The sequence below is a fragment of the Haemaphysalis longicornis genome, unplaced genomic scaffold (genome assembly GCF_048455015.1).
Source record: "Haemaphysalis longicornis isolate Haplotype H1 unplaced genomic scaffold, Haemaphysalis longicornis Haplotype H1 scaffold_9, whole genome shotgun sequence".
Classification (NCBI taxonomy): domain Eukaryota; kingdom Metazoa; phylum Arthropoda; class Arachnida; order Ixodida; family Ixodidae; genus Haemaphysalis; species Haemaphysalis longicornis.
Genome location: NW_027526460.1, coordinates 80,845,586 through 80,917,674, shown reverse-complemented (window position 1 = coordinate 80,917,674; position 72,089 = coordinate 80,845,586). Strand labels below are relative to the sequence as shown.

Genomic DNA, 72,089 nt, shown 5'->3' with positions numbered 1-72,089 from the left:
TTCGGTTCTTTGCATGAAGCCAGAGACCAAAGTGGGCCTGGAAGTAAATCAGAGGGCGGCAGGCAGATTGGCCCTAGGGGCCCACAGCAAAACTTCAAATGAAGCGGTACAAGGAGATATGGGTTGGTCGTCTTTCGAGGCGAACGAGGCGCAGAGCAATATAAAGTTTGAGGAGCGACTTCGTGACATGGAGGACGAAAATGGGCCGCGAGGGTGTTTAAGTACCTGTATATGAGGAGCTGGACACGCGGTGGAGACGGAGGATCAGACAGCTGACCAAGCGGTACGGAAAGACGGTAGGGGAAAGCGGGGTTTACACAACAGTTAAATAGCAGGTAAAGGCAGCAGAGACGACGAAGTGGGCACAGAGAATGGAAGCGAAAAAAACCCTGGAGACTTATAGGGCAGAGAAACGGAAAATTAAGAAGGAGGGATTCTATGGAAATACGAGAGGCAGTGCGTTGCTCTTCGAGGCACAGGCAGGGTGCCTGAGAACCCGGGCATACACGGGTAGCTACAGGCAGCAGGATAAAACGTGTGCGCGCTGCGGCAGTAATCGGGAAACTATAGACCATATGTTCAGGAGCTCCACAGAGATACGGCCACCACGGGGTGAGGGGGAACCTCAACTTCAAGGCCATAGAGGTGACGAAGAGGCGAATGGAGTGGTAGTGGAGGAAACGTAGGGAAGGGATGGGTACGCAGGCGGAGTAATCATACGGATGAGAATTTAGAACAGCGAGGGGAGAAAAAAGGGGGGTGGTGGCGATGAGTTTAAAACACAAAAGAGGGAGACATGGCGGGAGGAAGCAAATCTATAGCTTGGCTGAGAGTAGGGCAAGTAAACGGAATAAAACCGGCAGGTCGATTGCTGGCAACTGACGCCCCGATTGATAGGGAAAGCCACTAATTATTATTATTATCATCATCACCATCATCATCATCACCTCGAGTGACAGCGCGTCAGCGCTGCACGAATTGGACTGCAGTCCCAAAACAAGGCAGACCATATCAGAAACAATTTATTCATCCGATGGCTAATTGCATTAAAAATCGTAATCTTCACGGCTTATGCGAGCAGCCACCAAATATGTGCCGCAGTGTCAAGCCTAACACATCTTTAATCATAGCTGTTATCAGACCTGTAGGCAGACCGGCCGGCTGCTAACAGCGCGCGTCTCCACAACAAATGTCTCGAGCATCCCGAGTGCAGAAATTTGCACTCGGGTCTTCTCTATCACGGTTGCTTTTTTTTAATTAAGCGGCTTAAGATATGAGTACGTAGGGGTATTAGCAGAAACTGCCGCCGAGGTAGAATCGACAGTGCTACGGCAGCGCTGCCCTATGTTGTCTGTCAGACAGTCACGTGGTCAGCTTTGTTTCTAGCCAATGCAGCCTGTCGCAGCACCCGCTAAAACCTAAATTGCGACTGGCCGTGTTAAAAGCGCCTTTAATTAAACAGCCGTCGTGGGCTGAAGCAAATCAGGTTTATACGCGTGATAAATGGGTCATTGGCTTCTTATCGCAGGAAAAATACAAGATTTCTGCGTTACTACTCCTTGAAAGGTGTCAAAGAACTAAACACTAGCGCCTGCATCGCCAGTAGGGCTGAGAGAATTTTCAGATATGAGAATGCGGGCAAAAAACTTTGCTGGCTTGCTACCACAATGTTATTCGGTCACAACTTAATGCGTATCTTTCGCTTTGAAATCTTTGTGAATTAGAAAATTTTGCTTTCGCTTTGACAAAGACTGTACCCTCTCCATCAATTCTAAATGCTAGATTTCCATCAAGCGGAAAATCAGTACCCGACGATTGCTCCTCGCGTGAACGATCACTTTTACGTTGACGACGTCGTAATCACAGCTAAAATTTTTGAGGAGGCGCCGAAGATTGTGAATAATTGCTTGCACATTTTACAAGACGTGGGAATGCGCTTGACGAAATCTTCTTGCAACAGCAGACGTTTCCGAGGAAGTTGTAGCGAATGTTATCCAGTCGAGTTCGACCCAGGTGTAGAAAAGGTTGTTGGTCTAGTTTGGAACACCAGGGAGGACAGTCTAAACCCACCCCTGCAGCACCTGCTCAACCAATAGGAAGAACCTAAAAAAACCACAAGAGCAATGCTGAAACGTAGGCCACAATCGTGCTTCTACCTTGTTCGAAGTTTTTCTTCTCTTGTATATATATATATATATATATATATATATATATATATATATATATATATATATTTATATATATCTTGTAAGGCCGATGGTAGGCGAAGGCAGACCAGCACACGACGCAAAGCGCTTTAGTCGCAGGCCGGGCTACAAGGCGGCAAGATGGCGACCGACCCAGGTTACCGATGATGGTAGTTCGCGAAGGTAGAAGAATCGGTGATGATGAGTATATACAGAGATGAAGAAGCCGTGGCCGCAACCGGGCGCCAGTGATGATTGCCTTCCACTGGGACATTGCATTCAGCTCTCCGAACTTTCACAAACGAGACTACCACTGGTCTTACACTATATATATATATATATATATATATATATATATATATATATAAATATATATATACATATATATATATATATATATATATATATATATATATATATATATATATATATATATATATATATATATATATATATATATATAGTCGAGGGGCGGCGCTAGTTGACCGGCCTCAGAGCTCTTGTAAATATAAACCCCCGCTTTAAAAGTCGAGAGAGAAGCCGTTGTGGGATAGCGTAATGGCAAACGCACCGCACCGGTTATGCGGAGATGTGGGTTCGAGTCCCGCTCCCGGAAAAACGGCGGATTTTTTCTCGACTTATATTCTCGCTTATTTTTCAATGAATCAAAGAAACGTGACAAGCACACGTCATTCGGCCCTATTAAATATTTCGAAAAAAGCCGAATAGCACTGGCAATGACGACTGCAACCTTGATATGTATCTTTACCGAGTCCCTCGTCCCGTATCTCTCTGTTCTGCTACATGCATTACGAGGCACTGGCTCCAGCAGTTCGGATATGCCAATTGCTAACCCCGACCTCCGACCACGTTCTACGTGGCGGTCGCTGGGAAAGAAGACGTTCTACGTCTCCCGCGGTAGTCAAAGGGCGGCGCTAGTTGACCGGCCTCAGAGCTCTTGTAAATATAAACCCCCGCTTTAAAAGTCGAGAGAGAAGCCGCTGTGGGATAGCGTAATGGCAAACGCACCGCACCGGTTATGCAGAGATGTGGGTTCGAGTCCCGCTCCCGGAAAAACGGCGGATTTTTTCTGGACATATATTCTCGCTTATTTTTCAATGAATCAAAGAAACGTGACAAGCACACGTCATTCGGCCTTATTAAATATTTCGAAAAAAGCCGAATAGCACTGGCAATGACGACTGCAACCTTGATATGTATCTTTACCGAGTCCCTCGTCCCGTATCTCTCTGTTCTGCTACATGCATTACGAGGCACTGGCTCCAGCAGTTCGGATATGCCAATTGCTAACCCCGACCTCCGACCATGTTCTACGTGGCGGTCGCTGGGAAAGAAGATGTTCTACGTCTCCCGCGGTAGTCGAGGGGCGGCGCTAGTTGACCGGCCTCAGAGCTCTTGTAAATATAAACCCCCGCTTTAAAAGTCGAGAGAGAAGCCGCTGTGCGATAGCGTAATGGCAAACGCACCGCACCGGTTATGCGGAGATGTGGGTTCGAGTCCCGCTCCCGGAAAAACGGCGGATTTTTTCTCGACTTATATTCTCGCTTATTTTTCAATCAATCAAAGAAACGTGACAAGCACACGTCATTCGGCCCTATTAAATATTTCGAAAAAAGCCGAATAGCACTGGCAATGACGACTGCAACCTTGATATGTATCTTTACCGAGTCCCTCGTCCCGTATCTCTCTGTTCTGCTACATGCATTACGAGGCACTGGCTCCAGCAGTTCGGATATGCCAATTGCTAACCCCGACCTCCGACCACGTTCTACCTGGCGGTCGCTGGGAAAAAAGACGTTCTACGTCTCCCGTGGTAGTCGAGGGGCGGCGCTAGTTGACCGGCCTAAGAGCTCTTGTAAATATAAACCCCCGCTTTAAAAATCGAGAGAGAAGCCGCTGTGGGATAGCGTAATGGCAAACGCACCGCACCGGTTATGCGGAGATGTGGGTTCGAGTCCCGCTCCCGGAAAAACGGCGGATTTTTTCTCGACTTATATTCTCGCTTATTTTTCAATGAATCAAAGAAACGTGAGAAGCACACGTCTTATTGCCCTATTAAATATTTCGAAAAAAGCCGAATAGCACTGGCAATGACGACTGCAACATTGATATATATATATATATATATATATATATATAGTATAAGTAAAGAGTCGGATACACAGCAAGAACAATAACAAACAATGTTTACTTACGTAGCGGCGATGGGACTTGCCTTCATCAGAGTAAAGTTACATGATTACATGACCATAATCATGTAACTTTACTCTGATGAAGGCAAGTCCCATTGCCGCTACGTAAGTAAACATTGTGTGTTATTGTTCTTGCTGTGTATCCGACTCTTTACTTATACTATTTCTGCGCGCTTTGTGAGTTTATCTTTCTCTAGATTTATATATATATATATATATATATATATATATATATATATATATATATATATATATATATATATATATATATATTTATATATATATATATATATATATATAATGTTATTGCATAAGAAATCCACATTTATGAACTCTCTCAGTCAACCATACTGTCGTTCATAAAGGCCGCTACGGATATGGCGAACAGGTTTTCAAAGTTGGCTGAATAAAGGGGCAGAAAAATATAGTACCATAGGTGTTTTACTCGTTTCGAAAACTTGCCAAATTGTGATTACGTATTTCTTGGAAGACCAGCAACGAAAATGTCCGGAAAGAAACGTGACGCGCTGTTTGTGCGTATTGTCTTTGGAGTAGTCTACAAGATACCCACATAATGGGGAGAGGCCCAAATCTACAAGACGGGCAGATGCGTGAACGACAGGCCGTATCTGCGACATCACGACTCGTTTCATAAACGCATTCATTCACTCTACCAGGGGCTGTAAGCCCTGCATACTCACATGAGGTCGGTGAAGAACCCTGCTCAAGCAACCAAGTGTTGCTTCGTCGCTGTTGTATCTGACTGGAGCCGCTGCTGTACACACCGCAAGCTTTGCCACTTGCGCGTACTTATAAAGCACCGAAAATCCGCGCGAGGGCGCGTCATACGCGAGCGAGTGAAGAGGAAAAGAACGTTGAGAGGAGGCGTGCAAAAGGAGAGCGAGGGAGAACGAGAGAGCGTACACACCCCCTTCGTCGTTCTCCCCTACGAATCAAACGACGGCCAATCGCTATTCAAGGGTCACAGGGTCGAGTGCAATTCGTGGCCAATAGGAGTTGTGCTGTGGCAGATCCGGGTAAAACAATCTGCAAAAATTCAGAGAATTGTATGGTATTGTGTAGCCTTGATATACCACTAGTCTGTAGTGTGAGTTATTTTAGTCCAATATGTCTTTAGGTAGCGAAAGACGTATTATTTTTCTCTTTTTGGGTTTTATTTTCTTTCTTTTGGTCAATGTTGCAAATTTATACCACTATTGCGCTGAAGTGGCTTTACTTCGCTTGTCACATTGTTTCTTCCCGATTATGCAACGCATACTGAAGAGTTGATCCGATGACGCGATTTTTTATTCATATTTTCAACGTTTTTCTGCTGACTTTTTTGTTTGTTCCTCGTTTTTTGAACATGAATAATACCCATGTTTTGATTTTGGCAGGACATTTTTGTTCTAGTGTTACTTTTTTTGGTTTTCCATTATTTTCTTGTTTAAAAAATTTGTTCGACCAAGTTACTCCTCTCACCCTTCAAAACGGTTAAAGACGAAAATTCCGCAAACAAATTTTCAACCACGGCGTGGGGCTGAGTGACTAAAGTGTGAGGCTGAGCACGAGGACGTGGGTTCTGTTCCCGGCCGGGGCAGCCACTTTTCTGATGGAGGCCAAAAGGAAAAACAAGCGTGTGTACAAGATTTTGGCGCACGTTAAAGATCCCCGACTGGTCAAAATTAATCGGGAGCCCTCAACTACGGCGCACCTCATCGCGTGCGTTGCGTCGCCTAGGTTAAACCCTACAATCAATAAAAATCAATTTTGTAAACTTATTTCGTTTATCATTCGGTTTTGGGGGGAAATGTATAACGTGCACATTTTTAAATTTATCACATCATTTTTGTTAATTTTGTGTTTTCTCTTTATTGGTCTTTTTTAACTTTGTCCTAGCAATCATGTACACTGACGGTATTAAAACGATTAAATGCGTAACATTATCTTCCGCCAAATGGGCATTTGTGTGGAAATGAAGCCGTTACACGGTCCCGGCTGTGCGGCCACTCGGCAAATGCTTGGAGCAAATAAGACGGGAGGTCTGCCGAGCCACAAAATCCAGTGTAGCCTTAATGTAAATCGAAAGGAAAGGTTCGCCGACACGTAAGGTCGAATAATAGGACAGTTCTAGGGTGCTCATTCGTATACAGCGTCACATTAACCTCACGAAGCTTAACTGAGCATTTTCAGAATCTTGCTAGTCTTATGCGTCCACGACTCAGTTTTGCATCAATCTCACCTGCTCCATGTGAACGTATTGTACCGCAACATTCTGACCAAGTTAAGCGCCAGCACAAAGGCTTCCGCTGTTCCTTGCCTCTTTATTGAAGGTTGATTGATTGATTGATAATCAGCAGTAGTAGCAGGAGCAGCAGGAACCTGATGATGATGGCAAGTAATAATAGCTTAGTTTGCTTTTATCAGAACGTCTCTGGACTTGCACTATGTCAGCCGAATTTCTCTCAAATGTCGTTTCTTCTTCCTGGCCTATTATTATTCTGACCCAAGCTTGCTTGTGCGCAGACATTAGTTGCAATGAATTGTTCACTCCACATTACCAAGCTTTCCGACATGCCCGTGGCCCTTTTCGCGGTAAACACCGCGCGGCGCTGTGCTTGTTCCCTACATGGCTTGATTAAGTGTTAACGCCTTCTCGGCCTTGAATTAGATTGTGAGTATATTTGGTTGAGGTGGATTGTGCTCGGGCTAAACGCCTCTTGGCGCATACTTACTAGATTTCACCTGAGACTCATGACGCAAAGTTTCAATATATCCTCTCCACAATCAAACCTACTGTAATATTTCTCTGTGATCACCGTTTCCTTGTCACTCAAGGACATTAACACACCAGTTTTTCATGAGAGAATCCACTGGTCAGTTAGGCATCTCATCCAATATCGCAGAAATGTTACTTTCTAGTGAATTTCGTTTTCTCTACTTCTTGGCAGCTGTGCTACTTTATTAGGAATATATGTGGAAATGTCTTAGACTTGCGTCTGACTACTCTGGAGGCTGGAAGCGTCTCGCGCAGAAATATAACCTTGTAAAATCTGACAAGTTTCATCCTGCATTACATATTTTATACAATAACATATTTCTCCTTTATCACAGTCCACCCGTTTGCACACCAGGAAGCAGTAGTTACGACTTTTCTCATGGAGACTGCGTAGGGTTATTTTACTTTTTTTATTAACACTGACTAGTCACCAATAGATAACCTAATCGACCTTTGGGAACAGACCAAATTTTTTACTATGTTCTACAAAATGGCTTGAGTAGCTTTGTTAAAAAATCGAAACGAGAGGCTATTTTTGGGTTAGTTTGCAGCTGAACTGAAACGAGATTTGGAGAGGAAAAATGGAGCGTACGAGCAAGCTAAGATAACAGGGCAAGAAAGGTTGCAGAATAAGTTTTGTCAACTCAGACCTATTTGTAAATGGGGGTTAAGAGCGACAGATAGAGTTTCATTGCCGCGCTTGAGGCTGATGCAACACGCAGTGCGAACGCTTTCTGGGGCGACGTCCATTGACAAAGCTCTAAAAGTTCACCTGGAAACATTACGCTTTTTGTGTGAACAGAGAGAGGGCATACCGGATTCTTTCAATGCCTTTGAGCAACGGTTTCTTTCAGCCTACCGCAAGAACAGTGCAGCTTCACCCTCTCAATTGTCTCTCGGTTACCATAAATGCTCAAAAGTGTTGGTTTCTGAAAGCTTCGCTTCGAATGCTCTCAAACAATCAGCATCGTCATTTTCGTGCGGCCCTCAAGGCATTTTTTCTGCAGTATTGAAAGCGTTTGGTGATATCCTTGTTGCAGTCGTGACGTGTAAATATCAAACTTCGCTCAAGACAGGCTCGTTTGAAGAATGCGAGGATGCATGTAATTAGGTCAGGCTCAAAATTGAACCCCAGGAACTAACGACCGATATCTATTCTATGTGCTGCTTGTGAACTGTTTGAGTCCATACTGCATAAACTACTCACGTATAGTAAAACACCATATTATTACCTAGCATCACGGCTTTTTCGCGGAGCCTTCGACAACCAACAATCCCATCAATTCCATCTTGCCTCCTTCGGAAGCTGTGCAAGAGGCTTTTGATGTCCGCCTTGAGCTCCGATTCAAGAAACGTTCTCAGCTTGATATACAACCATCCCAGATATCACTTCTATGCAATTATTTATGTGATATGTCATGATTCGTGCGTGTAAATGGGCAGTCTTCTAATTACTATGAGGCCAGCAGTGTTGTCTCTGAAGGCTCAGTTCTCGGGACACTTCTCTTCTCAATCTTTATAAATGATGTCTGACCACTATTTTAAGGATTTTAATTTTCTTTTATATGAAGGTGATGTAAAAATATTTCAATCTGTTTCGAACACTGCCAGCTGTTAAGCTCTTCAGAGAACAATCTAGTCCTTTACGCATTGGTGCTCATGCAACAAACTCCTCACCAACACATCTAAAACGAAGGTAATGGCATACAAGAGGCAAACTGACATCTTCTCGAGCGACATAAACGGTGAATTACATTGAAGTGTGGTCTTGGTTAATGATATATGCATCAATCTCGATGGTATAGTGATCTTCTCATACGTACCCAGGTAATTACTCGTAGAGCTATTCGATCGCTTTGCATTGTGTGTCGCGTTTCGAAGGAGTTCAAGGAGCCGAATTCCCTTCTCAAGCTCTACACAACTATATGTCATTTTTTGCTTGCGTATGCATATGTACTCTGGAATAGCACGTTGAAGACAAACCGTATGCCTATTGAAAGGGTCGAAAAAAGTTTATATCTGTCTTGAAATACCGCTTTTGGGATTGTTGCATTTACCACCCTGGATCACTTTCTTCATTGACGGTATAATGCTTAACATTCAGGCAGAATAACGTTGATAGTGTCTATCGCTTCAAAATTGCTCACATCATAGTGTCTAGTGGGGAGCTGCTACAACATGTTCCTCCTTACATGACGCAGAAGATCACCAGGACACATGATACCTTTTACAATTTCAAATGGCTGTGTATTTTGTGCCCTATGTTGCGGCAGGAATCCACATACAATGGTTTCTCTGATTACCTGAATATACTTATTTATTGCCCCGCTCTGTTTAGCAAACTCTCTATGAATCTGTATTGGCCTAACTCCCAACTTTACTTATTCTGTATTTCTATTTTACTACCCCTGTGTTCACAAAATTGATTGACTTTCATTCTGGGTCTTTACCATAAGTTATCCTTTCGTTCCTTTCTATAAATTACTTTTTTTAATTTTCTCTTTTAATGCAGTCGGATATTCCTCACAGTTAAGCATAATTGTGTGTAATAATGGGTGCTTCTAAGTGTTTGTGTTTGTGTGTTTTTGTTGAACGGTATATTTTTCTTCATGTGTAAGCAGTCCTTACCCTCGTATTTTTCTTGGCAACATATGTACTTCATGTTTTGTGTATTCTTGTTTCCACACACCGCCTGTTCATGGGAAGTAAATAAATAAATGAGATATTGATTGATTGATTGATTGATTGATTGATTGATTGATTGATTGATTGATTGATTGATTCATTGATTGATTGATTGATTGATTGATTGATTGAATGATTGACTGATTGATTGCTTGATTGATTCAATGATTCATTGATTGATGGAAAATGAGCGTACCTGTGCGACCAGTTTTTTCGCATTATCGGTATCATAATAATTGCATCCGTGAACTCGTACTTTTGGACGAAATTAATTGAGCAGATTTTGAGCAGCAACACGATTAATTGTTCTAGCTAGCAGTAAATTTCTAAATTTGTCCTCTCATATTGCAATTTTCAAGTTCATCTTTCGCTTTTTGCATACGTGTTTCGCAAAATATCCAATGCGGCAGCTTTAAAATGATCAAGTGGAATATTATTGCAGCGGCTCATAGATTTATTTCCATAAGGTCTTGTAGCCGCCCAGTGTCCCACTGTTACCTCTGCATACAATAGAGAGCAAAAACGAAACAAAGCCGAAATATTGGTTTCCAACCCGACATTTTATGATTAGCAACAAAACAAAGAATTAGATGCTAACGATTCATCTTTATGAAAACAGCGCTTATAAACAACGACGACAAAGGAAGCAGTCAAATTCATTACGAGTTTTGTCGACACCTCAAAGTTTCCACTATTATTTGTAGTACATTTTCTCGGAGCGCCTAACACCAGGGACGAAGAAAGAGGCAGACAGGTTTATGGCCAGTTCTCTCGACACCACAAACTTCGCGTCTTTAGATATATCCAATTTCCTCAGGCAGACCTAGCGGACGCCTTGAAAGTTCAACCGTGTTCTTCGATGAATTTTTTCTCACATTTCTGCAGAGCGGAGCCAAAGTTGAAGCATAATTTTCAGGGCACGACAAAAATCAACAGGAAGTCAGCACGTGAAACCTACCAGGCCCCAACTTTGCAAATACGTTGCATCTTTCTAGAGAATAAGGGGTGTTAGCGTTGTAGCGACACATCAACAAAACATACATTTTGGATCTTTTCTAAAGCCCATTCAGGGCTTTATTGAAGACACAAAAAGAAGGTACAGGAAAATTTCAACTGTCCCGAGACCTTTCTTTATTATTCAAGTGCAGCTTTAGTGTCCTCACTGATGGAGTCTGCAACGTGAAAATGAGTTCAGCGAAAGAAAAAAATGCTTGCCGTGGTTCGAAATGAATTAAGGTCCATCACGAGATGACGCCGGCGTCCGTCTGATAGCTTCATTTCCAGATGGTCGAAGCGGTTTCTTCATTCTTTATTCTTTATTCGGTGAGTGCACCGCTTTGCCACAAAAGGCGTTACAGCAGGGAGTTTAGAGACTAGAATAAAACAATTCTCCCTTCATACAGCACACTTGCTTGTCTTGCAGCCGGTTCTAATCTCTAATGGTCATCGCAAAAAAGCAATTGTAAAACATGGTTGTTTTTGCACGATACTCTTTCACTTTGTGTCGGTGGTCATGTCGACCAGATATGTAACTGGGTACACTGAAACAGTTATGACGGTCAATTCCAGTATGCCCATGAAAGACAAAAAAGAAAAACTTCAAACGCAGTTTTTTCCTGCGCAAATAAAGCAATTCCCAACCCAATTCATCTTTCATAGCAGTGCAGCTGTCTCTCCCCTTGTACCGCCACAAAACAAACCGCGCAGCTATGTTCTGTATTTTTTCGAGCTTATCAATCAAGTTCGTCTGCATCGGGTCCCACACAGGGCATGCCTATTCCAAAATCGGTTAAAGGGACACTGAAGTGAATTTGTCAAGCTCCCGTTTTTGCTTGCACTGCGTAGACTGGCTCAAATTAGCACACTTTTCATCGTTTATTCGGTTGACAAATCGGTAATTATTTTACAAAGCGCGAAAGAAGAAAAACTACCATGCGCGGTTTGCGGCGGCCGCACCAACTAAAGCTGTGACGTTAGGAGGAGCCGCACCGTGATTGGACGATGCCCAAGGTGAGCAACCAAACAAGTTTCGGTTTTGGTTTCGGTTCTGTAAAACACAACCGTTGGCGTTGTTGGATGGGCATTCTCAATAACTCAGTAATCATCGTACCGCGCTTCTGCCATGTTGTCAGCTGTAAAAATGCATAAAGATAAGCCTCCTAGGGCGGATTGGAATCGTAGCACTCACTAGCCGAAACCTACGCAGTGCATGAACGCCCTCCGCGTACCCGCAGACGCCCAAATGTCATGCGCTTTTCCCCCATATTTGCAGCTTGCCTCCCTCATGCCTGTATCGTAAAAAGCGTGTTCGCACCAGGCCAAGGGTCTGTTCATTCTGGCCTGTGCCCACTGCCTGCAAGCAGTCGGTGCTTATGGCAACAGCACGCCAACGAGAAGTCGGTAGCGCGCCAGTGCCAGCCTGCGCGTGTTTTGTGAACTAGTTCGTGGTGCCATGAACGTTGCGGCCCAAAAAAAGGTGAACTCAATATAGAAAACATCGACGGAAAACGAAAAAGTTAACTTACAAAAAAAAACAGCACGTACCCGCGGGGATTCGAACTCGTGACTTGCAAAATACGTGCGGTGGCACACCTATAGCAACCCAGACCGCTCGGCCACGAAGCGGGCTCGGCTGGCACTGGTAATATAGGGTATATATTGTACAACCAGTTTACACTTTTCTTTAGTTTTGACATTTCAAGCAGCTTAGGTGACTATTTGTTGTATTGCGCTCGTGCAGTAAGCGTCGCCCGAGTTTCCACAATAGCTCACGTCTAGCAATTGCATTTCGTAGACGGAAAAGCGTTCGCAGATGTGTAGTCGTGCTGCTGACCGCTGTGCTTGTTCGCCCAGCGCAAAAAAGTGCTTCCCGCACCCTAGTTTTACGCTGTACGGTAAAAATATCAGTTGATTTTATTTCCTTAGTACCTATATTGACTTCGCTGACTCTTCTCCCGCCTTCAAGAGGCCTTATATTTTCCTACTGGCATACCAGTCAGCGAAGCGTCGCATGTGCGCTTGTGCAGCGCTTGTGTGAAGCGACCTTGACTTGGAGCTAGATACAGTGTACAAACTAACCAAGTAAAGAAAGGCACATTCTTCCATGCACAAACGTATCCTGGCTTCGTTTCAACTGAGCGAACGAACTGCGACGACCCGTCGGCGGCCGGCGGACGAAACGCTGGGCCGACTGACTCTGTCTGAAGGCCGGGGAGCCGTGCAGTAGCGCGGCCAATTGTCAGCTTATCCCCTCCTGACGTCACACGAAAACGTCGCAGAAAATGGGCGAGCGTAAAGAGAGGAGGACAGCATTTTCGAATAATTTTTCTACTAAATAAAATCCCGTAAACGCGCCCAGGGTGGTTGAAATATGGCCTGGGGACTCCGGACTACAATTTGCGCAAGTAATCCCGCAATGTTTACATATCACTTCAGTGTCCCTTTAATACATGTGAGGTAGGCTGTATTTTTAATGATTGGGGTGCCCATCTTAGGTTCCTCTGAATAAAGTTTAGAGCACTTGCCGCTTTACCAAAAACGTGATCAACATTGGCATTTCATGAGCAGTCATGCGACAAAACAACGCCAAGATATTTGCATGTTGGTTCGGTAGTAACAGGATGTTTATCTATAGGGCACGCCATTACTACTGGTTTCTTTTTTTTTTTGGAAACACGCATGTGAACGCACTTTTGGGGTTCAACGTCATTTGCCACCTCTGGCACCACCGTGTAATACAATGCAAATCGTTCTGCAAAGCAGCACCATCACCTTCGTTCCGAACCTGTCGATATAAAACGCAATCGTCGGCAAATAAACGTATGCGCGACGAAATGCCCACAGAAATATCATTTACAAAAGTAAGAAATAAGAGCGGCCCAAGGACAGAGCCTTGGGGAACACCTGATGTAACGTTAATATAGAATCAACACTTCTCATTTAAAAGCGCTCATTGACGCCTGTTCAACAAGGAATTGGTTATCCAGGTGAGCAGATTTTGGTCGAAATTTAGGGTCTGTACTTAGCGAGGAGAAGAGAGTGCGTCACGGTGTCGAAGGCCTTTCGAAAATCTAAAAACACACAATCTGTTTGCCCACCTTCATCAACGCTGGAAGCAAGCTCGTGAAAGAACTCTACAAGTTGCGTCGTACAAGAAAAACCTTTGCGAAAACCGTGCTGCTTATTTATCAATACATTATTAGCAGTAAGATGGGTCAATATGTACTTGAATAAAATGTGTTCGAAAAGTTTGCATGGCACTGACGTCAATGAAATGGGTGGTTAATTTGTTACATCGTTTTTTGAGCCACCCTTATGAACCAGAACATGAGAACTTTTCCAATCTTCGGGTAAAGTTCAGTTAAAAGGGATTTTTAATAAATTATATAAAGGTAAAGGGAAATTGGCGGTGCACATCGCTTTAGAATACGAGGAGAGATGCCATAAGGACCGACTGCTTTGGATTCACCTTTGTTTTCTAGAAGAGAACATTGGCCACGGACACTGAGTTCTACCGGTGGCATCGGCGGAATCGTGCTTGGGTGCGGTTTTGAAGGAACGTTAAGCTTGGTCAAGAACACGGATTGGAAATATTTGTTTAAACAAGAGGCTTTAGCTACCGCATCAACTACAAACATATTATTAAAGTTTAGTTCAGCCACTCCAAAATGATCAGATCCACACTCTTTGAATAATGCCAGAAACATTGAATTAGATTTCATTTTATTGCTGAGCCCTTCGAAATATTTCGCTTTTGCGCTTTCCACACACAATTTATACTGCTCCGTTAAAGCTTGTAATTCTTGCATGTGGTCACTGCTTCCAGATTTCTTTAATTTACCGAAAACCCGTTGCATTTTCCGGATAAATCTCAAAATACTGGACGTCATTTATGTCTTCTTGCATTTACGAAGCATGCCGGCTTGTTTCGTAGGTATATACTTATCTATTAGGGCTAACAACTTGTCCTCAAATTTAAGCCATAAATCATTCACACTATAGTTTTCCGCTAGGCATTCAAACACAGGCAAATGGTCTTCTAGCTTTTCGACTATTCTTGTGTAGTCACTCCTACTGAACAGAAAAACCTTTCTTGCCGCACTACTTGAGGTGTTTTTACTTCCTTTTTTTATTTCTGCAACAACAGCCATATGGTCGCTGATTCCTGGAATAGCATTGACATTATTCACCAAACCGGGTGAATTCAAGAACACAAGGTCAAGAACGTTATTATTTCTAGTCGGGGAAGTAACATTGGATTTAAACAGGGCCTCACGGACGTGAAAAATTAGTCCGAAAATACCTTCACCCCACAGTGTATAGACGATGCTGATCCAACACGACTAAGCTTCGCATTCATTCATCGTTGTAAATAGACGAAGGGTCGCTGATTATTTTTTGTGTGTGAGCACGAGGTCGCGGGTTCGATTCCCGGCCGCGGCGGCCGCTTTTCTGTTGGATGCGAAAAGTAAAAACGCCCGTATGTACGAGATTTCGGCGCACGTTAAAGATCCCCAGGTGGTCAAAATTAATCCGTAGCCCTCCACTACGGCGCGCCTTATCACCTGCGTTGGGTCGGCGCGTTAAATCCTACAATAAATCAAGCAATCTATTTTTTGTGTGTGTATTTTGTGTATTTTTTGCTCACAGCTATATAGATATAAGAGATGAATAGTTGTTGCCACCTTGAGTTTGATGCGGTAACCCGCTAATGCTGTTGTCTCAGCTGATGAAGTGTCGGCATACCTGAGAAATGTACTGAAATCAACCATAAAATTTTCTTCATGAACAGACTAATCACGAAACAATTTTGTCGTTGATTTTAAAAGGTCCCTCCCATTATGTTTTTATACTCGCGCGTAAATTATACTCGTGCGGCCAACAAAACGTGCAGCCTGGCACGCTTCCCTTACCTGAACTCGCCAAAACACGCACTGCACATTTTGGTTTTTGCTCGGTATTTTCTTTCGTGTTGTCGTTGTGCTGATAGGTTCTACATCGCGCACGCATGAATTTGAAACATGTGTATTATATACCTGCCTGTTTCATTTCCGCCTAAAATACAGGTTTACTTCAGATACGGTTCGACACCCTGGCTTTTTGGACGACATGTATGAAATGCATATTTGCGTTTTCGTCATATCGTTTTTGGGAGGTTGTGTAGTTTTAAAATTCTTTCTTTACTTTAGTTTCGCTTATTATATTGATAATTTACGGAATAAAAGTGACACTTTCCTCAGTTATGAATTTTAATAATTTGCGGGGCATTGCATGGTTGGCTCAATTTTTCCATTTTTTCATTTCTACTTTCAACCTTCTCGCCCGGATTTCAGTGTTTCTTCTTCATTTTGGGAGGGAATGTATAGAGTGGTATTGTAACGCATGATTTTCTGTTTGCGGTTTTTACTTCTCGTTCTTTTAGTCAGTTGATTTTTTAATATTTTATGTGTAAAATTAGCTTTATTTCCACTGCTACAATGAATGAATGTGTTAGTTAGGCCAGTTATTTATATTTGTGGAAATGAAGGCCGTTATATGAACCTGGCTGCTGGGGTGCTCAGCAAAGAATGCTACTTAATAAAAATGGGCCGCATGCAGCCCCTGCCACGTAGCTGCCCATGTTCTCTCTTTCGTCACCTTTCCCTCGGTTCCCCTACAGTCATGTCCTCCCGTGTAAAGGCGATGAATGTTTGTGAACTCAGTCCAGTTTGGCGGCGTTCTCACTTCCGCGCCCTTTTTTTGGATATTTGGTTACGGTGTTCGAGTGCGAACCCTCTTTGTATTTTGTTCACATATTTTGTTTTGAGCGTAGGAATTCTGTTTTTAATTTCATAAATTGCGCCTGAGACTATAATTATTTACAAGAACCCTGCTAGCGTAATTTGTGTATTTATATTTTGCCTCAAATATTTCTAGACTCCTCTTTTTCCTGTTCTATGTTGACAAGAATAAAAATTGCCACAAGATTTAGTATTTTGGAAATGTGTTTCTTATATAATCGTTTTGTTTAGGAATTGCCCTGTTTTGTCCTGGTAGTTGAGTCAAAGAATGGACAGACAGACAGACACACAGACAAACAGACAGACAGACTGACAGACAGACACAGACAGACAGAATGACAGACAGACAGACAGACAGACAGACAGACAGACAGACAGACAGACAGACAGACAGACAGACAGACAGACAGACAGACAGACAGACAGACAGACAGAGAGATGGATTGACAGGCCCCAAAATTGTTGTGTAGCCCAAGGGAGACCTCTCTGATTTAAAACTTACATACAAAACATGCTCGCCTCGTTCACTTTATTTTCCAAAGTCCTTTTTACTTTCATTAGAGCGCTGATCCTGCCTCTACTAGGTTTTGTGTAACAGAGCCAGAACACCCTAAGAGATTTGTCTTGCTCGAGAAATTGAAATGCCCGACGCAAATAACAAGCGTCAAAGCTACAGAAAGGCCTCACATAAAGGGCGTTTAAAAGTGCACACATGAGTAAGGTAAATGTAGATATCTCTTAAACGGTACTTGCTACAGGGAGAGCGCACGATCTAAACAATGTTTCAGTCAAGATAACAAATCCGAGTTGCATGCACACTTTGCGTGCTCATTAGACCAAAGGTCATAGCCACTAGAACAGGCAAGGGCATGCATCGGAAACGCACTTCGTCTGCATTTTGAATTGTCTGTTCCTGTGGAAACGATGCTTGACCTTGCTTTAAGAAAACGAAAGGACTACAACTTGCACATTGTAATTTTACAAGCAACAAATATTAGCTGGTATTCGACCCATGTTATTAACTTTGTTACCCTCGTCGTAAGTTCCTGTGTGAACACGCAAGCCCCAGATAAGACATCCTTTGTATATTTCCGATATTTTTATAAGGGGCCTCGTCTATTCTGTATTGTCTGTGTTAAGGCTCCTTTTCTTGTCTGTCCTAGTAACTGAGAATTTTGGGAGTTCGATTTCGCTAAAGATTTCAGGAATGAAAGAAATAAACCCCTGTGCCTGAAAAATCGGCATTAAATATATTGGCTACACTCATTCCGAAGTTGGTTTCTAAAGTACACAGAATAGTCCAAATTGGGAAAGATAAAAAACAAAAGCCCTTCCGTACAACGGGGGGGGGGCAGGTAAAACTGCTGTTAAGATGAGTTGAGGAAGTGCCTGGCAGGGAAAGTGGGAAACAAACTTATTTGAAAATGCAAAATATACCTTGCTGTCACTGTATTCATTACTTTATATCACTCATGACTTCTGTACAATTTATTATTTGGCGTAATCACTTATTCTTCTCTTCTCAGGCTCGATGAGTCGCAAGCTGCAGAAAGCGACTGTAAGTAACAGTAACCAGAACTTGCAAAACGTTGTTGGAAACAATCACATGCCAGAAGGATGATTTTATTGTGGGGGTGGCTTTAAGCATAGAATTCGACACCAAAATATTGGGATGATTTGACAGGTGTGTTCAGTCGACATTTTAATTTTTACTATATTCTCATACATAGCCCGTGTTCCACAGACAAAAAGTTATCTGAAGTTTGTTTTATGCAAAAAATATTGTCTAGCTACAGAAAATTCCCGACGTCATCTTTGGAGGCAAGTGCTTTGGAAGTTTCGCGTGAAATTCGAAACGCCTATGGTTATGAACTGTAATTGCCGGATTTTTCTGTGGAGGCTTGCATTGCTGTAAAATCAGCTGAATAGTTATTTCTTCCTTCCAGGTTAAAATTTTTATAAAAGTCACAAACTTTACACCTTTTTTTAAAAATTTCAACAATATCAGGCCTTGTTCGTCTCCATCTACACAAGCTGGAGGGTTTAATGTTTAGATTATTGCTACTCCCTAAATTATTTCATTCTTCGTGACAACTATAGTTTATGTTGAAAAAGTGGTTCATTAGAAAACTGCGCTGCATTGAAGGTCAGTTGCGGATTTTGGTCTACTTCTATAATCAACATAAAAACAAGGCCCTGTCCGGTTTTTATCAAGCTTTCGTAAATTCAAGCGAACGTTTCATCTACCACAGCCTAAAAAATATCTCGAGCTGTTTTTGTACAATTTAAATTATAGCGCAGTAAATATTACCTTAAACTGCTTACGGGAGATATTATACAGTGGACACTAGCATGTTTCTGGCTGCAGCTTAAGGCGAGAAATGTCTGGTACAGCTGAGGTAATATGAAACAGAAGTGGAGGTGATCACTAGTTTTTGAATATATACGTTAATAAAGTACGCAGAATTTTAACGCGTAGTAGAAATGCTCTCCAAGTTTATTGCTCAAGCTAGCACAATCAGCAAAAGGGTGAACTGAAGGGCTTGTTGGTACATCATATCGTTTGTTGGTACATCATATCGTTCAGAACTTGTGTCGTCTATTACTTGCTCAGTCCCGTCTTCCGCGCTGTTTTCAAACGATAGCACAATCAGATTTTCAGGATGCACCACTTGTTGCACATCTCGCTGTTTTTGTGTGTCCCTTGTGGGGATAATCGGAGTAACAGATCTGTTAGGATTACCTTCATACCTCCGGGAAGAGACTACTGAATTTTGGACATGCGCCAATGCAGTCCAGCTTTAGAAGATCAACAACTGGACTAGTTGGGAGTGGTTCTTGAACATCTGCTGACTTGACATGGACACAAGATAAAAAGGCAGACGAAAGCACTGTCATCTCTCCGGTTTCTTCTTCTATCCGTGTCGAGTGTGCAATACTTCAAGATGCGCAAGTCCAGCTTGGAGCGTCGGGTAGAGTTGTTCCGGGGGAAAGTGACAAGTACTGAAGGGTGGCGGCTGTTTACCCTCTTCATTTCACACAGATATCACCTTTCTATTTCTTGAAAGGCAGCCATTAAAATGAGATATAGCCACAGTTAAGTGCAGTGATAGATAACAGGAGAGATATTCGAAAAGTTTTTGCTTCTGATAACCATTTCTGCGTGATCATTGCCTGCGGCTCTTCAGCAAGTTCACAGGTCCTCTTCGGGTTCTAGGGCCTGAGAAGTGTATAGTGAAAAGTGCTCGTTTCTTACCGATGATTTATATCGCAAAATCAAAAAAGAATTTCCAAGAAACCTCTAGAGCGTGAGAGATCTGCACACTGTCGTGGGGAAGAGGGGCCCATCTAAATCAACCCGCCACTACCAAGGTACGGATTTCGTGGGCCGCTTCACGGAACCGACTGTAGGTTTTCATACGTGTTTTACGCTGATGATTTGTATGCGCCTGCGCACTAAGCTGTGGGAAATCTGAATAGGTATATTCATAATTCAAAATTGTCAAGTCTAAGCTACCAGTAGACACAACGTTCATGGATGTCGTACGCCAGGGGAGAAAAAGAGAACATTATAAGTGTAATCTTAAAAAATATCTGTTCGAGTTTGATTGCAGCGTATCTCGCCGCAACCAAAACTGCAGTATGAGCAAAACCACGGCCGACGAACTTGAAGTGTGAATCTGATGCTTGATACTCGCATAAAAAGCGCTGTCACATTCTAAGAGTGCACAGCCTTGTCGGTGCAAAGTACCTTTGCAATAGCGCATCGGGTGTGGGGAGCTCATTCAAAGTTCTCACGGACTCGAGGTTGCAGAGAGGATAGAGTTGTATACCGGTGGCGAGAACTACAGTTGAAAGCAAAATTGACATTCTGATGTGGCGAAGAAACTGTCTATAGTGCGAAAAGTAGGAGCCATTGCCATGTCTGTTAATTCAGCTAATTTATTACCGATTGATGCCAGATACAAATGTTAGTTTATACACTTTTTTCAGCGGTGTTAAAAAGGCTAGGTATAGAATTGTGTTGTTAGGGACGCCCGGACCAAGCCAATATTCTCCCAATTGAGAGCATCAGCTTTTCCATAATATTGGAAAACTGTGCAGTTTATTCTCTATTAATTTTAAAAACGCATGGTCACCTCCTTTTTGTGATTTTTTAGCTGTAACGGCCATTTCACTCCTTCCGTTGGAGTCAGAAGTTTGAAACAGGCCCCGCAAGTATGTCTCTGCAACACAAGGTGATATTTAGTGCTCTATGGCTACAAAACCACAAACCTTTTACAGCAAGTTTTAAGCCTGTGATAGACTGTCGCTACAATTTTAGAAAGTAGGAAAAAAATCGAAAATGTCTTTTTTGTATATTGATGTTCAACAAATGCCAAAATTTGCAACTGACCTGCAGGCTGAAATGCAGCAAATGTTCAGAATGAATCATGCTTTTTACATCAGATAAAACTGGCCCACACCTTGCGTAACCATGGACGATTAACACCTTAAAAATTGAACTTATTTGCTTCTCTGGATGCAGAGAAACGGTGCCATACATTTCGGCCATGAGGTTATACAAAAATGTTGAGTCAAAACAAAGACATAGACCGAATACACCTGTCCCCTCTCTCGTGAAAACACCCCGCACATATTTCCCTTCCTAAAAGCTGGCACCACTATAGTTTGGAAACTGCCTTGCACACAAGATTTTGGTAAACAACAGTAAAAGCTCTTAAAGCACGTCACCGTGTAGGAGCATTTCCGTACCATTTGTATTTCGGTGTTCTGAGGGTGCTGATGTCAGGAGAGTCCTTTGGGCAACTTTCAGTTCCTGCATTGTGAAGGACAAACTACACCACACGTCAAACTACCTTTTGTCACGTTTTCCTTTTCCTCTTATAATTTCTGCTGAGAAAAATAGTTGAGTAAAGAGCCGAACGTCACTCATATTCAAACTTGTCGAATACCGCATTTCCTAACTCAGCTCACGAGGGGCTGTGTAACAATGTTGGTTTCTTGGACGGGTTTATTTCTCATTCGTTCCATGTATCCTTTTATGTTGTGATAGATCACACAAAACCATCCCAGCGTCCTTTTACTAAAAAATATAGTTCTGTCAGCGATTCCCGTTTTACCAAAATAAAAGTAATCGGAGTTCAGACGTTGGGCAGGTATGCAAAACACCACCCCCCTTTTTTTGTTCCACACGCACTGGACATTGGAATTATAAGCTTACGAAGCTTTCGGCTTGATAACACGACTGGAAAAAGTTTGGCAAATGGAGTTTAGTGCCGCCTCATTTTTATGGATGGTCTGAGTCTGTGGCTTCTTCAATACCAAGCTGGCATATTCGATCCTGGAAAGTTCTTTGAATTTTTTCCCATTTGCAGCAGCGTCCTCGAATTTATGTAGGTGTCGGGTCTAGGATTGTGTATTTTGAACAAGCGTAATACGTACTGGAACCCAGTCGAAAACACAACAGGAATTTCTGTCGTACAATAGAAATTTCTGTCGCAAGACAGGGATTTCTGTTGGGACTATAGGATGGTCTATCGTGTGACAGGAATTTCTGTAGTACAACTACAGAAAATTTGTCGTACGACGGGCATTTCTGTCGCACAACAGGAATTTCTGTTGGGAATGCAGGCTGGTCTGTTGTGAGACAGGAATTTCTGTAGTAGGACGACAGAATGTCTGTCGTACGACAGGAATTTACGTAGTACAACACACATATCTATCATGCGACAGACATTGTGTAGCCCCACTACAAAAACCTTTGCAGTAGAACTACAAAATGTCTCTCGCATGAGACATATATGTTGTACTACAGAAACTTCGGTTGTGCAGCACCCTCTAGACACTACACAAATTTCTGTTGCACCACAGACTGTCCTTCAGCCACTACGACTGGGTTCCGTAATTACTATTATTATCTGCCATGCGACCGAACATTTTCTAGTCCCTGCAGATTTTTATAGTCTGAAAGAGAATTTTAGATTCATTGCAAAAGTGTCACATGACAGACCGTTCAGTATTGCTACAAAATCTCTTGCTTACCCTGTCGGAAAACCCCGCGTTTTCCAGCATTAGGAGAGCGATGGAATAGGCCGGAAAGAACAGAATACAGTGGCAAATGCAGAGCTGGACAACATCAACGCGGGGACCCCATTTTCCATCGAGAGAGCGATGGAATACGCTGGCGACAACAGAAAACAATGGAAAACGCCGCGCTGAACGACAGCAACGCGAGGTGGTTGCAGGAGAGCATCCAATAACACGGGGCCATTGCCTTTGAGGACAGAGCTTCAGACAGGGCGAACGGGATAGCACGAACCAGATAGTACGGGATAGTATGGTACCGCTGCTTGGCTGGACACGGGAATGCCGCGCGCCGCTTAAGGGGTGAACTGGTTGTATTCCAGCGCCGCCATCGACGCAGATGCTCCGGAACTTAGTGTTTGCGGCCCGTGCGGTGCCGCAAATTCCCACTTTTTTAGCGTGCGCTGCACGAAAACAATGGTGCTTGCGAGTGACGGTCATCTCGTTGAATTGCATCGCAAGCGTCTGTTGTAATGAACGTTTGTTGCATTACTCCCATTAGCATTCCGGCCGTGATTGAAAAAACCTTCGCTACAAATTTGCAATTAACAACGCAACTTAGCACAAATCACTGTAATGTTGTAACATCTAAGCGTAGCCCCATAACCAAAGAAATGGATACATAAAGAACTACGCAAATTCCTTTGGTTATTTGAGCGAATTGCAATTGCATATATTGTACTGTGGACAATCTTTGATAAAAGAATGAGGCAATAAGGGTAGCCCGTCGGCAAAGCGGACGCATGAAGGACAAGCAAGACGTGCTTTTTAAAGACGTGGTGTAATAATTGCAGTGCACATTCTGACACGTATTTCTGGGTGTCTTTGAGAGCCCCATGTTTTCAACCTGCGTGATGTTGTTTTATTTTTAGCAAAAAAATTGTTTATTTTAGCAAAAATGTTGTTTTAGCAAAAAAATTGTTTATTTTAACGCGAAACACGTGTCCAATCAAGCCGCAATAGTTTAAACAAGATTTTAAAAACAGCAAACCAGTTGCCGCTACCTGTGTGAAAAAAAAAAGAAACGGCGCCAGTGAACTCGTTGTATTACCGAGATGTGTTAAAAAAATAAATTTAAAAAGAAAGAAAACGCGCGCCTTCCCTCTAGCCCGGACCGGGGAAGTTTGGGGAAGCATCGTCACCACTGAAGGCATGTCGCGGTGCGACAGCACTCGCGGGACGGGGAGACCACAATACGAAGAATCGAGAGGGGTAAGGAGGGGTCGCGAAACAAGTTCTCGTGATCGGCCGGTTCCCTCCTTACACTTCCTTTGTTCCATCCTGCTTTTCGTCTTTGGGTCAAAATTTGGCGGTGGCAGCGTGGCCGAGTGGCTCGTTCACATTTCACATCGGCGCTTTGCCTAGTTGAAGTTACGCTAACTTTTTGTAAAAGCGTGCATCTTATGTCTCCGCGAAGTGTCAGCAGCAACATTTTAATCTTCGGAAGCTGTGGTAAAAGCAAGATCAGTGGTCGGGATTTCGAGCATCTCGAAGTGAGGACTCCTCTTGCGACGACTAACCGTGGTGCTTGGGATTAATGGCACTTTGATGCGAGTGAATACGACGAATCTCGCAGGCAGTGTGATTTCGAATACGTTTGGTGTGCTTAGGGAATCGACTGAACTTGCAATGACCCCTGCGTGACTGCGGCAGGTATCGTGCGTGCGTGCTCTTCGAGATAGTGCAGCACCACAGAGACGTGCGCTTTTCGACACAGGATACCCTTCCACACCTTGCTCTGCGAATGCATTGTCAACGCATCAAGGTTCACCAAGGCAAGCATTCCAGCTAATGATTGACTTTCCATTTTAATTCTTTCACGTTCTCTCACGTTTTGCTGTTCAAATTAAACAGGCTCAAGAAATATTTGTTTACTTGTGTTTTAATGGCCCTAATTGATGTCAGAAACAAATTTTCGAACGGTTATTGTCCATGCTCGTTTATTATATTTTTTTTTCTATCCGGGAGAATGAATTTGCTTTCATGAGCAGATTGAGCGTCACTGACGGAATGCGATGATGGGACGTGATTTGGCCCTGCTTCAGAAGCACGGCCAAATCATCTGAAAAGGGCCCAAATGAGTCTGGCTAAATTTTGAAGCGCTATTTAGGTTTCCCTGACGGAAAGACTTTTGTATTTCTTGTTAACAGCTACGGGGGTTTGTTTTTACACGGCTATTAAAGAAAAAAGACCTAGCGCAAACATCGGCCACGCTATTCGCGGGAGACGGGGTTGTCTCCGGCGTGTTCCAGCGGTTGCCGGATCCACGAGTTTCCGCGTGTGCAGTGTGCCTGTGCACGAGTTTACGCGACTGCACATGCATGAGGCATGTGCAGTCTGCATAACATCAAACTTTTGTATTGCATGCATGAATGTACCACTCGTTGCATTGCTTACGTCGCACCGCAGAAATCTCGGCTAGTTGGTGATACGACTTCGACATGGTAAAAGGCTCACTAGAACGGGACATAAGAAAAGACAGTGACACGGGACGGGCGCTAATGACACGGGACTAGCGCTCGTCCCGTGTCACTGTCTCTTCTTGTGTCCCCGTGTAGTGCGCCTTTTCCCATGTCGAAGCTTATATTGCCTTTTGGTACGGCTTTCTGAAATCAGTTATTCACTGAAAACAATTTTATGCTTGTTCCAGAAAGGCAAGAATGCCCCCAATTGCTTATGCTTGTTGGTCATATTTTTATTGAAATTGTTATGCACATCCTGCATACTTCATGTACTTAATAGAAAAACATCACGGGAAGTAAATTTCTTTTTCAAAACAAGTTGAAATTCGAGACATGACGGGATTTACTATGAAAACAGACATTACAGGATTTACTACAGACTTCAGAACAGGATGTACTACAGACTACAGAACAGGATTTACTACAGACTACAGGGCGGGATTTACTATAGACTACAGGACAGGATTTACGACAGACTACAGGGCAGGGTTTACTACAGACTACAGGACAGGGTTTACAACAGACTACAGGACAGGACTTACTACAGACTATAGAATGTCCCATTCCCTCACACGATCGTTCTGTCGTATTTTTCTGTTGCGTTTTTCGACTGGGATGTGGTCTCTTGTACAGAAAATATTCACCTACCACTCTATTACTGAAAACGGGACTGGTGAAACAGTCGTAAGATGTATACAACAGCTTGTGTTATGTGTTGCGTTATGGTAAGTTTGGTTCTTTTTGTTCGGTCGCGGTCTGTTGACATTCGCAATAAGCATAAAGTTAGCAGTTCATTGAACATGGTGACTTCTGGGCAAACAGCTCCCACGTTGGCCTGGAGGGCCACAAACTGGCATGTAATTGACGCTTCAGAAAACAGTAATACTCTCCCAGAAGCCTGAATGCAACTGTCCGAGTCTTTTGTGTATGCAGATTACTTATAGAGAAAGTTTGGTTCGGCGTTAGTCATGTTCACTGGAGACACAAGACGCTTATTTGGTTTTCTGACAGAAATTCATATATGACGTCTATTCTTCTTAAAAGGCCTATGTAACAATATGAGACTGCATAATCAGTTACCATCAGCTTACTTTATAACTATAGCGCTGACGTTTTGCTGTCGTGTCATCTTCACAGGACCATGATACCTTCCCAATAGGCATGACCCTAGCAGGTGTTAGATTCGTGCGTTCAAGAAAGGTGAATCGCAATATCGGCGTTCCGCGCATGGGAGCGTTCGGGGTTTAATCGTTCGCTCCCTAAAGGGCTACTGAAGCACTTTTAAAACCGGGCAAAACTCTACTTTTTACAATTATTACATTGGTCAGTTTGTGCCTGTAAAGTTTTTTTGCTCATTTTTAGCTTGGGGACAGCGGTATACGTCGTTAAAGTTGACCCTACGCCCCGCCCACTGCTTCCTGCCGCATCGCCGGAAAAGCGAGAAACTGAGAGGCAGCGACCGGAAGTAGCGTCATATTCGGAAGACGGCCAGCGACGTGCGCCGCCGCTTCGCTGTGTCCCAGTTTTCTGGGCGAAGTTCCGGATTAAGCAGGCGTGTAATCTGCACTTTATTAATCATCATTGTCTTAAGTTGCTTCCGCGTCGATTTTTTAACCGTAATGCTACTGTGTGATTCCCTAAAGCGACTCCTAGATACCAGAAATTTCCTACCCGAGCGCCCGTGGCTACCACATTGCCTCCACGAGCAGTCGCGGGGCCGGCCGTGTCGTCGGCTGCTCTGTGCTTCATACGCGAAGCGGCAGGCTCAAACAGATACGGAAGTACCCCCAAGTTTCAGATCCATTAATTATCATAAGGGAATTAGAAAATTTGTGGGACCACAGCGCTCTGGGCTTCCCAAACTTCTTCGTTTTCCCGATCAACGTTGTTGGCTGCGACGACAGCTTAGCTGAATCAAGCAAGCTAAAAGCATGAAGCGTTTTCTGCGCGCGGAAGCGCTCCGCACACTGGCCGGTCGTGCATGCCCCGCATAACCCGTATGGCGCACGAAACTGCTCGCACCACACATGCCGTGGCAGCGACCGCTCTTCGCCGCCGTCCAGAACCAAGGCCGTCGCGAAAAGCAAGTTAAACGTGCAAGAGAGGATGATAGTGTGGTGAAAAATTGTGCTAGCGATTGTCATCCAAGGTGATTTCGAAAGAGGTGATCGAATTTGTATCGCGATGCGGAGCGCCGACCCGTCGCGGAGGCTTGTCGACGGGCCTGCACGAGCACGAGATGCGGCGAGAGGCCGAAAGATGGCGTTACCTGCGCGTAAGAATGAGCAGAGCACAGATCGCTAGAATGACTATCAACGTAGGAATAAGGTTCCACATCGAGAAAGGGGATGATAATGTGGTGAAAATCTGCGTTAAGGATAGTCATTCGCGATTGTAGAGATAGCGGCGACCAACTATCTCCCTTGGTGCTAAACCTAAAGTTCCCTACATCACCGGCGATCCGTGCAACCTGAGCCGGCTCTGTTGGGGAAGGCGTTCGAAAGCTCGTCGGGGACCAGCGTGCTGCGCTTGGGTTCCTCTACATTTTGGGGGGCGACCAACGTTCAACTCCCCTATTCTAAAACATGCATATGTGCAGCAATGCCACCTTCCGCTGCCCGGCCGAGCAGCGACCCGGCACCAGCACCTCTGCGTGACGCGGCGACCGGCGGCGGCCGCGCTGCCTGTGTGCATCGCAGGCCGCTGCACAGAGCTTGTTGCCGCATGTCCAAATGTAAAAACAAAGTTCCACATTCGAGGATGGGGATTATGGTGGGTTGAAAAATTGTTCTAGGAATTGTGGCTAGCGCTGGTAGTGAAAGCGGCGAACCAATATCTGCGCAACTTCCCTGCACCAGAGAAACACGTCGGCCATGAGTCGTCGGGGGAGAACCCCTTTCTAAAGCTCGCCGCGAGTGAACCTGTTTTGTTTATACTTCCCTCAGGCTCTCCTATTCTAAGGAAAGACTGTGTGACCCCTTCATTCACCAGAGTACCTTTTAGCCCGTATCTGAACAGGAACAGAATGATATCTTCAGGGCGTGTGGTCCCCGCAGGGCCGGCACTTCCGAATATGACGTCATCTGCCGCCAGCCAACCGCAAAAGGCAGCCAGGGCTCTCACCGTGCCCTCGGGCAAGGATCGTTTGTTTTGACGAAAAAAGATAGTTTGGGTGTATTCACACTTCAAATAAAGATGTTTTTCGAACTCAGCGTCAGGGAAACCCTAATGTCATGCCCCCAACAACATTTTTTTGAAAAGCTCTTCACCAGCCCTTTAAGACGCCTTCTCAGCAGGGCTACGCTTGCTGTTTGATGCAGCATGCGTCTCATTCGAGGCTGGTACAACAGTGGCAGCTAGGGCAGTAGAGCTCCTTCAGCCAGCGGCAATGAAGGGGCTCCTGGTGACCCTTGGGGGGTCTACTGTCCCAAAGGAAAATCTGCGCTAATATGGTAATGCCCCCATCTACACCACACTGGCAAAGTTTGTGCGCATTAGGAACAGTATTTGACGTGCTTCCCGAAGTATAAGGGGCTCACTATACACCTGTGTCTGGATACTTGAGGGACCTTCTGAAATCAACGACAAAATTATTATCGTGAATAGTCTGTTCGTGAAGATAACTTTATCGTTGATTTCAGTACATTCCTCGCTGAGCACGAGGTCGCGGGTTCGATTCCCGGCCGCGGCGGCCGCTTTTCTGATGGAGGCGAAAAGCAAAAACGCCCGTGTGTACGAGATTTCGGCGCACGTTAAAGATTCCCAGGTGGTCAAAATTAATCCGGAGCCCTCCACTACGGCGCGCCTCATCGCCTGCGTTGCGTCGGCGCGTTAAACCCTACAATCAATCAATCAGTACATTCCTCAAGTATACCGACACTCCAACAGCGTTATCGGGATACATCATCAAGCTCAAGGTGGCACAAACTATACATCACTCATATCTATAGAGCTGTGAGCTCAAAATACACAAAATACACAAAGAAAAATTATCAGTAACCCTTCTTACATTTACAACGATGAAGGATGCGAAGCTTAGTCGTGATGGATCAGCGTCGTCTATACACATGGGGTGCAGGCATTTTCGGACTTACGTCCATGCAGGCGTGTTTAAATCCAAACCGCTTCAATCATGTCGAAATAAAGCAATCAGACGGACACCGCCGTCATCTCGTGAGGGACCTCAATTAATTTCCAACCACGGGTAGCATTTTTTTTCTTTCGCTGAACTGGTTTTCACCTTACAGACTCCATCAGTGAGGACACTAAAGCTGCACTTGAATAAAAAAAAAGGTCTCGTGACAGTTGTAATGTTCCTGTCCATTCTTTTTGCTCCTTCAATGAAGCCCTGAATGGGCTTTAGAAAAAATCCCAAATGTACGTTTTGTTGATGTGTCGCTACAACGCTAAATCCCCTGATTCAGATGCAATTAATTTGCAAGCGTGGGGCCTACTAGGTTTCACGTGCTCACTTCCTGTTGATTTTTGTCGTGCCCTGAAAATTATGCTTTAACTTCGGCTCCGCTGTGCTGAAATGTAAAACATTCCTCGAAAAGCACGGTTGAACTTTCAAGGTGTCCGCTAGGTCTGCCTGAGGAAATTGGATATATCTAAAGACGCGAAGTTTGTGGTGTCGAGAGAACTGGCCATAAACCTGTCTGCCTCTTTCTTCGTCCCTGGTGTTAGGCGCTCCGAGATAATGTACTACAAATAATAGTGGAAACTTCGAGGTGTCGACAAAACTCGTCATAAATTTGTCTGCTTCCTTTGTCGGCCATGTTTATAAGCGCTGTTTTCATAAAGATGAATCGTTAGCATCTAATTCTTCGTTTTGTTGCTAATCATAAAATGTCGGGTTGGAATCGATATTTTCGCTTCTTTGGTTTGTTTTTTGTTCTCTAATGTATGCAGAGGCAACATTGGGACACCGGGCGGCTAAAAGACCTTATGGGAATAAATCTATGAGCCGCTGCATTAATATTCCACTTGATCATTTTAAAGCTGCCGGATTGAATATTCTGCGAAACAGGTATGCAAAAAGCGAAAGAAGAACTTGAAAATGCCACTATGAGACGACAAATTTAGTAATATACTGCTAGCAAGACCAATTAATTGTATTGCTGCTCAATGTCCGCTCATGCAATTTTGTCCAAAAGTACGAGTTTACCGATGCAATCATTATGATACAGACAATGCGAAAAAAACTGGTCGCAAAGGTACGCCCATCTCAATTAATCAATCAATCAATCAATCAATCAATCAACAAATCAATCAATAAATAAATAAATAAATAAATAAACAAATAAATAAATCAATTGATTGCTCGATCGATCGATAAATCAATCAAACAATCAATCAATCAATCAACCAATCAATCAATCAATCAATCAATCAATATATCATTTATTTTTTAATTACTCATGAACAGGCAGCACGTCGAAACAAGTATACACAACACATGAAGAATCTTGAAATCATGAAATTCTGAAATATCACGTATCTTCAAATCATGAAATATCTTGCGAAGAAAAATACGAGGGTGATAGCAGTGGTTAGACAGGAAGAAAAAAACAGTTCGGCAAAAACACGCACAAACACACACTCACAAGCCCCCATTCATAGACACAAGTAATGCTTAACAGTGAGTCATATCAAACCTAATTAAACAACAGAATTAAAAAGGGATTGATAAGAAAGGAACAAAAAGATAGCTTATGCTAAAGTCATAGAATGAAAGTCAATCAATTTTGTGAACCCAGGGGAAGTAAAATAGAAATACAGAATAAGTAAAGTTGGGAGTTCGGCCAATACAGATTCATAGAGAGTTTGCTAAACAGAGCGGGGCAATAAATAAATATATTAAGGTAATCCCAGTACCCATTGGACGTGGAGTCCAGTCGGAACATAGGGCACAAACACGCAGACATTTGAAATTGTACAAGATATCATGTGTCCTGGTGAATTTCAGCGTCATGTAAGGAGAAAAATGTTGTAGCAGCTAACCACTAGACACTATGATGTAAGTAATTTTGAAGAGATACACAATATCAGCTTTATTCTGCCTTAATGTAAGCATGGTACCGTCAATGAAGTAAGTGACCCCAGGTTGTAATTACAACTATCGCCGAAGCGGTGTTTCAAGATAGATATAAACGTTTTTCGACCCTTTCGATAGGCACACGGTTTGTTTTCAAGCATATGCATACTCAAGCAGAGAACGACATATAGCTGTGTAGAGCCTGAGAAGAGAATTGGGCTCCCTGAGCTCCTTCGATACGCGACACACAACACGAAGCGATAGAAGAGCTCTACGAGTAATTACCTGGGTACGTATGAGAAGCTCACTTTACTGTCGAAATTGATGCATAAATCATTTACCAAGACACACGTGAATGTACTTCCCCGTTTATGTTGCTCAAGAAGATGTTAGTTTGTCTCGTGTGTGTCATTACCTTCGTTTTAGATGTGTTGGTGATGAGTTGTTGCATGAGCACCGATGAGAAAAGGACTAGATTGTTCTCTGAAGAGCTTAACAGCTGGCAGTGCTCGAAACAGATTGAACTATTTTTAAATCATCTTCATATAAAGGAAAATTGAAAGAAATAAATACTGGTGAGATATCATTTATAACGATTCGGAAGAGAAGTGTCCCGAGAACTGAGCCCTCAGAGACACCACTGGTGGCCTCATAGGAAAGAGAAGACTGCCCATTTACACGCATGACACTTGAAATATAACATAAATAATTGCATAGACGTGATGTCAGGGATGGTTGTATATCAAGCTGAAAAAGTTTCTTGAATAGGAGATCAAGACGGACATCAAAACCCTCTCCCTTGCACAGCTTCCGAAGTAGGCAAGATGGAATTGATGAGATTGGTGGCGGTCGAACACTCCGCGAAAAAGCCGTGATGCTAGGTAATAATATGGTGTTTTACTGTACGTGAGTAGTTTGTGCAGTCTGGACTAAAACAGTTTACAAGCAGCACATAGAATAGATACCGATCATTAGCTCCTGGGGTTCGATTTTGCCCCTGACCTAACTACAGGCACCCTTGCATTCTTCCAACTAGCGGGGAACTTCCCAGTTTTCAAAGAAGTTTGATATATACACGTCACGACTGGAACAAGGATGTCACCAAACGCTTTCAATACTGCAGAAAGAGTGCCTTCAGGGCCGCGCGAAAATGACGATGCTTATTCTTTGAGAGCATTCGAAATGAAGCTTTCAGAAACCAACACTTTTGAGTATTTATGGCAACCTAGAGACAATTGAGAGGGTAAAGCTGCACTTTTCTTGCCGCAGGCCGAAAGGAATCGTTGCTCAAAGGCATTGGAAGCATCCGGCATGCTCTCTTACCGTTCACGAAAAAATAGTAATGTTTCCGGGTGAATTTTGAGAGCTTTGGTAATGGACGTGGTTCCAGAAAGCTTTGGCACTGCGTGTTGCAGCAGCCTCAACCCCAGCGATGTAACTCTACCTATCGCGCTTAACCAGACATTTACAAAGAGGTCTGAGTTGACCAAACGGACTCTGCAACCTTTCTTGCCCTGTTATTTTAGCTTTCTCGTTCGCTCAATTTTTGCTCTCCAAATCTCGTTTCAGTTAGGCAGCAAACCAACGCAAAAAATTGCCTTTCTTTTCGGTTTTTTCACCAAAGCTACTCAAGCCATTGTGTAGAACTTCAGTAAAAAAATTTTGTGATCGCAAACGTCGATTAGGTTATCTATTTGCGACCAGTCACTGTTAATACAAAAAGTGAAATAAACCTACGCAGTCCCCATGAGAAATGTCGTAACTACTGCTTCCTAATGTGCAAACAGTAGGACTGTGATAAACCAGTGATAAGTTTGTAATAAAATATGTAATGAAGGATGAAACTTGTCAGATTTTACAAGGTTATTATTACTACGCGAGACGCTTCCAGCTTCCAGATTAATCAGACACAAGTCTAAAATGTTCCCCCATGTATTTCTAGTAAAGTTGCTCTGCTGCGAAGAAGTAAAGAAAGTGAAATCTACTAGATAGTAGCACTTCTGAGATATTAGGTGAGACGCCTGACTGACCAGTGGATTCTCCCATGAAATTACCTCTGTGTTAAAGTCCTCGAGTGCCGAGGAAATGCTGATCACTACGAGATATTACAGTAGTTCTGATTGTACTTAGGATATTTTGAAAGTTAGTGGCATGAGTCTCAGGTGCCTCTTTGTGCTCGCGCAAAGAGGCGTTTCGCGCGAGCACAAAACACCTCAAACCAAACATACACAGAATGTAATTCAAGTTCGAGAAGGCGTTAACACTTAATCGAGCCATGTAGGGAGCAAGCACACCACCGCCCGGTGTTTACCGCGAAGAGGGCCACGGGCATTCATGAAAACTTGGTAATGCGGAGGGAACAAGGTGTTGGAACTTGTGTCTACACACAACCAAGTTTCGGTTAGAATAATAATAGGCCAGGAAGAAGAAACGACATCAGAGAAAAATTCCGCTGACATAGTGCAAGTCCACAGACGTTCTGATAAAGGCAATTTAAGGTATTATTACCTGCCATCATCATCAGGTTCCTGCTGTTCCTGCTACTGCTGCTGATAATCAATGAATGAATGAATGAATCAATCAATCAATCAATCAATCAATCAATCAATCAATCAATCAATCAATCAATCAATCAATCAACCTTTATTAAGTGGCAAGAAACAGCCGATGCCTTCGTGCTGGCGTAGAGAGGGGCAGAAAAAGGCCGCATTGAAATATACCAGCGGCTGTCACATAAACACCAACTAAAAACGTGGGTTAGTGAAGAACAGTAACATACTTGAAATACTACAGAGAATAAAATAAAATTGGTATCCAACCTACATTACACGACTAAGAGAGACTCTATAATATGGTATATTTCAAAAACGCATCGTAGAAGAACTCTTCGCCTCGCGGTCATGTAACACACTACAGCTTTAGATAAATGAACAGCTTTACTTGAGACGACGGAGTGAAAGGGTGATAGGGCTGGTTTCCAATACTGCACAGATTCAGTGACGTATTCTGTTTTTAGCTGTTTTGTCTGTTTAGCTGTTTTTGTCTGCGCGTTTATTCCCGTGAAAAATATCCCAATCAAGCCTGCATTTAAGCAAGTTTTAGTTGTGCGCCGGCCAACTCAATATGACATCTTTTTCATTGTTTAAACAAAATGACAATCCTAACCAGTTGGTTTTCTATCCTGCGGGGAACTACCGAAGTGCAATTGTCTTACGCAAATCTACACGTGTATTGAGTGATGCAACTACGCTGTGTGTGCACCAAAGGGGTTATACCTTGAGGATTTGCAGTACTCAGAACCAAACGGTATTGTTTGTTCTAGTGACAAACGATATTTCTTTACTTGGCCAGAATGTCGCGGTACAATACGTTCACATACAGCAGGTTAGATTGCGCAAAACTGAGTCGTCCACTCATAAACCTTGCATTTCGATTTACATTAAGGCTCGACTGGATCTTCCGGCATGGTAGACCTCCCGTCTCATTGGATTTCCGTCGTGTGGGACATTCAAGCCACAAGCATTTGCCGAGTGGCCTCACAGCTGGGACCGGGTAACGGCTGCATTTCCACAAAAATGCCCATTTGGCAGAAGTTCAATGTTGTGCTTTTAATGGTTATAATACCGTCAGTGGACATGATTGCTAGGACAAAGTTAGAAAGGACCAATAAAGAGAAAACACAAAATTTACAAAAATGATGTGATAAATTTAAAATTGGGCATGGTATACATCTCCCCCCAAAACCGAATAATAAACGGAATATTTTTCAAAAGATGATTTTTATTGATTGTAGGTTTAACGCGGTGACGCAACGCAGGCGATGAGGCGCGGCGTAGTTCAGGGCTCCCTATTAATTTGGACAAGGTGGGGATCTTTAACGTGCGCCAAAATCTTGTACACACGGTTGGTTTTCCTTTTCGCCTCCGTCAGAAAAGCGGCTGCCGCGGCTGGGAACAGAACCGACGTCCTCACGCTCAGCCTCACACCTTAGTCATTCATCCACCCCGGAGGGGTAAAAACTTGTTTGGCGGAATTTTCACATATAACCGCTTAAATAGGTAAATCGAGTTACTTAGTCGGACCAAATTTTTAAAACAATAAAAGAACGGAAACAAGCAAAAAAATAACGCTTAACTAAAAATAACCTGGCAAATTCAAAAGATGCATATTATCCATTTTCTTCGAAAAACGAGAAACAAACAAAAAAAATCCGCAGAAAAAGGTTGGAAATATGAATAAAAAAATCACGTGATCCCACCAACTCTTCAGTATGTGTTGCATTTTCGGGCACAAACAACGTGATAAGCGAAGTAAATCCACTTCAGCGCCATAGTGGTATAAATTTACAGCATTGGCCAAAAGAAGGAAAATTAAACAGGAACATAATACGTCCTTCGCTGCTCAAAGCCATATTGGACTGAAAGAACTCGCTCTCTAGGCCAGTGGCATATCAAGGCGACACCTTACTAGACAATTCTCTGAATTTCTGCAGATTGTTTTAACCGGTTCCGCCACAGCACAACTCCTATTGGACACGAACTCCTCTCGACACTGTGACGCTGGAAGAGCGATTGGTCGTCCATTGATTCGTAGGGGAGAACAAGGAAGGGGTGTGCACGCTCTCTCGTTCTCTCTCGCTCTCCTTTTGCACGCCTCCTCTCAACGTTTTTTTTTCCTTCTCTCGCCCGCGTACGGCGCGCCCTAGCGCGGATTTTCGGTGCTTTATAAGTCCGCGCAAATGGCAAAGCTTGCGGTGTGTACAGCAGCGGCTTAAGTCAGACACAACAGCGAGGAAACAACACTTGGCTGCTTGAGCAGGGTTCTTCACCGACCTCACGTGAGTATTCAGGGCTTACAGCCCTTTGTAGAGTGAATGAATGCGTTTTTGAAACGAGTCGTGATGTCGCAGATACGCCCTGTCGTTCACGCATCTGCCCGTCTTGTAGATTTGGGCCTCTCCCCATGATGTGGGTATCTTGTGGACTACTCGAAAGTCAATAGGCCCAAATCATGCGTCACGTTTCTTTCAGGACATTTTTGTTATTTGACTTCAAAGAAATACGTATTCTCAATATGGCAAGTTTTCGAAAGGAGTAAAACACGGCTAAACATTTTGGCAATTTTGGAAATGGGAAGTGTTTGTATTTTTATTTTACCTGCAATAATGAAACGTTCACGCGAACTTATTTTTCAGTATACAAAGTTTCCGATGGAACGTTTCTGCAAAACGAGACCCTATGGCATTAGCAGCAATATTTTCCGTCTTACAGCAGGAAAAGTTTAAAATTACGTGCGACTTGTTCAACATTCTGCTAGGCCTCCAGGTTTTGGAAGTTTTTTAGATAATCAAACTTTTTTTGGAAAACTAACTTCAGTCATGTTTCTTTCTGTGGACAAAGGACTTTATACAAATGTTTTATCAGAATTTAAGATATCGACCGGACACGCTTGGCCCATGTCTATTGAAAACTCTCTACAAAGAAATACAAGTTAAGGTGACTCTGTTGAATATTCTAAACAGTATGCTTTTTTTTGCTTATTCTCATACTTTGTTCGAGCTATTCGCGAAAAAGTAGCAGGATCATCATTTTTTCTCCCTCCCTCACTTTCCTTCTTCCAGCAATCTCGCCATCATGAGCTGCCTTCACCTGTTCGCTCTGGTGATCCTGGCGATGTGCGGATTCTTCGGCGTGTTGCACGCCAACATAGAGGGTAATGGTGACAACCCCTCCCGACGTCCACAACGCCTCTTCTACGCCCCGCCTGTCCCCCCTCCTTTTCTTCTTCACTTCGCGCGTTTCTCCTCCTATTGTATATTCTCTTTTGCTACTTTCTAACTTTTATGTAAAGCCTCCTATCGGCGGTACGCCTGAGTTGGGCTCAGAAGTTGCTTCCGGCATTCGCACCATTGTCAGAAGCGGGGACGAACCCAAAGCTTTGTCTAAACTCTTCTGAAAAGCGTTCCCCTACTGGCACCTTGCACGAACAGCACTCACACCTTTAACGGTTCTTCCTTAAGACTAACTAAAAGACCGCGTTAGTCAACCGCTACCTTGTAAGTACCTTAAGCATTCGTAATAAGTAACTGTAGATTTAACAGAAGTGTTTCGTGGCCCAATCTGCACTGCATACAGAGAATACCAACCCAGCTTTTAACGAAGTATTCGTTAAAGCACAACCAGTTTTTTTTTTCACAGGAATTTGTTATAACGAGGATTCAATGAATCTCAAATGCTTTCCTAGAGTCCATGTCGAGCAAATTCTATGCAAATGGCACGATCATGCCCGGCTTAGTTCTTAGCCCTGTCGCTGTTTCCCGCCCTTGGTGCACAAAAATTCTCGAAACCAGCTTGAAGTGAAGCCGTTGCTTGGATACAGAACTCTTGCAGCTAACAGATTAACGAAGACGAGCATTCAGGCAAATCGCTTCTGTTCAAGACGTCGGCAATTGTCTCCGTTGGTAACGGTGCGCTTCTTAGAGCTACTAGCGGTGGGAGGTAGAAGAGTGTCGACACATCGCGGAGCACAAACTCTTGCGTACCATGTCCACGTGCTGCCGTTGGCGCTCAGAAATTTCGTGTGCACTCCTTGGTGAGAGAGCGCTTTGTGTAGGCCACGTGAGCCCTGTGCTGCCAACGGAGCCTTAGTTTGAAACGGCGAAACGGGGAGAGAAAAGGGGAGACAAGAAGTGGCGTTCAGGTGCAACCGATCAGAGCGGACATAGCTCCGACATCGTAGGCCATATCGCAGAGTGTTGGCTCAGCGGGGCAAGCCCCAACGCTAATGGCGTCACAGTTGCTGGAAAATTTTCGCGGATGTTGGAAGATGACCGCCGACGTCTCATTGCTCACACAGCGCAATTATGCACCAATCAGCGTACATGGCACGTGAGATTCGCAGTTATATCACGCTCGTATTGTTTGGTGGGGGCGCTGTAGAGTGGGTTCATCGCTTCTTGGTGCGGAGGAGCATTGAGATTCCAAGCGCGGTATCTCTACGTGCGCGTTCTGTATGCGATGATGGTTACTGGAGTTACGACACCCTGATATCGAGAAATTTCAATTCGGAAAGCGCGAGTTTTGCACTAATATCACCTTTTCTCAGTTGATTTTGACGCCAATTTCTAGGAACTTGCGTTACTAGTTTATTCTTCCGCTTCCGCCGGTGTTACGAAGTGGTCAAAGCAGTGGGACGGTGCTGCAAACACAGGTTGTTCCACGCTCATCCCCTACGTCGCGAGTCGCTCTACACCTACGTCGGTATATAAGAGAGCTCGGGGAAGTATAAGCCCTCTCGGGACTGTCGCGGAACGACCAGACCGTGTAGACTAAGCCGCTATGGATTGCGATGCGCGACACCGTCCGATCGCACCCTTTACTAGCAGTGTATCAGAACGACTCTGCCGTGATGATGATAGTGGCACACAATGTTGTAGCAGCTATATCTTCATCCTCTATGAAATCGATGACAGGAACTATTCCAGACAAACGCTGTTGACAAAGCAGTCGCTAGATGCGATGGTGGCGTTGTCTAGATCTTGGCGTGCACTGGCTTGATGTTTGTGCGCGTTGGCGAGGTGCTGCCGTAGCTGGTGGCGGGCGGTACCTGGCCTCAATTTTTATAAATTCATTCCCCAGAAAGAGCTGAAAAAAATTCCCGCCATCTCCACGAAGTGAATGATGATGAGAGGGGCCAAGCTAAAATGCTTATCGGTAAAACCGGGACACATTCGCCCACAAATCATATAAACAATCGGCACGTTGTTATAGGTCTTCTTGGGGGCGCGCACCATCTAAGTGAGTGAAGGACATAAGGCGCTTTCGTGGCCATGCTCGCGTATCGGTTTTTAGCGCAGTGGGAAGAGCTCCACGTACCTCCCATCACGGCCAAAGACTCGTGGGATCGAAACCAGGCACCGCCGAGTCAAGCCCACCACTCTTCGCTCGCAAAGCATGATACTTCCCACCGCTCCGTTGAAAAGCCCGTTGACGACGTCGATGTTTGTGGTGATTATGTAGGGCTTGTTTAAGACGATGAGAATCTGCAGAGGTGAGTTGGCAAATTTGGTGTGTGACATTTTAGCCACCTTGGCCGTCGCATTCTGCAGAGCGTCTTGTGTCGCGTACCCTCGGTACGTGTCTTGAGCTCGCAGACGACGAACAACAACGTCTTCTTCTTCTTCTCCTCATTTTTGGGTAGCAACGAACGCGTTGAACGTTTTGACCTCTTCGTCCAATGTTTGGTTTTGCCAATCCCTGCGGGCATCGTGCCACAATCATCATCAACGGTATATACACAGCGCAGCAAGGGACGGGACAGGGCCCGAGCAAGAGGAGCTTCGCCCCTAAAACTACAGCATCTCCACTTTGTGTATAATGGCGAGGGTGCTGAGTATGGGGACACGAACTGACATCTAAGTTGCGGCACGAGTGAAATCCGATTTTAACATCGACCGTCATTAAATTTGTGCCGTGAGTTCCACCTTGATTATCCTCTAATATAAACAGCAACTCATAGCTCAAATCGAATTTCGGTTGATTGGCGCTTTATGGTGCTCTGCGAACGACTGAACGCGGACGGACATTGGGAGGTGCTAAGGTAGACAGCACCGTTTCAGGCGAGGGAGTAAGCCGTTTGACTCTCCGGTACTAACTCACGGACGCAGCACAATGGTCTCTGCCATTTATTTTTACGACAAGTTTTCGCAAGGTTTTGTTTTTTGCGAGACCAAAAAGATTTATTCTTGCACACGCTTATTCAAGTCCGGTTGAAAATTGTCCCACACGAATTTGTTGTGTCCTCTAGCAGTCATTTTGGTAATGGGGTAAGGGGATACCTACGAGAAGTAGCCCTGTCATTTTAGTTTCTGAAAGTGCGATTCTCACTTGAATACCTGTCTAGCGTTTCAAGAAAGTCCTGTACAAGGACCTTGTCGATGTTTTTTTGCCAGTACATCTGTATAGGTCTTTATATAAAAAGGGCACCGGATCTGATGTTCTCAGGAGGGTTAAAAGAATGCCAGTACAACCAAGTATGAAATCCTTTTTCTTTACGCTGCACAGCGAGACGCTACCTGTAAAAGTATGGTTAGTAGAGAGAGGATTCTTCCTCCAATGGACAACAAACAGTAGTCTGTGTAAAAAGCCAGAAATGGTAAATCATGTGTTTATTGAATGCTGGGACCCGGTGTTCCACTGGGACATCCTTCAGCGGACGTTGAGGAAGTGGCTACCCTTAACCTCACACGGTATTCGGTACCTGCCCCTGGAAAGTAAGGGTGGTATACCGTATGACTTAATCATGGTGCTCAGCCTGCACAGCATATAGAGGACGAGAATGGCCATGCGAAATGCGGACATCAGCGCCCGGACTCTCAGGGAAAACTTTTTTGAAAGTGTACAGTACATAAGGGAGGTGCTCCATGTAGAGGATGAACCGCCAGAATGGTTGCCTGTCCTGGATGATCTAATCTGCCTTAGGAAGTTTTAAAACCTCTTTGTGAGCCAAGGCTGGTGACAGGTTTTAACATTATGTATTTCTGTTTCTGTTCTGTAAAAATGTCTAAGTAGGCAACAAAAATGAACGGTCGCAGCCCAATGGGTAAGACGACTGACACTGACTCTGTTTAATCTACCAGACACGGGTTCGAATCCTGCCGGTGCCTGTATAGTTTTTTGTGATTGTAAATTCTATGTGCACGGATGTGGACGCACATTGTGCGGTCCTAAGGTACTCCACACCTAAACCAATGTTTGGAAGTTTTCTGCTACTGTTTTTTTTGCCAAGCAAGCCGTACAACGGAAGCGATGAAAACTTTCGTACAACTCATTCTTAACACGACAATGTGGTCGTGGGTAAAGTCTCCAAGACATTATTTGTAAGGACATTAGAACTGCTGGTTGTCAATCCGCGGCAACGGCAGCTAAACAAGCCTAAATTAGCTCCAACATGTAGTTACCCATCCCGAGAAGCGAATTCTTTGGGCACACTAACAATAAAATTCGAATTTTAATAGGCCCTATCGACAAGCCGCACTTAAGGGAGGCGCCGAGAGATGTGACGCCCGCGTAGCGCGAGAATGGAGGCACAAAGCACCGTGTAGACGTCTATGGTTAACCACTGGCGCTAAAAACAACAAAATAAAGGCTGTGACGTGCAATATGGGGGCACTACTGTGTGCCTTCTGTCAGTTGGTCAAATGTTTCGTTCGGAGTTCGACTGTCAAACCTGCACCTGCCGTTATTTTCTATTTTATGTTGGGTGGGTCGTGCGGAGACCTGAATTTGTTATAACGCACAACATTCTAAAACGGCGAGCGGAGGCTTGCGTGCCCCCTGAAGTAACGCTCGTAATGGGGTGTTCAGATTCCACAGGTCGAGGTAGACTCGGCCGCTCCGTTTACGAGTTTATAACTAAGCTGCGATCACCCACGCAATCATGTGCACAGTTTCTGACATTGGAGGTCCGAAGCTTGAAAAAAAATTGCATTTGACTTGGTTAGTGCCCGCAACGTTGCTAAGACGTCCCGTACATCTTTCATAGCTGGCAAGCAGGCCATCTTTACTACGGGTTTGTTGTAGCAATGCAAGAACGCAGAGAACCATTGTTGTAGAAAGTTTCCCGAATTTTTTTTTTGGCTTTTGTCTCTGGTCGCACCTCTTTGAATAACAAAAAAACGTTCGCTTAAAGTTGCCGGCCTAATTAGCGAGGCAGCCTAGCTTAATCCCAGCCTAGCTCAATGCCCAATGCAACGTATGAAGAGAGGGCAAAGGAGCAATTTTGAAGAACTTCCGCCTGCTGCAAGACGTGAAGCAGCTGCAGTGAGTGAAGAAGCAAGCAGTGAAATTTTTGAAGAGCTGAGCTTATCAAAAATGGCTGCCTCGGTGAAGAAAAGCACCGCGCTCTGATTGGAGGTATTTTTCAACGTAAAAACACACAACGAAGGTTACCGTTTCAGATTGATCGTGTCCGAGAAAGGATCCTGGCAACACCGGGTTGACCTGTTCTTGCAGCAGTGTCTTTCCTTGTTGTTAGTGGACGACCCGTATCAAATGAGGAGGCAACAAGGCCACAAGGAGGCCACAAGGCCACAAGTGAAGAGGCCAAAAGATGTATCTGAGTTTCTTATGAACGACTGTCCTCCGAGAGGAGTGTGTTTTCGATTGACCTGAAGGACATGCACGATTCGTTGCCACGTGCATTTATTTGTGAGGCTGTTTAAAAGGCAATTGAAACAGCAGGAATTGTTGGGTTCCAGAATGCATGCGGCATTAGTGTGGGCAGGTTCCTTGAGCTGATGTCTTACTATTTTCAGTCTACATTCGTTGAATATGAAGGCAGCCTATATCTACAGCAAAAAGGTATGCGCATTGGCTCGTGTTTAGCTCCCAAACTCAGCGACCTTGTTATAGTTCAAGAGGACTGTGATTTGGGCGAGTTGGTGAATGTTCATGATTGACAATCCAGCGCGCGAAAACACGGCACAAAAAGAACGAGAGTTAGACAGGACAGCGCTGCACTCACAACTGATTTATTTTGAAGAAAACATTGGTCATATATACAGATCAGTCTCCCACGTGGTGGTAAATTATTGCACCCGATAACAACAAACAAAAAAAAACGCAATCATTAATTAGTTTGCACATGTGTAGTCTTTTGTTTACTTAGTCATGCAAAGGCGTCACTCAGATACGCATATTCCCGGTCATGCAGCACTATTGAGGGCATACTTATACAACGGTCAGCAGCTCAAAATAAATCAGTTGCGAGTGCAGCGCTGTCCTGTCTAACTCTCGTTCTTTTTGTGCCGTGTTTTCGCGCGCTGGATTGTCAATCATGACCTTGTTATAGTCCGCTGCGATAGGCTTTTACAAGCCGCTTTACGGGGGTCGCCGGTCGTAAAGGTTTTTCGCTTTGTAGATGATGTTTTGATTCTCTTCAAAGCTACTGGTGACGACGCTTGCAAACTTCTACCCTATGGGCTGAGAACCTTCTCTACCCATTTTGTGGGGTTTGAGCAGACAAAAGAAACGCCAAAGAATCAGCAGCTCCAATTCCTGGACATGAACCTGCATATCGAGGAAACGCCCTTATGCTGGAGCTACGCACGAAGACCAAAGAAGGCGCTACTGCCTTTGACGTCTGCTCAGTCGAAGTTAGTAAAACGCAGTGTCCCCGCGGCAGCTTTGAAAAATGCCTTGCACAAGTCTTCCCACAATCGCATAAGTGAAAGCTTTCAGGAGCAGGTGGGCCGTTTGCGCTCAGCCGGGTGCCCTGAACCCATCTTCGAGAGCGTGGGCAACAGGATTTGGCTAGAACTGAGCACTCCTTCGTGTACACAGGAACCTGAATTGGACAATGATAAGACTGCTGTGATGCCTTATATTCATTGTATCAGCCACAGGCTGAAGAAGGTTGGGGGAAGAGCGGGTGTGCGCCTGGTTGTTTTGGCTGCCAACAAACTCAGCAAGATTTGTGCGCGAGTTTAATGATGCTTCGCCTTGCCATAGCGATTGTGACATAAACCACGTGGAACACTTCAACAAGTGCAGGGCTGCGGTGGTTTACTCTATTTCGTTGAATTGCGGCGCCAGTATGTAGGCCAAACTTGGTGGTGCCTGAACTTACTGCTTTAGGAGCACGCTTCTAGTGTCAGAGCAAAATCTGGAGGCTGGCTTCCCTTGCACGTGTCGTCGTGCAAGTGCACTCCTGAATTCAAGCAGTGTGAAGAGGTAAAGCACTACGGAAATCAGAGCACGCGTGAGGTGCTGGAAGCATAAACGATTTAAAAGAGTGGCACTGATTGCTTAAGCACACATTTTGTTTCCTTGTCTCTAAAGGAGATGGCGTTTATTGAGGACTAAGCGAAATGGTCGAACTGGTAATATAACGCATAGATGCTCTCTCGTGTATATATTTTTAACGTTTTTTGTAATTATTCTTGTTTCTTTATTCTTTCCGCCCTTATCTTGGGGTAACGTTTTCGGCAACTAAACACTTTGTTGGTAGTCAGCGCTGTGTGTGTAGCCTCCTTTTTTCTGTCTCGTCTTCAGCGCTGTTTTTCTTTCAAGTGTTAACCAACACGCCCAAACACTTCCATTGCTTCTGTACCTCAAGTTAGAAAGTTGGCATATTGCTTCGCATGGGGACTCACTCACTCTGTAAAAGAAAATGTTATATCGCCTAAATGTTTTATTCTACTGCTTGCCGCGCGTGGTTCCGCACAATGCAGCGAGGCGCATGGGTTTCGAGGTCCTGGAAAAGCGATCGGCGCCACTGCCTGGGCTCTCGCAGAAAGAGGAAGCGGCTAGGTCAGCGAGGTCTCCACGCCAGTACAGACTGCCAAGCGGCGTCATCATCAACATGTTGCCGAGCGGCGGGCGCGTGATGGTGATGCAATCACAGGCTCGGAGCAGCGAGTTCCTCGGAGGAGGAGCAGGAAGCTAGACATTCTCGCCCACTGGACTCCTCCAGGAGGGACTCCTAGACAAGGTGGTGTGCTCTGTCCGTGCTAAACGATCACTAATCTGACGCTGTATGATCGGCTGCGGCGCACCGGCCGCTCTATTTCCCATTTTTGCAAACATAAGGTAGAAATTTCTTAAATCTGATTTTTACAGACGAGTTGTAAAAATTGGTATGAGGACTTTTGAATATCCAAAGTTTGCTCAATAACCAATTATAAAAAATGTCCGCATTTTCGAACAATCGAACATTTATATATTAGTCGTATCAGAATATTTTGTACACCATATATGTAAAATCAGGATTTTCGGATATTCGAAAGAATACAATGTAATTTGTTTTAAAGTAATTGAAAATAGTTGTAATTTTAGAATAACTGATTGCATTGCAATGGCGACATGTTTGAAAAAACTTACTCGAATTTTTATCGGAGGAGTGTTGTGGCGCATGAGCCGATGTAGGAAAAACAAAACGGGAGAGCCCATCAGAAAAAGGGCCCCTTATGCAACTTGCGCGTGATTATATACCTAAGCAACACTGGCGCAGACTGCGGCAGTGATCGTGGAACCGAAACGAAATATACAAATATGCAGCTCAACTGAAGTCCTCATGGTTGTTACTGGGTAGGTTCCTCACTTGCAAGTGGTGAATGTCCTTCACTAGCTGGGCTGCTTCTTCCCGACATATAAAAGCCTGCAGAGACTTGTGTCACTTTCTAACTCTTCGAGGACTTCCAGGTTTTGCCGCGATCGAGGCGGAAGGATGATGGGCCCTTTTTTCTGATAGCTTCTCTTGGGCGGTGACTTCTAGTCACTTTTAAATCTAATCGTGGGTTTCTGTACTCTAAAGAAGTCGACAATATTTACTCTCGATTATCGCGCAGCCCTCCACGCGACCGTGTATCGTTTGCTGCACTGTTGCTTTTGCCTAAGACGCTCGCGTAACCGACGGAGCTTCTAGTGCGGATCATCAACGAATGTGACTGATGGAATCCCGACGACATGCTACCGAGTTCTTTGCAATCGTCCATGTAGCAGAAAAGCTGGAGCAGTTGCCGGTGCAGCCAGCGGGGCGCACCTGTTAACTCCAACGTACCAGTTACCGCCTGGCGCATGGGTCGGTGTTCCAGAATAGCCTCTTGAATGAAGCCGTTTTAAACTGTTATAGCGCTCCACTTGGACATTTGCTTGTGAGTGGCACACGGACGAATGTTCCAACCGGATGCCATGATCTTGCAGAAACGCCTCAAACTCCTTAGACACAAACTTTGGACCGTTATCCCAAATTATCTCATCTGGGTAGCCGTTGCACGCGAACACAGCCACTAAAAAGCGTATTCCTGGGCTGGTTGTCGTATCGCTACATAAATGTACTTTGGGCCACTCACAATTGCTTCAAACGCCTGATTGCTTATCTGCAATTGAAAGGCGCCCTCTCAAATGGAGCGACAATGTCCATGCCCACCTTCGCTCACGGGTGATCTGGAAAGAGAACCGGTTCCAATGGCATGCCTCTCACCTTAGTTTTTTTGTCTGCTTCCTGGCAAATGCTACATCTCTGGATAGCTAGCTTGACATCAATGTCACCATTATGTCCCTCCTAGGTGCGCTTTTGTTCGCACTGCTCTGGGATTCGCCTCATGAGGTGCGGTTATTACCTTCTGCGCGAGGGATGTGGGAACCACGAGCCGTTCGCCACGCAGCATCAGATTGCTTTAATAGAAAAGTTCATCACGTACTTCGAAGAACAGCTGAAGATCGGCCGAGAAATAAATGTTTGCCGGCAACAGCGATTGCGCACAGATATTGCTTTATTGCAGTGTGCTATCTTGCAACTGGGCCATTTCAGACTGTTCTAAGGGAATGTAAAAAGGAATTTCGAGAACTGATCCCACCTTATCTAACAGGTTTGCTTGTTGGTGTGGAGATGACCCGGGCAAGCCATAGAGTGCGTCAACCACTTCATTTACGACTCATTGTGTTCCTTGAATGTATAAATCTTCCATAGCAGGCGTTTTGCCAATCGCGGTACCCACGAGCGGCGACCCCTGTTCCTTGATTCGAAAGCAATGCCACCAAGGCTTGGTTGTCAGTGAGCAACGTGAAGTGGCATCCCAACAGGTAGACATGCCACCGCTCGCACTCCTAAACACAGGCAATCGCTTACCGTTCTCCTACCCAATATTTCCTCTAAGCTGGCGAAAGAACTCGAGACACGAAACCGACAGTGTGCAGTTTACGTCCGTCTACCTGTTGTAGGAATGCTCCAAGCTCCGCTCACGGATGTGTCAGTGGGCCTTCCACTAGCAGGGATGCATCGCACAATCTTATTATAGCGCTACATGCCAACACGTCTTTTTTCATGGTGACACTAGCGTCTATGTGGTCTGACGACATGAATCGCTGCCCCTTTCATCCTGGGACACTAATTGGCTCGAAAAAGTCGGCGAAGTTGGAAATGAGCCTAAAATCATATTCGAGCAATCCTAGAAAAAAATGATCGAAAAGTGGCTGGGTCAGTGAGCGCTGGGGTGTCTGGATTTAAGGAACCTTTAACCTCAATGGCACAATACCGCTTCCTGCTATTCACTGACTCGAAAGCTCGAGCTCCGGCATGTCATTGGCACTTCTGTGTTTAGTTTGCGACCTGCCTTTCTGATACTCTTATATCACTGCAGCAAAGTTCGTCATGTGCTCCTCTCTGCCCTTCCCGAACACAATTATGTCGTTAAGAAAAAATTGATTGATTGATAGCAGGGTTTAATGCACCAATGCAACTCAAGCGATGAGGCTTCGCCGTAGGTGAGGGTTCCGGATTAACTTTTACAACCTGGGGATCTTTAACGTACACCGAAATCTCGTACACACGGGTGTTTTTGTTTTTCGCCTCCATCAGAAAAGCGGCCACCACGGCCGGGAATCGAACCCGCGATCTCGTGCTCAGCAGCACAATGCCTTAGCCACTGCGCCACCACGGCGGGTGTTAAAAGAAAACAGTACACCGCAACAACCTTAGAGAATTTTTGACATCATACTCTGAAATGCAGATGGCCCTGAAGCCATACCAAAACACGCTCTTGAAACGGAATTTGCCGTTATGTATTATAATTGCTATTATATCGCGGCTTTCGCGCTGAACCATGCCGCGATGGTAAGTGGATGCCAGGTCAAGCATGGGATAGCTGGTTGCCCGACTCTACTGTGCAATAGTTCACTGTATCAAGAAGAGAAATGCTACCAGCATCGACAGCTTTGCTTACCAGTCAAGCATTTTCGCATTGACGGATGCCTCCATTTTTTTTCAACAAAACAATGTGAGGCCCCAATTCAGATGCATCTATTTTCTCTTTCACGTCTATTTGTTCGAAGCGGCGGAGTTGCCCCGAGACTCATGGCAGGAGCGATAGCGGAAGGTGCCTGAGTTACGAAGCAACTGGTAATACTGTCGCTCGCGTTTTGACACGGTGCACAAAACCTTGCGCCACGCCAAGCCCTGGATGAAAAATAGCTCCAAACTCTTGAAGCAATTCGGGGGGAAGGTTAATGGGCTGCTTCCCTTCTGCCTTGACAGAGGAAGGGACTGTTCGAGGCCTAGTACGCAGTGCTTTCATTTCTAGGCTCTGTGGTAGCCAGTCACTATTCTCCACACCGAGTGACTTGATTGTGTCAATAGCCAAAAGCGAGGTGCCCTCTTCAATGACGTAAACCAGAAGAAATGTAGTGCAGGTATTGTACGAGACTTCTGCAAACAAGCTTACACCGGAATTGATTTATATTCCACTTATCTTTGGAGGAGGGGCAGAAAGTAATGACCTGTGCTTTAAAATGCTGCTAAACCAATCATGCCTCGTATCGAAACGGATGACACTGAATATACGAACAAAGTTATGTTCATTCGAACAACTACTAATGCAATGTAAAATGATGCCCGATGTTCATTGTAACAGACAGAATACTCAATCCTTACACAGGGGCCGAATGTTCGTCGTCTACTTCACTAGCCGAAGTGGGTTCTGTATTGCATGCCGCGCGGAATGACTCATATTTCCGGAATGATGACACAGTTATTTTTGACCGGAGAACGAAACAAAGCCGCATTGTACTGAGATGAAACGCAGGTGTTACAATGTGCCTGTTGGCTGCGTGAATGGTTCGAGTGGCTACCTAAATACAGCTTCGTGTGGGGCGTGTTTTTGCTAGCATTAACTGGGGACCATTGGGGATCATTGGCTGTATGTTGAAACTGCGTTGCTACAAGCATAGCTCGAGCTAACGATAGAGAAGACCATTCAAGAAGCAACCATTAGCACAAGCTGCGAGATGATGCACACGCTACACCCGCCGCAGTGGCTCAGAGGCCAAGGCGTTGCGCTGCTGACCACGAGGTCGCGGGTTCGATTTCAGGCCGCAGCGGTCGCTTTTCTGATGGAGGCGAAAAGCAAATATGTCCGTGTGTACGAGATTTCGGCGCACGTTAGAGATCCCCACGTGGTCAAAATTAATCCGGAGCCCTCCACTACGGCATGCCTCATCGATGCGTTGCGTCGGCGCGCTAAACCCTACAATCAATCGATACACACACTACAATATAGTCCCGCTGGGAATCTTCCTGAGAAGGAAAAGAGCACGTAGCAGAAAGCCCCGTAATGCTGTAACGTAAGCATTATTACTTCACTGACTTGTCCCGAAGTGCGCTTCCAACGGCACTGATCGCGAAACCGAATCTCAGTATACATTTTACAACAAGGAGCGAAATCCAGAGATCCGAAAACTCATGAAACAGACGGAATCTTCGATTACCTCAATGCAATTATCAGGAATAGGGTGTTGTGCAGTGTCACAAACTAATACCCCTGTTAGGGGTAGGATGTAACAATGTCGGTGCATTGCTTCATGAGATTGACATTTCCGCGCCAGTGCCCCCAATCAAAAGGGTACACCAGCCTCGCTCCGTCGACGCTTAAGCGTCTGCCGCTTTGTTTAGTGTATTACTTCTACCGGAGGTTGCGTCCTTTGAAGGAATGGTTCTTCAACGCACTGTCTATTGCCCTGTTTTTATTGGCTTCTCATTCTAACAGGTTGCGAGCTTTCATGCACTATTATTGATTGGTAGTGGCCAGACCATCATACTGTCTCCTCTAAATTATTAGAGGCCACAGTAAAATCAAACCAGTTCACGGAGTGCATTTTCTGCGGCAGAATAAACTCACTGTAGGGCGGCCTCTGTATGTTAACTGCCAAAACTCAAAGTTGCGTCTCTCCATGGCGGGAAGCACAGCTGTCCTGCGTGGACACAAAACCTGTGTGAAGCACGCGTTAGAGGTGAGGCCATGAGCATCGCACCCAGCGCTCCATCGCAGCATAAGTTTCGATTTTACCACCATTGTGCCCTACAATGCCAGCGTGCGCTCGTGAACTTGTTCAGTCACTGCTATCAATATCGAGATTACTCTAGCACTTCTCGCCCTGTATTGAATTAAGTAGTGCGCGAAGTCCCATGGCAGCAATCTTAAAGATGAGGGGCAATACTTCCCCCTGCAGAGTTCCACGTCTTCCGATTGGAAAGAACTCCGTTGCGCGGTCCCCTACTTTGAGTATGGCTTTGCGATCTGTGAAGGGCATACGTACTGGTACGTCCTGACTCCGTAGTGCAGGGTTTTCAGCTTCATCAGGATGGCGGTGTGTTTAACATTGTAGAAATGCCCATTAGACCCAGCACAAGCGTAGACGTTTATACTTGGTATGGCTCATAAATGGTCGCATATGCAGCATTTGCAGTTTTAAAAAATGCACCCCGGTGTGGTTTCAGTCAAGGTACATCACTTGTGGCACCATGACTCTTTAGCTAGCCATTTGTTTTGACCTTGTCGCCGTTACAATCAGCCCGCTGAAAGCGAAAAGCTTGTGCACACGACAATGTGTGGAGGGGCTCAAGTTCGTGTTCAACAAAAATTGGGGTTATCTTTCCACCGCATCACAGAGTTAATGGTGAAGGGTGAACACCTGCCCGTTTAGTAATGTGTTCCGTTTTTCTCTCAATTTCTAGGTGGTCGTTCGTAGGTTGCGGGACCACGAGACCCAAGGAGTTGTGCGGAAGATATCGATTAAAAAAAACAATTGTGCTCCGTTATCCTGGTATGCATTGCCCAGTTGTCTGCTAGGAAGAATAAATAACTACTAAACATTAACCCTTACCGTCTCTGCGTGCCCCTGTGTATGTGTCTATACACACAAAGACGCTGATACGTGTATCTTGTATAGGAAATGAAGGCATAGGATTTTCATTTAATAAATAACGTTTGTTATAGTTGGCTTTGGGTGTGTGTCTGTGTCTACATATAAAGGCACCTATATAGGTCTGTTTTATAGTAAATGAAGGTATATGTCTTTAGGTATACGGATCGCCGATGTGGGTATTTTTTCAGCACCATTGTGAGAGGTTGCCAGGAGGTTGCCTGACCTCAGCGAGAGTGCTGTCCTGGTCGAGCGAAACAATACTCCGAAATCCGGCGTAATGGGGTAGGGAATGGCGCTGCGGTGAAGTAGGACTCTCTACATGGATCGAGGCTAGTCTAGTAGATCAGCGCGCGTGCCTGGGTAATTGTTTGTGAGCGAGTGCAGGCGAGTAAGTGTGATGGTTGTGGACGAAGTAGGGTCGAGAAGGAGCTTGAGGAGGGCCCAGGACTTTTTTATAGAAAGGCCTCTCCGCAAGTCGCAGATCTGATAGGAGTGAGTCCAAGCGAGTGTGGAGGCATGAACATTCATGGAAACTTGAAGGCGAGAAAGTTCGCGTTTCAGCGCCCTTGGGCGTTTGTAGGAGCATCAGTGCATTTCGATAGTGCGATAGTCTTCCCACAAATAAAAGAGGTGGAAATCCGCATACGGGCTAGAAAGCTCAAGGTCAACTGGTTTGTAATTACTGGGTTTTATGTCCATGATATCAATAACACGGTTAGGCGGGATAGTTGGTATTCTGAATTCATGGCTGTAACTTTTGCGTAACTTTAGATGGAGGCAGATACAAGAAGGTACACGAAGACAAGCGCAGACTAACAACTGGAATTTATTTCTTAAGCAACACATATTGTCACGAAGCCAAAGACGAAAATAAGTTTAGTGAAGCCAACTTGTTCTCCCCTAACAACTGAAAGAATACAGGCGGCGAAGCAGCAGTCAACAAAGTGACGTGCGTAGTCGAGCGTCGAGAGTCGAATTAACGCCGCGGCGTCTGCTCTGCAGGCGCTGACAGTTTCTCGCGCGAGTATTTCTCGAACCATCGATTCACATCCAGAAGAAAGAAGATTATTCTAGGCTGTTCACGTTAGTTCGGAATGCTCTCCCTATCAGCAGAGATAACACAGGCGGCATAGAAAGAAAGAATATAACACACGCTTCCCTTGGCACACAGTTGGCACAAACCGGCGCAGCGGGCGGTAAAAGCAAAACCTAAATAAACAAACCAAATGCATGGTTCGCGGCATTACCCCCCCCCCCCCCCCCCATCTAAGAGTGCATCGACCCAACGCTAACTTAAGTGACAGTCCGAACAAATAAAAAAAAGAAATTAGCCCTGATTTTTTTTTTTTTTCTCCCGGTCTAAACCCGAATGAAATATCAAGCACAGTAACAGACGGAACTGTTCCTTTGGCCGTTCCAGGCGCATGCGCGGGTCTCTTTCGTAATGTGGGTGCCTGTCCAACTCAGTAGTAAGACCTGCTGATGTCTTCCTACGATGACCGAGCATGCCTGTCATCGAGCAGATAGAGAGATGCGTAGGGTACAACAGATTTGGACGCCTGCCAGCGCCAGCAATGTGAATAGAGCTCTCTTTTGTGACCATTCTTGTTTTCTTTCGTTATTGACCCATGGTTTTACGGCTCTGCCGTCGCCCATGAATACTGAGTGATCGGAGCCACCGCGGAAGCGTTTCACTGAGCACTTGTAAACCCGGATGGTGCGGTTGCACTCAGGGATATTAATCGCTGCCGCCGATTGCTGTGCGGTTTGTTATCGGGGGGACAACCCCGAAGGGGAGGCTCTCCTAACGGCACCTCCGTGAGCAAGCCTGTCTGTTGATGGCTGTGCACAACAGAATTACACGTGTCCGAGTCATCTCTGAAAGCTGGACGCTTCCTGACGCCCATTGGCGTGATTTTTCTTGGCAGGGGGGGCGCGCATAGGCTTGCCACCCCATTGCCGTGGCGCTGTGCGCGCGTTCAACCACCGATCATGATAGACCGCTGCCCGTGTTTTTATGGCGGCGGAGAATTCAGAAACAATTCAAGGGCGATAGGAGATTATTGCTGAGAATTTCGGCATCACAACAAGTTATTTGCCAACATTTACTGATCTATTTTGGCTTATTTTATGTTTTGTCAATTTAGATGAAAAGGATCAAGACGTTTGCGAATCCGCTTTCCGAGGCATATTCTCTGTTGGCTTGTTGAAATTAAGGGCGGGCTGACTAAACGAAGTTGTCGCTAGATTGCAGTTGATTAAAATTATTCGTATTATTGGCTGTTTCAAAAATTCTTTCGGAAATAATCCTGCGTGTTCTGCTCTTTTGGTTTGTTGAAGTTTAGGAAACGATATATTAAAATTGATAGTAGTCATCGTTAGGTTCGGCAACGCGACGCAAATTTCGCATGAAACAACTATCACACGATACTGTTGGTCCGTCCCTATTTTCCGGGGGATAAATTAAGCATCTAGAAAAAAAACTTTCATGGGTGTACTTCTCTCTGCGGAGCCCCAGGCAGCTTCGCCGTTATCACCGTTCGCGACGTTAAGTCAGTGAAGTGAGGCTAAATTACGTAACTTAGTGTGCTCGTTACCTCTGGAACTAATTCCAGCTATCGTAAAAACCACCTGTCCGCATAGCTGGTAAAGAAAGCAAGAAGCAACAAGAATTAAGCACAAGCGCCCCATTCACAGCACTAATTCCATGCACTCACCCTGATCGAGCAAACTTTCTCCCGGAATAGCAGGGCAAAAATCGTCAGTCAGAACTCCAGTTGATTAAAACAATGCGAGACCACAGTATGGCATAAAATGTAGTTCAACGCGTGTAACGAGCACTCCGTGCTCAAGCCGACAGAGCCAGCGAGCACAGGAGTCAGAAAGGGACGGCAAGTGTTCAACGAATTATTTAATCGCTTGACAAGAAAAAAATATCAGCAAATAATATGATACAAAAACGTGAACGGGCCGACAGCAGGTTCAGGCACTGGAGCTCGGACACACGGCGAGTTGGAGTGGGAAGTTGCAAGTCCTGGACGGTAGCCCGAGAACGTCTGCCACGTGGTAGGCCGCATTCCCTGCGAAGAGAGCAACGTAAACGGCAGTCCCAGGGAAAGCATTCAAAACTCACCGTGAAGGGGGCCCGTGCACAACACCAGGCGGGAGGGAAGGAGGCTGGAAGGCAATGCATCACAGGAGGCCAAAGGGAGGGGAATGCACGGGAGCAGCTTTATTGGCAAAATACCTGTTACAAGGACCGGCGAGCTAGAGAAAGGACAGATTTGAGACGTGTACCTGCCTGGCTAAACGCCCATAGTGAGTGTCTGCGTGAAGAGAACCAAATGAGACAGTACGCAAGGGAAGGGGAACGCTCCGCGAACAGGACCACCACCGGCTGCAGGCTCCACACACCGAGCTGAAACAAACCGAGGACAAAGAAAGCATGCCCTCACCTTTGCCGCGGCCCCTGGAACCACCGTTGGAGGGGCCGCGAACCGCCGAGCAGCGATCCGTGCTTCAGTGGTGCTGGACGATTGTGGCGAGAATTCCGAACGCCGTTAGCGTCGACCAGTCGCCATGGCGCTGTGCTTTAGTTAACATTTCACATGACTTCAGTCCTAACGGCGTTCGGAACGGGACGGTCAGCGTCGCATAAACCTTGCGAGGGCTTGCAAGCTACCCCTATCGAGGCAGCAACGCATAGGTCCTAGGGGACCACTACGTTGCAGTCCAGGAAGCTAGCGGACCTGGAGGCAGCACCGCAGAGTTCACCGCGGCCACTGCGGCGCTGCCTCGAAAGCTGGCGCCTATCGCCCGTCGCGAGGCTTGCACGACGACCGATGTCCCACTAGTGGCGAACCAAGAAGCGGTGGGCGCACGAGTGAGTGCTGCTCCATTTCAAAAGACGAAGTACGAACAGACCGAAATTATGACTGAGCCCAGCTTCTTCGCACGCAACTACTCGCCCCGCGGCTTTGCCACGGAACTCACCGCCTCGACGAGGTTCCGTAGGCGCGGCGGAAGGTTGTGACGGAGGTGTTCCAAACAGTTTCTGTGCAGCGAGGTGGTCGTGGGGTATTCTACGCAGTTTCCGTGCGGTCTTCCAGTTCTGAAGCTTGCGGCACACACACACACGCACAGAAAGAAGAAAGTTCCCTTTGAAGAAAGGCGTAACAAACGTTCGCATAGCAACATTGCCGGAAGCAGCAAGAGCGCAGAAGTCTCGCTCACGGTAGGCGACCAGCCACGTCGCACTAAAAGCTAAAAATGGCGACGTAGCAGCAAAGGCACGTGTTTTATCCTTCGCGGCGCATTCCCAAGTGCCACCAACGGCGCACAGCTTTCGGGTGCCCAGCGATTCCACTTTCACTCCTTCGTCGTGTCATCTGCTTCGAGAGCAAAGCTTCAGCAAAAAAAAAAAAAAGGGATGACAGAGTCTGTAGGACGCACCGCCTAATCAACGTGCAGTGGGCAAAGCAGCGTCGCGGGCGAGCCATGACCGGGCAGATTTGCTGACGCTGGATCGGTAGCGTCGGCTGCGTTCGCACGATTCGAGCCCGCTATCGCAGTGCTCTGTCCGGTCTTCCGCGGTGTGCAATTTTCTGCTCGACGATGTGAAGACGCGCGTACCCTTTTTACTAAAGCGAATCTTTCTACGTCGCACTTGTGGCGGTGTCGGAAAACTCGTAATGCAGGCAAGCCAAATTTACACAACGGTTTTCCCCAAAGGGCACATTATTCACAAACCGCATAAACAGTGGGTTGTCTTTAGATGCATAACGAATGCTATGTCGCACTCGTGGCAGTGTCGGAAAAATCGTAATGCAGGTAAGCCAACTTTACACAACGGGTTTCCCCAAAGGGTACATTATTCACAAACCGCATAAACAGTGGGATGTCTCTAGATGCATAACGGCTGCCGTTGTGTTAGAGGAATACAGTTTAGCGCCATAAAATTGAGCGCTGTTGGTGATGAAAGTACCCTCTAACAGGCGAACCGATGTTAACTAATGGGAAGCCCAAATCAACAACGCTGAGCTAACCGAATAAGAACATTCCGATGATCCAATCACAAACTAAGAAATACAATATCATAACATCACATTCGGTTACCTGAGCGTTGACGTAGATTTGGACTTTGGCTGATTGGATTGTGGATTTCGCATTTGTATTAGAGAAAGTTTCGCGTTTCAACCATCTTTCTTCCAGAAAAGGCGTCATTTTTTTCCCTACAACGTAAAGACCGACACTGAAATGTTCAATCGCGACTGGGTGGCTGGTAAATAAGGGATGATTGTGTGCGTAGTCGTGAGCACGTGTCAGGGGGATAAACTGCCCTGCCCTGTTGTTGTTGTTGTTGAGGCTTTATTCGGCCAAAACAACAGGCCGACCATGTCGATCACCTCGGCGATCGGTCGGCGCTGTTCTTCCCCTCTAGATCCCAGCCAGTCCAGCCATGTGGTGTTGGAAATCGGAGAGGAATAGAAGCTCTATCGCTAGTACAAGGAGGAGGCGGAGGAGGAGGAGCAGGAGGACTAGAAGTTTTTATTCGACTGAAGAGCTGGTATAACCAACGGAGTCATTAGTCCAGGACTCCATTGGTTCTTCCCGCCGTCTCCTCCCTTTCGGTTAGTCATAGCTGCCAATTCGGGGCAGAGATGGAAGCTCACTCTGCCACTGCTCGTACGTAGTACTGGGAACTGGATTCAAGTCTTCTCGCACTCGGAGACCATGTGATAGAGATAAGCACGTGGGCCGCATGAAGCTGGAAGCTTCCTGACGTCCATTGACGTGATTTTTTTTTGGCAGGGGGGCGCACACAGGCTTTCCACCCCATTGCCTTGGCGCTGTGCGCGCGTTCAGCCACCGAGCATGATGGACCGCCGCTCGTGTTTTGATGGCGGCGGAGTATTCAGAAACAATTCAAGGGCGATAGTAAATTATTGCTAAGAATTTCGGCATCATTTTTTCGCCAACATTTACTGATCTATTGTGGCCGATTTTATGTTTTGTCTATTTAGACGAAAAGGATCACCACGTTTGTGAATCCACCTTTCGAGGCATATTCTCTGTTGGTTTGTTGAAAGTAAGGGCGGACTGACTCAACGAAGTTGTCGCTAGATTGCAGTTGATTAAAATTATTCGTAATATTGGCTGTTTCAACAATTCTTTCGGAAATAATCCTGCGTGTTCTGCTCTTTTGGTTTGTTGAAGTTTAGGAACAATATGTTAAAAATTGAGAGTAGTCATCCTTACGTTCGGCAACGCGACGCAAATTTCGTATGAAACAACTATCACACGCTACTGTTGGTCCGTCCCTCTTTTCCGGGGGATAAATTAAGCATCTCGAAAAAACTTTCATGGGTATACTTCTCTGCGGAGTGCCAGGCAGCTTCGCCGATATCACCGTTCGCGACGTTAAGTCAGTGAAGTGAGGCTAAATTTCGTAACTCAGTGTGCTCGTTACCTCTGGAACTAATTCAAACTATTGTAAAAACCACCTGTCCGCATAGCTGGTAAAGAAAGCAAGAAGCAACAAGAATTAAACACAAGCGCCCCATTCACAGCACTAATTCCATGCACTCACCCTGATCGAGCAAACTTTCTCCTGGAATAGCAGGGCAAAAAATCGTCGGTCAGAACTCCAGTTGATTAAAACAATGCGAGACCACAGTAGGGCATAAAATGTAGTTCAACGCGTGTAACGAGCACTCCGTGCTCAAGCCGACAGAGCCAGCGAGCACAGGAGTCAGAAAGGGACGGCAAGTGTTCAACGAATTATTTAATGGCTCGACAAGAAAAAAAAGAATATCAGGAAATAATATGATACAAAAAACAGGTACAAAACAGCAAGTTCAGGCTCTGGAGCTCGGACACACGGCGAGTTGGAGTGCGAAGGCAAGTCCTGGACGGTAGCCCGAGAACGTCTGCCACGTGGTAGGCCACATTCCCTGCGAAGAGAGCAACGTAAACGGCAGTCCCAGGGAAAGCATTCAAAACTCACCGTGAAGGGGTCCCGTGCACAACACCAGGCGGGAGGGGAGGAGGCTGAAAGGGAATGCACCACAGGAGACCAAAGGGAGGGGAATGCACGGGAGCGGCTTTATTGGCAAAACACCTGTTACAAGGAGCGGCGAGCTAGAGAAAGGACAGATTTGAGACGTGTACCTGCCTGGCTAAACGCCGATAGTGAGTGTCTGCGTGAAGAGAACCGAACGAGACAGTACGCAAGGGGAGGGGAACGCTCCGCGAACAGGACCACCACCGGCTGCAGGCTCCACACTCCGAGCTGAAACAAACCGAGGACAAAGAAAGCATGCCCTCACCTTTGCCGCGGCCCCTGGAACCACCGTTGGAGGGGCCGCGAACCGCCGAGCAGCGATCCGTGCTTCAGTGGTGCTGGACGATTGTGGCGAGAATTCCGAACGCCGTTAGCGTCGACCAGTCGCCATGGCGCTGTGCTTTAGTTAACATTTCACATGACTTCAGTCCTAACGGCGTTCGGAACGGGACGGTCAGCGTCGCATAAACCTTGCGAGGGCTTGCAAGCTACCCCTATCGAGGCAGCAACGCATAGGTCCTAGGGGACCACTACGTTGCAGTCCAGGAAGCTAGCGGACCTGGAGGCAGCACCGCAGAGTTCACCGCGGCCACTGCGGCGCTGCCTCGAAAGCTGGCGCCTATCGCCCGTCGCGAGGCTTGCACGACGACCGATGTCCCAATAGTTGCGAACCAAGAAGCGGTGGGCGCTCGAGCGAGTGCTGCTCCATTTGAAACGACGAAGTACGAACAGACCGAAATTATGACTGAGCCCAGCTTCTTCGCACGCAACTACTCGCCCCGCGGCTTTGCCACGGAACTCACCGCCTCGACGAAGTTCCGTAGGCGCGGCGGAAGGTTGTGACGGGGTGTTCCAAACAGTTTCCGTGCAGCGAGGCGGTCTTGGGGTATTCTACGCAGTTTCCGTGCGGTCTTCCAGTTCTGAAGCTTGCGGCACACACACACACGCACAGAAAGAAGAAAGTTCCCTTTGAAGAAAGGCGTAACAAACGTTCGCATAGCAACATTGCCGGAAGCAGCAAGAGCGCAGAAGTCTCGCTCACGGTAGGCGACCAGCCACGTCGCACTAAAAGCTAAAAATGGCGACGCAGCAGCAAAGACACGTGTTTTATCCTTCGCGGCGCATTCCCAAGTGCCACCAACGGCGCACAGCTTTCGGGTGCCCAGCGATTCCACTTTCACTCCTTCGTGGTGTCATCTGCTTCGAGAACAAAGCTTCAGCAAAAAATTCCCCCGCATTTCCCCGAGGGGGAGAATGTGAAAGTGCGAATGCACGGTTGTCGGCCCACTTGCGGCGCTTGCGCTCGGCCCCCGCAGCCCACCGCCTCGCTGCCTTCTCTTCCATCTCTTCCATCGGGTTTGTAGTATCAGGTGTACACCACGCAGTTATCAAGCCGCTATAACGCCGCTGAGTCGCCAGCGCACGCCGCTGACGACGTAGTTTGAATGCCTTAAAGATATAAGGCGCGTTACTGACACCGATACCAGCGTCGTGTCCGTGGCTTATTCGGTAGAGCGCCGGGCTGCGGCCCGCAAAGTCCTCGGATCGAAACCTGGCGCCGGATGCTGTTTCTTTCTTAAATATGGAGGAGCACTGCGGACGCCGCCGCCGCCGGCGGTGGATGGTTTGGGGGCGATAACGTTTTTTGCTATCCTTGAGTGCCCAGACATGTATACCAGGACTGGTTTTTTCGTGCGTGGCGAGTATTTCTAGCACTTGTGGCGCTCTTCAAATGTGAACTTCACATCTGGGAACTGTCACATGTTTTCTTTTGGTACCTCATACGTGAAATTTAAACCTTCGCCTCTCACTCTGAAGACGTCTACCATTTGTGCTTTGAACATCTCCAAGTCTGTACATTGGCCCAGTTCTAAATAATCGTCTACATATCTGACGATTCTCAGCGTACTTCCTTCTAAACCAGTTTTGCACGACTATCCACATTACTAAAAAAAATGGGCTTAACACAGGGGGTACTTTCGACCCAATGCACAACCCCTCTTTCTGGAGGAACAGCTTGTCTTTGTAATTCACGTAAGTACTCTCCAGATAAGGAGCCAGTAGTTCTAGAAAGGCCTCTAGCGACATTCCATTTATATTACGAAATGAGACTTCATCATTGTACTGTTCGACACAATCTCTCACAGTCTGCAGCAAACCCCACTGAGGCAGAGAATAATACAGGTCTTGTATGTCAACGCTCAAACCCATGTAACTCCCTTCCTTCGTACCCGAAACATAGTCCACAACTTCTTCAGAATTTTTTACCAGAAAAGGGTCACTCACTCTCAACAGCGCGAGCATTTTTTGAAGGAACTCAGATATTAGAAACTGCCACGATTTGTGCTCTGAAACAATGGCTCTGAACGGAACTTCAGTCTTATGTGTTTTAGCTGCGGAAAAACAGTTTCAGCGTTTTCCCTTTTTCTTTTGATACTTGTGAAGGCCGCTTCTCTAGATAGCACTTTTCTAGCAAAGCCAAAGCTTTTTTCTTTGCATTCTGAGGAATAACTCTTACTTCTTTAAAGCACGTCCCAAACATTGATGCGTTGGGGTGGTGGCGTGTGGCAGTTGTTATTTTGTAACCAATTACTTTCAATCAAATAGTTAGATGGAACGCGAGTTCACGTCTCAGCCGCTGCGCCAGCTTTTTGTGCAAACAAAAAGTGAAAAAACTCGTGTGTGCGAGATTTCGGTGGATGTTAAAGATCGCCTGGTAGTCAAAATTAATCCGTACCACGGCACTACGGCGCACCTACAGCGCACTTACGGCGCAACTCCAAATCAATGAATCAAAATTGGTACGATACATTATTAAGACCTAGTTGAAACAAAGAAGTGGTTATGTTATAAAGTCATAAATTTTTAAATATGACATTATGCTGTCGAAAAAGGCAAGCATTTGCACGGAATAAGGTCAGGCTAATGGTACGAATATCCTGATTTTGAATACATTGTGACGGTGCCAGACCACAATCGTGATTGTTACCCCATGCAGCAATACCATTTGTGATATTACTATGCACAAATGAAAACAGAGAGAGCGATGGGTTGACGTAAATAAATAGGCGGGTGTGGATTAGTGCTCGAATGGTAAAAGCCATCTTATTTATTTATTTATATTATTTATTTCCGAATACTGTCAATTCCGTTATGGGAATATTGCAGGAGTGGAGCACATTGTAAAAACAAACAATACACAGATTAAAAATACATGTTGCACGCACTTGGTATTTTAAGCATATCACGGAAGTAGTGCAGATTTCGTCGCAGTGAAAGGCAAAGAACCGTAATGAATATAAACATTGGTGTAATTTCTGGGGCAAATGATAAGCATAATAAAAACAAATACCAAAAGTAATTGCGCAGAGAAAGAGTTAAAACTTGCGACATCGTCAACTCAAGAAATCATGGCTACATAAAAGTCAGCACAGATTCACTCGCTCGAGTAAAAATTTGTCAACTGTCGGCTGTGTCAACACAGTGGGGTGCAGTGCTTTTTAGGCGCGTATGGCTCGCGGAAAAAACAGTGGCCAAAAACAAGGTTCTTGAAGGGATACTCATCAAGTGTGGGACAATGCTTGTTCCGTGTTTGGCGTTTACATTTGGCCTTATCCTAACCAGCCGGATTTATTTTCACAGAGTTTTGTAACACCAGATACAAAAATCTCAGACTGTGAAGCTTGGCGCGGCTCGCCAGGGAGGGAATATCCGCTCTTTTCAAAAGAGCAGTAGGTGAGTCGGTACGCCTATAACTATTATAGATGAAACGAACGGCTGTATGTTGTACTCTTTCAAGCGCGCCTACATGTTTGTTTGTGAAAGGGAGCCAGGCCACATTCACATGTTCGAGGATTGCAGGATTGGACGGATAAGCATGGTATACGCTAGCGGTTTTATTTTTGGTGTCTAATGATGAAGGGTTCTCTTAAGATAAAAGATAAAGGGTTCTTAAGATAAAGATAACTTGCTGAGAGCCTTCTTTGTATTATGTCCCACAGGCGCGGTTCAATTTAGGTCGGACGATATCAAGATGCCGAGATATTTGCAGGCGGCGACGTTGCGAAGTGGTACATTTTTCAGCAAATACGAAACATTTGCCTTCGTTTTTTTCTTTGCTATTGACATGCTGACAGTTTTCTCAGTATTTATTTCCATTTGCCACTCATGACACCAAGGTTCGACCTTTTTGAGTGATTCATCTAGCTTTAACTGATCCTGGTAGCTGTCTATTCTCTGGTAGAGGATACAATCGTCTGCGAACGATCTGGTTTTTACATCGGCTACGTCAGCGACGCCATTTATAAAAAAGAAGAAGAAACAACATGGGGCAAAAACAGAACCCTGGGGCAATCCTGAAAATACTGGAACCGTTTCGGGCACATGTGAACAACATTGAACAAATTGGTAGCGATCGGTCAAATAGCTTTCGATCCACTTGGTCATAGGTCTGCCGCCCAGTATACTGGTAAGCTTTCGAATCAGTTTGGGATGCGAAATGCGGTAAAAAGCTTTTGGCAGATCTAGAAAGACTACGTCAACCTGCAGTTGTTTCGACATTTTTTGAGGGGCATTTTGACACAAACCTATATAGTAGTGACCACGTGCCCTCGAAATTCACATACATAGGCAACGGCACAAACACTTCCCCCTCTCATAAAAGGTTCAGTCAGGGAAGAGCAAACAGGAGTACATTCACAGAAACATCTAAACTACACTACACATTCATAAAACACCTACAGGAAGAAGAGGCGACGCAACTGCCCACAGCGCACATTATCGACGCCGCCGACAAGCCTATTCCCTAGGTCTCCGGTGCACCGCGCAACCCAAAGAGGCCGTGGTAGAACGAGGATTGCAGGCGAGTGTGAGTGGTCCAGAATAAGGCATGGGGTGTCCTTCGCCGGTACCGTACGTCTGATAAGCTTGTATCCTTCAAACGGGCAAAAGCACTCGGGAAGCGCGTGCGCCGTGATGCAAGAAGGGAGAGTTGGCGTGCTTTCTCACATCCATAAACTCATACACAGACACACGCAATGTATGGACTCGTGTACGTAAACTCAAAAAAGTGGGTATGCACCACAAACTGCGCACGAGGCCGCCTGGTTCTTGCTGCGGCAGGAAACTAAACATCCCCCTCGCGAGGGGCATGATCAAATGCAGAGCATTTCCGGGGGCGCACGACGTTAAGTAGTTTGCGTTACGTTAATGTTGTTGCACTTGTTGATCTTGGTTGTTGTATTGTAATTAAATGAGGAGACGTAATTACGTGGTCACGTGACATCATTTATTAGAAGGTGGGTATGACATCATTTATTAGCAGGTGGGTATGATTATTGTGGCGCAGTGGGAAGAGAACCACGTACCTCGCGTTCCGCCCAAAGGTAGTGAATGCGTTGTATCAGCAGCTTCTTGACGTAGTTTGAATGAGTCAAGGATATAAGGCGCGTTCGTAGCCCTCCATTCTGTGTCGGCTTTGTGGCCGACACAGAATGGAGGGCTTTGTGGCCGATCTGTTTTGAAGGACTACTTTGCATGAACATTTACTTCCGCGATTGATACAGCTTCCTCCTCACCCCTTCCGCTCGATTCATCTCCTGCTTGACCCACTTTCCAAATTAGCCCTGGCGGAATTTCGAATTTCATTCGGAACCTTAAAGCTTCGTAATCCGCATGCTCTGACGGCATTACTGTCAAACCTCTTAAAAAATATTTTTGAATATTCTAGCCGTCTACACTCACTAATATTTACACAATCCATTCAATCAGGCACAGTTCCGGACATTTGGAAGATGCCCCATATATCACCAGTTTTGAAGTCAGGCGAGAGGTCACTTTCTTCTAATTACCGTACAACCTCTTTGACATGCATTTTTTCGAAACTTCTTCGAGCCTCTAGTATCATGAACCACCTCGAATCAATTATTTCTATGCGTACCAACATGGTTTCCGCAAACATTATTCTTGTGATACACAGCTCGCCGAATTTACCCATGACTTGATCCGATTCATGGATAATAAAATTTCGGAAGTTGCTGTCTTCCTTGACTTCGCCAAAGTATTCAACCGTGTACCTCACAATCACCAAATTCGCAATCTAAGCTCTCTTGATCTCTGATGAAGACTGTGTGTAATCCTCATGATTTCGCGAACTCATTGTCCAAGTCTGTCGAGGCAGCCTATCTGAAAATCCTTGTACGTTCCTCAATGCCTAGCCGGGTCTTTAACTGCCAAATATTCGGGCCAAGGCTTTCAAGCTGCTACGAAAAGATAGCATGGATCAAAGTGAGCCCCATTTGATTAGACATCCGACAGGTGTGAATCTCCACTTCATTGTTGAAACTGTATAATGCAACATGCCGCGCAATCACACTATTGCTCCGAATGTTAAAAGGAAAAGATATTTGCTCAGCTGTATAGTGAGCACCTTATACTTCGGGAAGCACGTCAAATACTGTTGCCGGTGTGGTGTAGATGGGGGCATTACCATATTCGCGCAGATTTCCTTTTGGGACTCCAACCCCCCACAGCGAGACCCCAAGGGTCACCAGGAGCCCCTTCACTGCCGGTGGCTGAAGGAGCTCTACTGCCCTAGCTGCCACTGTTGTGCCAGCCTCGAATGAGAGGCATGCTGCATCAAACAGCAAGCGTAGACCTGCTGAGAAGGCGTCGTAAGAAGCGAACGAGAAAACCCCGCACGCTCCCATGCGCGGAACGCCGATATTGCGAGGCGCCTGTCTCGAACTCACGAATCGAAAACCAGCTAAGTTCAGGCCCATTGGGAAGGTATCATGGTCCTGTGAAGATGACACGACAGCGAAACGTCAGCGCTAGTTATAAAGTAAGCTGATGGTAACTGATTATGTAGTCTCATATAGTTACACAGGCATTTTAAGAAGAATAGACATCATATATGAATTTCTGTCAGAAAACCAAATAAGCATCTTGTGTCTCCAATGAACACGACTAACGGCGAACCAAACTTTCTCGATAAGAAATCTGCATTCAAAAAAGTCTCGGACGGTATCAACCAGGCTTCTGGGAGAATACTACTGTTTTCTGAAGCGTCAATTGAATGCCAGTATGTGGCCCTCCAGGCCAACGTGGCAGCTGTTTGCCGAGACGTCACCATGTTCAATGAACTGCTACCTTTATGCTTATTGCTAATGTCAACAGACCATGACCGAACAAAAAAAAAGAAAACTTACCGTAACGCAACACATAACACTGACTGTTGTGTATACCTTACGACTGTTTCACCATTCCTGTTTTCAGTAATGGAGTGGTAGGTAAATATTTTATTTAGAAGAGACCACATTCTAGTACGTATTACACTCTTTGACAATATACAATGCTAGACCTGAAACCTACATAAATTCGAGGACGCCGCTGCAAACTGGAAAAATTTCAAAGAACTTCCAAGATCCAATTCATCTTGGTATTGAAGAAGCCACAGACTGACCATCCATAAAAATGAGGCGGACCTAAAGTCAATTTGCCAAACTTTTTCCAGTCGTGTTATCAAGCCGAAAGCTTCGTAAGCTGATACTTCTAATGTCCAGTGCGTGTGTAACAAAAGAAGGCGGGTGGTGTCTTGCATACCTGCCCAGCGTCCGAACGCCGGTTACTTTTTATTTTGTAAAACGGGAATCGTTGACAGAACTATATTATTTTAGTAAAAGGAAGCTCGAATGGTTTTGTGTTATCTATCACAACATAAAAGGATACATGGAAAAAATGAGAAATAAAGCCCTCCAAGAAAGCAACATTGTTACACAGCCCCTCTTGAGCTAAGTTGAGGAATGTGCTATTCGACAAGTTTGAATATGAGTGATGATCGGCTCTTTTCTCAACTAATTTTGTCAACAGAATTTTTAAGACGAAAAGGTAAACGTGACAAAAGGCAGTCTGACGTGGGGTGTAGTTGCTCCTTCACAATGCAGGAGCTGAAGGTGCCCAAAGCACTGTCCTGAAATCAGCACACGGAGAAGACCGAAATACATATGGCACGGAAATGCTCCAATACGGTGACGTGGTTTAAGAGCTTTTACTGTTGTTTACCAAAATCTTGTGTGCAAGGCAGTTTCCAAACTATAGTGGTGACAGCTTTTAGGAAGGGAAATATGTGCGGGGTGTTTTCACGAGAGAGGGGACAGGTGTATTCGGTCCACGTCTTTATTTTGACTCAACATTTTGTATACCCCCCTGGCCGAAATGTATGGCACCGTTTCTCTGCATCCAGAGAAGCAAATAAGTTCAATTTTTGAGGTGTTAATCGTCCATGGTTACGCAAGCTGTGGGCCAGTTTTATCTGATGTAAAAAGCATGATTCATTCTGAACATTTGCTGCATTTCAGCCTGCAGGTCAGTTGCAAATTTTGGCATTTGTTGAACATCAAAATAGAAAAAAGACATTTTCGATTTTTTTCCTACTTTCTAAAATTGTAGCGACAGTCTATCACAGGCTTAAAACTTGCTGTAAAAGGTTTGTGGTTTTGTAGCCATAGAGCACTAAATATGACCTTGTGTGGCAGAGACATACTTGCGGGTCTTGTTTCAAACTTCTGACTCCAACGGAAGGAGTGAAATGGCCGTTACAGCTAAAAAATCACAAAAAGGAGGTGACCATGCGTTTTTAAAATTAATAGCGAATAAACTGCACAGTTTTCCAATATTATGGAAAAGCTGATGCTCTCAATTGGGAGAATATTGGCTGGGTCTGGGCGTGCGTATCAACACAATTTTATTCCTAGCCTTCTAACAACGATGAAAAAAGTGTATAAACTAACATTTGTATCTGGCATCAATCAGTAAAAAATTAGCTGAATTAACCGACATGGCAATGGCTCCTACTTTTCGCACTATAGACATTTTCTTCGCCACATCAGAATGTCAATTTTGCTTCCAACTGTAGTTCTCGCCACCGGTATACAACTCTGTCCTCTCTGCAACCTCGAGTCCGTGAGAACTTTGAGTCAGCTCCCCACACACGATGCGCTATTGAAAGGGTACTTTGAACCGACAAGGCTGTGCACTCTTAGAATGTGACAGCGCTTTTTATGCGAGTATCAAGCATCAGATGCACACTTCAAGTTCTTCGGCCGTTGTTTTTCTCATACTGCAGCTTCGGTTGCTCCGAGATACGCTGCAATCAAACTCGAACAGATAATTTTTTAAGATTACACTTATAATGTTCTCTTTTTCTCCCCTGGCGTACGACCTCCATGAAAATTGTGTCTACTGGTAGCTTAGACTTGACAATTTTGAATTATGAATATACCTATTCAGCTTTCCCGCAGCTTAGTGCGCAGGCGCAAATCATCAGCGTATAACACGTATGAAAACCTACAGTCGGTTCCGTGAAGCGGCCCACGAAATCCGTACCTTGGTAGTGGCGGGTTCATTTAGATGGGCCCCTCTTCCCCGCGACAGTGTGCAGATCTCTCACGCTGTAGAGGTTTCTTGGAAATTCTTTTTTGGTTTTGCGATATAAATCATCGGTAAGAAACAAGCACTTTTCACTATACATTTCTCTGGCCCTAGAACTCGAAGAGGACCCGTGGACTTGCCTGAATAGCCGCAGGCAATGATGACGCAGAAACGATTATCACAATCAAAAACGTTTCGAATATCTCTCCTGTGATCTATCACAGCACCTAATTGTGGCTATATATCATTTTAATGGCTGCCTTCCAAGAAATATAAGGGTCATACCTGTGTGAAACGAAGGGGGTTAACAGCCGCCGCCCTTCAGTAGTTGTCACTTCCCCCGGAACAACTCTCCCCGACGCTGCAAGCTGAACTTGAACATCTTGAAGTATTGCACACCCGACGCGTACAGAAGAAGAGACCGGACAGATCACAGCACTTTCATCTGCCTTTTTATCTTGTGTCCATGTCAAGTCAGCAGATGTTCAAGAACCACTCCCAACTAGTCCAGTTGTCGATCTTCTAAAGCTGGACTGCGTTGGCGCATGTCCAAAATTCGTTAGTCTCTTCCCGGAGGTATGGAGATAATCCTAACAGATCTGTTATTCTGAATGTCCCTACAAGGGACACACACACAAATGCAGCGAGAAGTGCAACGAGTGGGGCATCCAGAAAATCTGATTGTGCTAGCTTGAACAATTAACTTGGAGAGCATTTCTACTACGTGTTAAAATGCTGCGTACTTTATTAACGTATAAATTCAAAGGCTCATGATCAGCTCCACTTCAGTTTCATATTATCTTAGCTGTACCAGACATTTCTCGCCTTACGCTGCAGCCAGCAACATGCTAGTGTCCACGTTATTATATCTCCCGGAAGCAGTTTAAGGTAATATTTACTGCCCTATAACTTAAATCGCACAAAACTAGCGCAAGATATGTTTTTAGGCTGTGATAAAAGAATCTTTTGCTTGAATTTAAGAAAGCTTGGTAGAAATCGGACAGAACCTTGTTTTTATGTTTATTATGAAAGTAGACGAAAATCCGAACTGACCTGTAATGCAGGGCATTTTTCTAATGAACCACTGTTCAACATAAACCAAGTTGTCACGAAGAATGAAAGAATTTATGGAGTAGCAATAATCTAAAAATTAAAGCCTCTAGCTTCTGTAGATAGAGAGAAACATAAGGCCTGATATTGTTGCAATTTTAAAAATGTGTCAAGTTTGTGATTTTTATTTAAATTTTAACCTGGAAGTAAGAAATAACTATACCAGCTGATTTTACAGCAATGCAAGTCTCCACGAAAATCCGGCAAATACAGTTCACACCCGTAGGCGTTTCAAATTTCACGCGAAACTTCCAAAGCACTTGCCACCAAAGATGCTGTCGGGAATTTTCTGTAGGTAGACAATAATTTTTTTTCATAAAACAAGCTTCAGATAACTTTTTGTATGTGCAAGATGGGCTATGTATAAGAATATAGTAAAAATTAAAATGTCGACTGAACATACCTGTCAAACCATCCCAATATTTTGGTGTCGAATTTTATGCTTAAAGCCACCTCCATATGTAAAGCTATCCTTCTGCAATGTGATTGTTTCCAACAACGTTTTGCAAGGTCTGGTTACTGTTACTTACAGTCGCTTTTTTGCAGCTTGCGGTTCATCGAACCTAAAATGAGAAGAATAAGTGATTACGCCAAATCATAAATAATACAGCAGTTATGACTAAATCACTGAGTACAGTGACAGCAAGGTATATTTTGCATTTTAAAATAAGTTTGTTTCCCATTTTCCCTGCTCGGCACTTCCTCACCTCATCTTATCAGCAGTTTTACTTCCTGCGCCCCCCCCCCCCGTTGTACGGAAGGACTTTTGTTTTTTATCATTCCCACTTTGGACTATTCTGTGTACTTTAGAAACCACCTTCGGAATGAGTGTAGCCAATATGTTATATGCCGATTTTTCAGGGACAAGGGTTTATTTCTTTTATTTCTAAAATCATTAGGGAAATCCAGCTCCCAAAATTCTGAGTTACTAGGACAGACAAGAAAAGGAGCCTTAACACAGACAATAAAGAATAGACGAGGCCCCTTATAAAAATATCGGAAATATACAAGGGATGTCTTATCTGAGGCGTACGTGTTCACAGAGGCACTTACGACGAGGGTAACAAAGTTAATAACAAGGGTCGAATACCAGCTAATATTTGTTGCTTGTAAAATTACAATGTGCAAGGTGTAGTCTTTTCGTTTTCTTAGAGCAATGTCAAGCATCGTTTCCACAGGAACAGACAATTCAAAATGCAGACGAAGTGCGTTTACGATGCATTCACTTGCCTGTTCTAGTGTCTATGACCTTGGGCTTAATGAGCGCGAAAAAGTGTGCCTGCAACTCGGATTTCTTATCTCGAATGAAAAATTGTTTACATCGTGCGCTCTCCCTGTAGCAAGTACCTTTTAGGAGATATCTACATTTACCTTACTCGTTTGTGCACTTTTAAACGCCCTTTATGTGAGGCCTTTCTGTAGCTTTCACGCTTGTTATTTAGGTCGGGCATTTCAATTTCTTGAGCAAGAACAATCTCTTGGGGTGTTCTTGCTCTGTTACACAAAACCTAGTAGAGGCAGGATCAGCGTTTTAATGAAAGTAAAATCGGACTTTGGAAAATAAAGTGAACGAGGCGAGCATGTTTTGTATGTAAGTTTTAAAGCATAGATGTCTCCCTTGGGTTACACAACAATTTTGGGGCCTGTCAATCCATCTGTCTGTCGGTCTGTCTGTCTGTCTGTCTGTCTGTCTCTCTGCCTGTCTGTCTGTCTGTCTGTCTGTCTGTCCATTCTTTGACTCAACTACCGGTCAAAACAAGGCAATTCGTAAACAAAACGATTATTTAAGAAACACATTTCGGAAATACTAAATATGGTGGCAGTGTTCATCCTTCTCAACATAGTACAGCAAAAATAGGGGTATAGAAATGTTTGAGGCAAAATATAAATACATAGATTACACTAACAGGGTTCTTGTAAATAATTATAGTCTTAGGTGCAATTTATGAAAGTGAAAACAAAACTCCTACGCTCAAAACAAAATTTTTCAACAAAATACAAAGAAGGTTCGCACTCGAGCACCGTAACCAAATATCCAACCAAGGGCGCGGCAAAAGTGAGAACGCCGCCAATCTGGAATGAGTTCCCAAACATTCATCAGGGTACCCCAAGAAAGGTGACGGAAGAGAGAAGATGGGCAGCTACGTGGCAGGGGCTACAAGCGCCCATTTTTTATTAGGTAGCCTACTTTGCTTAGCCCCCCAGCACCCAGGATCAAATAAAGGCCTGCATTTCCACAAATATGAATAACTGGCGTAACTAACACATTCAGTCATTGTAGCGGTGGAAATTAAGCTAATTTTAGACATACAATATAAGAAATCAACTGAATAAAAAATGAAAAGTAAAAACCGCAAACAGAAAATGATGCGTTACAATAGCACCCTATACATTCCCTCCCAAAACGAAGAAGAAACACGGAAATCCGGGCGAGAAGGTTTAAAGTAGAAAAGAAAAACCGGAAAATTGGGCCAACCATGCAATGCCCCGCAAATTATAAAAATTGCGCCCACCTCCCCGAAGGGGAACCCTGTGTAGCTGCGACGCATCGCGGGGTTCACTTGGTGTTTACGTTGTATTGATTCTGAAATCACGTGAAACGTGTCGGGAACGCGTATGATTATTATGTTTTATGATTATTATTATGTTTTATTGGCCAATCATGGTCAATCTCTCTAAGTGGTATGCTAGGGGCTTCGCTGTCGCAACGACCTTTACTCCATCATTGTTGCTGTAAGTAGGAGCTTCTTTTCTTTTATTGCAAGTTTTAATCATTGCCCCAACATGCGTTGTATCAGTAGCATCTTGAAGTAGTTTGAATGAGTCAAGGATATAAGGCGTGTTAGTAGCATTTGATTCTGTCTCGGTTTTGTGGCACAGTGGGAAGAGCACCATGTACCTCACGTCCCGCCCAAAGGGTCATGGGATCGAAACCGGGCGCCGCTAACTATAATTTTTTATAGCGTAATAGGAGGGGTGTGGACGGACAACAACGCCGTATGGAGGGACAAGGCGAGTGAATGAGATGCATTCTCATCTAAAATTTATAACTGAGGAAAGTATCACTTCTTTTCCGTATAATATCAATATAATTGGCAGAACTAAAATAAAGAAAGAATTTTAAAACTACACAACCTCTCAAAAACGATCTGACGAAAACCCAAATATGCATTTCATACATCTCGTCCAAAAAGCCAGAGTGTGGAACCGTATCTGAAGTAAACCTCTATTTTAGCCGGAAATGAAACAGGCAGGTATATAATGCAAATTTTTCAAATTCATGTGCGCACGATGTACAACCTATCAGTAGAACTACATCCCAAAAGAAAATACCGAGCAAAAACAAAAATCTTCAGTGCATGTTTTGGCGAGTTCAGTTAAAAGAAGCGTTCCAAGCAGCACGTTTTGTTGGCCGCATGTAATTTACGCGCGAGTATAAAAACAATTGCGCCACCTCCCCGGGAGGGGAACCCTGTGTAGATGCGACGCATCGTGGGGTTCACTTGGTGTTTCCGTTGGATTGATTCTAAAATCGCGTGAAACGTGCCGGGAATGCGTA

General features: G+C 44.9%; 1 long non-coding RNA gene across 1 annotated transcript; it reads left to right on the top strand.

Annotated features, from left to right (window-relative positions):
* The first annotated feature begins 35,984 nt into the window (after positions 1 to 35,984).
* Positions 35,985 to 50,869, top strand: LOC144153899 (uncharacterized). Its single transcript, XR_013319409.1, has 4 exons — positions 35,985 to 36,065; positions 36,849 to 36,940; positions 44,460 to 44,719; positions 50,738 to 50,869. It is a non-coding gene; the product is annotated as an uncharacterized LOC144153899 (long non-coding RNA).
* Positions 50,870 to 72,089: the final 21,220 nt, after the last annotated feature.